This window comes from Spermophilus citellus (assembly GCF_964194105.1).
Source record: "Spermophilus citellus genome assembly, chromosome: 15".
Taxonomy (NCBI): domain Eukaryota; kingdom Metazoa; phylum Chordata; class Mammalia; order Rodentia; family Sciuridae; genus Spermophilus; species Spermophilus citellus.
In genome coordinates, this window is record NC_138195.1 from 33,087,592 (window position 1) to 33,145,841 (window position 58,250).

A 58,250-nucleotide genomic window follows, 5' to 3' on the forward strand; every position below is an offset into this window, starting at 1 on the left:
TACTTTTTTCTCAGCAGCACATGGATCCTTCTCAAAAATAGACCATATATTATGCCATAAGGCAACCCTCAGTAAATATAAAGGGGTGGAGATAATACCATGCATTTTATCTGATCATAATAAAATGAAACTGGAAATCAATGATAAAAGAAGGAAGGAAAAATCCTACATCACATGGAAAATGAACAATATGTTACTGAATGATCAATGGGTTACAGAAGACATAAAGGAGGAAATCAAAAAATTCTTAGAGATAAATGAAAATACAGACACAACATATCGGAATCTATGGGACACAATGAAAGCAGTTTTAAGAGGAAAATTCATCGCCTGGTGGTCATTCCTCAAAAAAAGAAAAAACCAACAAATAAATGAGCTCACACTTCATCTCAAAGCCCTAGAAAAGGAAGAGCAAAACAACAGCAAATGTAGCAGAAGGCAAGAAATAATTAAAATCAGAGCAGTAGTCAATGAAATTGAAACAAAAGAAACTATTGAAAAAAATTAACAAAACTAAAAGTTGGTTCTTCGAAAAAATAAATAAGATCGACAGATCTTTAGCCATGCTAACGAAGAGAAGAAGAGAGAGAACTCAAATTACTAACATACGGGATGAAAAAGGCAATATCACAACAGATGCTACAGAAATACAGAAGACAATTAGAAATTATTTTGAAAACCTATATTCCAATAAAATAGAAGATAGTGAAGACATCGATAAATTTCTTAAGTCATATGATTTGCCCAGACTGAGTCAGGAGGATACACACAATTTGAACAGACCAATATCAATGGATGAAATTGAAGAAGCCATCAAAAGACTACCAACCAAGAAAAGCCCAGGACCGGATGGGTATACAGCGGAGTTATACAAAACCTTCAAAGGAGAATTAATACCAATACTTTTCAAGTTATTTCAGGAAATAGAAAAAGAGGGAGCTCTTCCAAATTCATTCTATGAGGCCAACATCACCCTGATTCCGAAACCAGACAAAGACACCTCAAAGAAAGAAAACTACAGACCAATATCTCTAATGAACCTAGATGCAAAAATCCTCAATAAAATTCTGGCGAATCGAATACAAAAACACATCAAAAAAATTGTGCACCATGATCAAGTAGGATTCATCCCTGGGATGCAAGGATGGTTCAATATACGGAAATCAATAAATGTCATTCACCACATCAATAGACTTAAAGATAAGAACCATATGATCATCTCGATAGACGCAGAGAAAGCATTCGACAAAGTACAGCATCCCTTTATGTTCAAAACATTAGAAAAACTAGGGATAACAGGAACTTACCTTGACATTGTAAAAGCTATCTATGCTAAGCCTCAGGCTAGCATCATTCTGAATGGACAAAAGTTAAAGGCATTCCCTCTAAAATCTGGAACAAGACAGGGATGCCCTCTATCACCACTTCTATTCAATATAGTTCTCGAAACAGTGCCAGAGCAATTAGACAGACGAAAGAAATTAAAGGCATAAAAAATAGGAAAAGAAGAACTTAAATTATCGCTATTTGCAGATGACATGATTCTATACCTAGAAGACCCAAAAGGGTCTACAAAGAAACTACTAGAACTAATAAATGAATTCAGCAAAGTGGCAGGATATAAAATCAACACGCATAAATCAAAGGCATTTCTGTATATCAGCGACAAAACTTCTGAAATGGAAATGAGGAAAAACACTCCATTCACAATATCCTCAAAAAAAAAAAAATACTTGGGAATCAACCTAACAAAAGAGGTGAAAGAGTTATACAATGAAAACTACAGAACCCTAAAGAGAGAAGAAGATCTTAGAAGATGGAAAAATATACCCTGTTCATGGATAGGCAGAACTAACATCATCAAAATGGCGATATTACCAAAAGTTCTCTATAGGTTTAATGCAATGCCAATCAAAATCCCAACGGCATTTCTTGTAGAAATAGATAAAGCAATCATGAAATTCATATGGAAAAATAAAAGACCCAGAATAGCAAAAGCAATTCTAAACAGGAAGTGTGAATCAGGCGGTATAGCGATACCAGATTTCAAACTATATTACAGTGCAATAGTGACAAAAACAGCATGGTACTGGTACCAAAACAGGCGGGTGGACCAATGGTATAGAATAGAGGACACAGAGGCTAATCCACAAAGTTACAACTATCTTATATTTGATAAAGGGGCTAAAAGCATGCAATAGAGGAAGGATAGCATTTTCAACAAATGGTGTTGGGAAAACTGGAAATCCATATGCAACAAAATGAAACTGAATCCCCTCCTCTCGCCATGCACAAAAGTTAACTCAAAGTAGATCAAGGACCTAGATATCAAATCAGAAACTCTGCGTCTGATAGAAGAAAAAGTTGGCTCCGATCTACATATTCTGGGGACGGGCTCCAAATTCCTTAATAGGACACCCATAGCACAAGAGTTAATAACAAGAATCAACAAATGGGACTTACTTAAACTAAAAAGTGTTTTCTCAGCAAGAGAAACAATAAGAGAGGTAAATAGGGAACCTACATCCTGGGAACAAATTTTTACTCTTCACACTTCAGATAGAGCCCTAATATCCAGAGTATACGAAGAACTCAAAAAATTAGACTATAAGATAACAAATCACCCAATCAACAAATGGGCCAAGGACCTGAACAGACACTTCTCAGAGGAGGATATACAATCAATCAACAAGTACATGAAAAAATGCTCACCATCTCTAGCAATCAGAGAAATTAAAATTGAAACTACTCTAAGATACCATCTCACTCCAATAAGAATGGCAGCCATTATGAAGTCAAACAACAATAAGTACTGGTGAGGTTGTGGGGAAAAAGATACACTCATACATTGCTGGTGGGACTGCAAATTGGTGCAGCCAATTTGGAAAGCAGTTTGGAGATTCCTGGGAAAGCTGGGAATGGAACCACCATTTGACCCTGCTATTGCCCTTCTCCGACTAGTCCCTGAAGACCTTAAAAGAGCATGCTACAGGGACACTGCCACATCGATGTACATAGCAGCACAATTCATAATAGCTAGACTGTGGAACCAACCCAGATGCCCTTCAATAGATGAATGGATAAAAAAAATGTGGCATCTATACACAATGGAGTAGTATGCAGCAATAAAAAATGACAAAATCATAGAATTTTCAGGGAAATGGATGGCACTAGAGCAGATTATGCTTAGTGAAGCTAGCCAAACCCTAAAAAACAAATACCAAATGTCTTCTTGGATATAATGAGAGCAACTATGAACAGAGCAGGGAGGAAGAGTAGGAAGAAAAGATTAACATTAAACAGAGACTGGAGATGAGAGGGAAAGGGAGAGAAAAGGGAAATTGCAGGGAAATGAAGGGATACCCTCATTGCTAAACAAAATTACATATAAGAGGTTGTGAGGGGAATGGGAAAATAAACAAAGAGAGAAATGAATTACAGTAGATGGGGTAGAGAGAGAAGTTGGGAGGGGAGGGGAGGGGGGATAGTAGGGGATAGGAAAGGTAGCAGAATACAACAATTACTATTAGGGTATTATGTAAAATTGTGGATGTGTAACCGACGTGATTCTGCAATCTGCATTTGGGGTAAAATTGGGGGTTCATAACCCACTTCAATCTAATGTATGAAATATGATATGTCAAGAGCTTTGTAATGTTGTGAACAACCAATAAAAAAAAATAAAAAAAAAATAAAGAACCCAAAAAGTTAAACAACAAAAATTAAATGACCCAATCAACAAATGGGCCAAGGACTTGAACAGAAACTTCTCAGAATAGGATATACAATCAATCAACAAATACAAGCAAAAATGCTCACCATCTCTAGCAATCAGAGAAATTAAAATTGAAACTACTCTAAGATACCATCTCACTCCAATAAGAATGGCAGCCATTATGAAGTCAAACAACAATAAGTACTGGTGAGGTTGTGGGGAAAAAGATACACTCATACATTGCTGGTGGGACTGCAAATTGGTGCAGCCAATTTGGAAAGCAGTATGGAGATTACTTAGAAAGCTGGGAATGGAACCACCATTTGACCCAGCTATTCCCCTTCTCGGACTATAGCAAAAAGACCTAAAAAGAACATACTACAGGGACACAGCCACATCAATGTTTATAGCAGCACAATTCATAATAGCTAGAATGTGGAACCAACCTAGATGCCCTTCAATAGATGAATGGATTAAAAAAGGTGGCATTTATACACAATGGAATATTACTCAGCACTAAAAAATAACACGATCATGGCATTTGCAGGCAAATGGATGGCATTAGAGCAGATTATGCTAAGTGAAGTGAGCCAATCCCTAAAAAACAAATGCTAAATGTCTTCTCTGATATAAGGGGGGTAACTCAAAATGGGATAGGGAATAAGAGCATGAGAAGAAGACTACCACTAATAGGGAAGAAAGGTGGGAGGGAAAAAGAGGGAGAAGGGGAGTTGCACGCAAAATGGAAGGAGAAGCTCATTGTTATACAGAATACATATATGATGTTGTAATGAGAAAAAGAAAAAAAAAGTGTGTCACATTAGATTGGATAGAGAGAAAGGATGGGAGAAGAGGGGAGGAGTAAGGAGGACAGGAAGGGCAACAGAATAGAATAGACAATATGAATGATGTATGTACATTCCATGTAGGTATTATATGTCAAAATACATTCTGCTGTCATGTATAACTAAAAAAAATTAAAAAATAAAGTTAAAAAAATGACAGTACAATGATCTAAAATAACAGTTCTTATTTAACCAGTTGTTTAATTTTTATGGTTGCTTGCTCTATAAAAATAAAACTTTTTTTTTTTTTTTTTTTTTTTTTTTTTTTTTTCAAAATAAAAACTGTATTTTGTTTTTCTTTTTTTCCAGTTTTTTTGTTTTTTGTACAAGAATTCATAGTTATAATGACTTATACACAATGGAATCAATCTCTGCTCTCTTCCTCTGTCATTTCAAGTCCACATGTTCAGGCTATAGTCCCCAATATCATGTTCTGATAAATATATCACCACAATTTAATCTAAATATAGATACATTATATAATACTTGTCTCTGGGAAAAATCAAATTTTAATATGCAAATATTTATATAATACAGAAATGGAAAAAAAACTACAGTAGGCACACAACCTAATTGTGAGTTGTAGAGGATGATTTCTAGATACTCTCCTACTGTAAATGAATGTTTTAAATAGTCTTAGTAAGAAGGTTTTATTTATATGTGCACTTGTGTCCACCTTATCCCATATTTTGTACGTTTACTGACAATCTGGGAATTTAAAGGTGCAGCCCTCAAGAAATTGTTAAATCAGTTAAAAAAAAAAAAGAAAGAAAGAAACAACTAGGTTCTATTGGACAAGGAAAACACTCACAAAATTTCCAATTTTAAATTTCATATCAGTAGGAAAATATTAAAAATAATTTTCTGTATATACATATGGGTATATGTATATGTTGAATTACACATATGCCTCACATTATCAATACAATTCAAGTGAAGACATTTTGGTGAGTTATTTTCCCATTAAATGACCACTATGTCAAAATTTAAAAATATTTTATTACATCATTAAAATAATTCACTTACCATTTCAACAGCTTATACTGTTTTTTTTAAGTTTTTTTAAACTCTTCATAACTAAATTCCCTGATCCCTAGTATTAGTCCCTTATTTAAGTTAAAACCTGGTGCTCTTTGTACTTGAAACTCATGGATAAAATCACATTGACTTCAAAATTCTATCCATCAAATAAATTTTATTACCTGATTTATCAGAGAAATATCTTAGCTCTGAGCATATGTACCTAAATTATTCTCCCTATAATAAATAGGTGAGGAAAATACCCTAAAACAGCTGGAGGTAACTTACATGATGTAATAGCACATATAATACATGTGATGATTAAGTGTCTGATATAAACTTTTCAGAAACACCTGAAAACTCACTTTAGAAACTAACTTTAGAAACAAATCATTTATTTTTCACTCTAATATAAATTAATATGTATGTATTTATATACATACACATAGATATAAAACAAAATTATCTAGTGTTGAGTAGCTATTTATGAGTGAAAAATGGTTACAAATTGATTAATTAGCTTAATTTTGTACTTGACAATTCAATCATTTGGGGTACAAACAAAAAGTCAGTGCATTTATTGACTCTTTAGAGTCAAATACTCAAGCATACACTTTAAAAAAGAACCCTCCTCAATATGACAGGCATTGTACAGCAAGAATATATGTACTCTGATGCAATTCCTACTCCATAAGCAGACCAGACAGAACTTGGCTTACTTTTAAAATATCCTCATAAAAGAAATATATAAAGAAATGCATATTTGCTAAAAGTCTTTTAAAATTACATCAAAACAACATTAAAACCTGCTCACTGAGAAGAGCCTGTTGGATGTAATTCCTGTTTTGAAATGCCTAGTTAACAGTTCAGAATATTGCCTTGTGAGGTTTGAAGACCCTCATTACTATACAAAATTACATATAAGAGGTTGTGAGGGGAATGGGAAAATAAACAAAGAGAGAAATTAATTACAGTAGATGGGGTAGAGAGAGAAGTTGGGAGGGGAGGGGAGGGGGGATATTAGTGGATAGGAAATGTAGCAGAATACAACAATTACTAATAGGGCATTATATAAAATTGTGGATGTATAACCCATGTGATTCTGCAATCTGCATTTGGGGTAAAATTGGGGGTTCATAACCCACTTGAATCTAATGTATGAAATATGATATGTCAAGAGCTTTGTAATGTTGTGAACAACCAATAAAAAAAATAAAATTAAAAAAAAGAAGTTAGAAAAAGAAGAGTAAATTAAATCACTCAAAAGATAGAAGAAAGGCATAGGAGAAAAGAAGGTATAGAAATAACTGAAAGGCAGGTGAAAATGTGGTTGACATTATTCATCATCAGGGAAATGCAAATTAAAACCATAATGATACCTTAAAATTCAAGAAAATGGCCAAAATTAAGTTATGGACGCCAAATATTGATGAGAAGGAAGAATAAACAGTCACATAGTGCTGTTGAGACTTTAAAATTGTATGACCACTTTGAAAAACTATTTGACAATTGCTTATGATATTATATATATACTACCTTGTAATTCAGCAATTTCGGTCCTAAGAATTTATCCTAAAAAACTATAAAATATGTTCATTAAAAAAGAAATATGCAGGAATATTCATAACTACTTTAATTATAATAAACCCAAACTGGAAACAACCCAAGTGTTCATTATCCTGAGAAAGAAGAAAAAACAATTAGAGTATATTCATAACAGGAAATGATACTCAGCAGTTATGAACAAACAAACTATTACTACATGCAACAAAATGGAAGAAAAAATATTATGTTAAAAAATGAAACATAAAAGAGTATGTATTTTATTCTTCCATTTATATGAGAGAGAGAGAATTGTAGTATTTATTTTTTAGTTTTCAGCGGACACAACATCTTTGTATGTGGTGCTAAGGCTCGAACCAGGGCCACGCATGCCAGGCAAGCGCGCTACCACCTGAGCCACATCCCCAGCCTCTTTATATGACTTTCAGAAGCAGACAAAGCCCTGAACAATGGTTCCTGCCTATGATCCCAACCACTTTGGAGGCTAAGGCAGAATGATCACAAGTTTGGGGCCAGCCTGGGTAGTTTAGCAAGACCTTTTCTCAAAGTTTTTTAAAAATGAAAAGACTGGGAATATAGCTCAGTGGTAGAGCTTACCTAGCATGTGAGAGGCCCTGTGTTCAATCCCCAGTAATGCAAAATAACAAGAAAAAGAACTGATGGTAATTATGGCAAAGATTTGGGGATTGGCCTTCTGACCATTTAAGAAGAGTATTTAAAATTAATTAGATCCCTATTTCAAAACATGCATTTCATTATATACTATTTCAGACAGTTTTGCTGTGTAAGAAACCACCCCCAAAATTTGTTGGCTTAAAAAATAATTTTTCCTTCTCACTAAAAACATAAAAAAAGAACAGGTGAAAATAAGTCTATGGTGACAGCAACCAGAGCTTTAATTTCCTACCAGGATGGAGAGTGACTAGAAGGGGTCATGAGGGAATTTTCTGTGGTGATAGAATTGTTCTAGATCTCAATTATCACACAAGTATATTCATTTGTCAAAACCCATCAAGCTGTACACTTAGATGTGGGTATTTCATGGTATGTAAATTTTTTTAAAAAATTTTTTTCTTTTTTTTTTTAATATTTATTTTTTAGTTCTCGGCGGACACAACATCTTTGTTGGTACGTGGTGCTGAGGATCGAACCCGGGCCGCACACATGCCAGGCGAGCGCGCCGCCACTTGAGCCACATCCCCAGCCCATGTAAATTTTACATTACTAAAAAAAAAAGTAAGACATTTTCCATGTGTCCTTAGAATTCATATTCTAATGAGACAACCAGTCATGACTAAGTGATATCCCTAAAGTATATCTTGCTTCTGGAATTATAAGAATAATATAAATATTTAAAAATCCACTTTAGTGAATAGGTAGAAAATAATCTCATAGAGTATGTATCATTTGTATTAGGTCTAGAAGAAGTGTAAGAAGTTTGCCAGGTAAATGGAAGGAGGTCATCCTTTGCAGAGTGAATGGACATGCAAAGGCACATGGTATTAATTGTAGTATGTGAGCAAAAGATGGAAATAAATTGCACTACACTGAGGCATGATACAATAAAGTTTTTTAAGCAATTGAGTGATCTTGGCAGTGAGTCTTTATAGGGAGAAATTGATGCCAGGGTCCTGGGCCCTCAATGACTTTTGAACAAAATTGTCCTATACATAGCTTCTGCTTGAGTGTGTTTTGTTGTTGCTGTTGTTGTTCATGCAGTGATGATCAGGATTGTTCACAGAATGACCCTGGAGGTTTTTTTCTGAGTTGCCTGGTACCTGAAATCTTACCATAGTGGTAACAGTGAACACGGCCTCACATCTAACATGATATCAAATGCTATTAGCATGGGAATGCAACTTCCCAAAGGTGATGTACCCTACTTTACTTACACGAATAATCTCATGCTTCCTTTTAACATGGAGCTCTTTCTTTCTAAAAATGGTGCTTTGAGCTAGCCTAAATATACCTCTGTACAGTTGACAGGACCTTGTTAGTGTTTTCCAGAAGCCCCTTTGTCCAAAAGTACTTTCACACTTTCCACACTGGGACTGCGGATGTAGCTCAATGTTAGAGCCTGTGCCTACCAGGCAAGAGGCCCTGAATTCCAGCCCCAGTATACACACACACACACACACACACACACACACACTTTCCCCAGCTGGTAAGACCATCAATGGACACCTAACTCATCACTAGCTGACAATTTATAGCCTGGAATAGAAAGTTGAGTTGCATCATTCAGGTTCTTCCCTTTGAGGAGATGAATCAGGGAGTACAAAAAGGTTTGGCCATTTAGCAACAGGAGCAGTTGCTAAACAGCATCACTAAGCAGAGTAAGGGTTGCACAAGCCCAAGTCATATGAGAGAAACTAGAGGTAATTGGAAAAAGGAGGTGGATGGATGTGCAGAGAGAAGCAGAAATACGTGCATGGTTCATCTACAAGGCCCTTGCTCCTAAGACCTTGCTAGGTTGCCTCCCAGTTCAGGGATAGTACAAGATCTCCCATATTTGGGAAAAGGAGCTAGTGGAAAGTAAAAGGGAAGAAGATGAGCATTTTGAAAATCAAAAGGATAGCTAGGCAAATCATTCAAAAACATGCTCAGGATAAAGAGTGAGTTGAATTTAGTAATAAGAAGCTCAATGGTGTCCTCAGTGAAAACTGATTTTGCTGGTGCTGAAAGTAAGAAGCCACGTTTTAATGTGTACACAAGTTCATGGAAATGGAAGGATTGGGGAGTGTGCTAGACTATTTGGCAGGTATCGTCAACTTAAGGGAAAAAGCTACTTATGAGAGCGAGGCTCAGAATTCTGAGTTCTAAAGAGGGTTAGACAATGCAAGATTTGCCCTAGACAGGGAAGGCACTTTTTTTCCTTCCGAAATAAGAACTAAGGAGGTAAGTAAGAATCATAATAGGTATGAATCAGCGCATGTGTGGAGGGTGAGAAATTGAGGTAATTCATATATTTCAGAAGAGTCAGTGAACTCTGTAAAGATAAAAATAACAAGATCAGCTGTAAAATGTATTGGATAAGGAATGATTAACTCTGAAAATTTAGAAATTCTTGTAAATGCGTTAGGAGCTCATTTGTTATCCCATCGTACAGATGCGCAGACCCAGCTTCAGTAATTTACTCTAAATCAAACAGCAGATACCAACTCCAGGCTGGGCAGCTGACACCCCAGGCTGCCTGGTTGAGGTCACCAGTGAGGAACCCGACAGCGTCCTGGTTCTGGCGGCCAGCACGGCTGGAACTACACTTCCCAGTGTGCCAGGCGGGGCGGGGCGCGGTGGGGAGGGCGCAGGCTCCTTCCCAGAAGCAAAAGCGGAAACAAAAGAGTCTCGCCGGCGTCCCTGCCCGCACACTCGCGCACACTCGCGCTCGGGCGCACACGGATCAGGCACCGGCTCCCGGAGCGAGCCAGCGAACGGCGAGCCGGGGACCCACAGGGCTGAGCCAGCCGAGCAGCCAGCGAGCGGAGCCCGCGACGACCCACGCCCCCGAGCCACGCAGCCGCCCCCCGCCGGCCGGTGTCCCCGCTGCCCTCCTTGACCCATGGCGCTGAAGCGGATTCAGAAAGTGAGTCCCGGGGCTGGGCCTGGGGCGGCGGAGCGGGCTTTGACCCCTGCTCATGCTGACCTGGCCGTTGGTCCCCAGAGACGTGCCGGGAGGGTATGGGATGGGAGGATGGGCCGGGGCGGGGCAGGGGACCAGAGGTGCCTGCCCGGCCCGCGGGCACCGGACAGGTGAGAGGGGAATCGGGCAGGTCCCTGGTGGCCGGAGGTGCTCGGAGACTGGGGTCTCGCTGCGCGCTCGCGCCAGAGCTGCGCCCAGAGCCCCGGGGTGGAAATCCTCCTCTGTGTCCAGACCTTCCCGAAATCTGTGCTTCACGGTCACAGCTGTTTTTTTTTTTTTTTTTTTTGCCTCCACACCAAGCTAGTTTGGGCCCATGTCATGATGTATTTTCTCTACACTGTTTCTTAAGCTTGTCCCCTTTTATGTTCTCGCTTCTCCGGGCTCCCCGGGAGGGCTAGAAAGGTGCGGTGGGCCTGCAGCCTTTCTCCTCGGAGCTGTCGGGTTTGTTCTTTCTGTGCTCCGCGGTTGGCTCTTGCTCAGTTGCCGGAATGGGCTGGAAAAGCCCATTTGAGGCTGAGAAGCCAGGAGAAAGCTCCTGCCCCTTCTATTTTGGTGCCTCTGCTGCTGCCACTTCAGGTCACATAGCTGTAGTGAAAACATAGTTGCTGATACACAACAAGATGACCTCCTGGCTGTGATTCATGGTGAGTCAAGCCAAACAGGTTTTTTTTTTTTTCCTCATGATAAACTTATATATAAAGTTCAAGACACAACAGAAACAGATACAAATTAAATTGTTTTGATGCTTTGACACATGGCTATAGAACGAGGAAGAAATGTGTATATTCATTCAACAAATATTATCCATCCCAACTCATGTAAGCGATCGTCTTCTCTTGGTATTAAATTATTGCAAACCATTTCAGATGTGAACATTTTCCAAAATTGGGATTTGGGCATTTCTTTTTCTTCATTTTTATTTATTATTAGGCTGTTGGTCTGTTTACAGACCCAAGTTTGAAGTTTTATAGTTAGAGTCCACATTGTTTGGGAGCGTTTTGAGCAAGTCAAGCCAACAATGGACTGTGTGTTTTGAAATTTATTTCCGAAGTAGTCAGTGCCTACCAAAAATTTTTATCGATTTTTCAACCACAAGTCAGTAAAATGTAACAATGGTATGTGTTACAGCAGTTGTAGACATGTGTACTCACCAGTGGTGGGTATTCTGACTCACCACTGGTGGTATCTTTTGGTACAGAGGACAGCAACTTTTGAACTCAGCCAAATTTCTGTTTATTTTTGGTTCGAATATTAAATCTGTGGATTTTGATTATTCTTTGTACCATTTAAGGGTCATCTCAGTATAAAATATACAGTTAACAGCATTTATTTAATGTTAATACTTTGTCTTTTGAAGATGATGCAGTTACACTTTGTTTCATACAAATAATCCTAATTTTGAAGCCCTGGTTAGCATTTCACTATTCCTTGTATACTTATTCATGATGATATAATATTGGTTCATGATTGGATCAGACAACATGCATTTTCCAAGGAAGTTTTCAAATTCCATTTCCTTCTTTCCTAGCTCATAGAATTTTTCACATGACTTTCCACATACAATAAATAGCTTTTAGATACTGTGGAATTTATCAATAGCAAGTGGATATTCAAAGAAATAAGGACACCATTTTTAAATACCATGCTTGCATATTGTTGTCAACCACCATGCTGATCCAGTGTATTTGATTTATGTTATAATATGACATATGTCCACATATTTTAAGTAGTTATTGGTTATTATAACAACTGTATAATGTAAAAATGATGTAAAACCTATGACAGGTTGATATTTTGGAGAAGCAGTTGGGGATTATATAATACCACCTACATACATGTCCATTTTTTGCTTCTTTTTCCCATTATCAGGCAAATTGACTTAAATCACATTAATCACACATTCAAACCATTGAGGTGTTTATTTTGATTGATTCTCCTTTTTTATCTTCCTTTCTGTACCTTCTTCATAAGTAGTTCTAGGTCAGATTTGCTCTCTGCCATGTGAACAGTTGTTATAAAGCCCTCTGATATCTTCAGTACCCAGATTCTTATTTAACTCTTGTCTGTTCCATCAAGTGAACATGTATATTAACTTTTCACCTTTCTTTTTAAGTGTATTTAAATAACACTGTCAGATAACTTTCAGGTCAATGGGTTGTAATTTTCCTGTATCTTGGAACTTGTAGAACTTCAGAGAAGTCTATAGTAGTGTGGAAGAAGTCTAGAAGGCAGGGAAACAGCTTCTAGGGCAGTGTATCAGAATCACTTGTAGGATATTTTCAGATTGTTGCCATTGCTGTCAAGCAAGTGAGATTGAATCTCCTGGATGGGTTTGGTTGGAAAGAGGGTTGAGAATCATCAATGTTTTTGTCTGTTCTCCTTATTTGAAGTCCTTGAGTGGAGAAGTGCTTTGCCCAAGATTAATCTCATAAATGATAATGGCATATTTGAGAGTAAAGTTCACAATTTCACATTTCTTCACTACAAAAAGAATAAAATGGTTGGATTAAAATTGTATGTATACAGAAAGCATGTATTATCAGTGCTTAAAATGTATTTCTATACTAGCATATGCTAAGTGATTTAATGCTTTAATTTAGACATCCTGTGCCAGTTTTGCATTTCAGCTCATAAATTTACACACCCATGCCCTATTTTTAGACACAGTGAAAGATGTTATTGCAGTCACCTAAATCACTAAAGGGAAAAAAAAACTGAACAAAATATGAGGAAAGAAATCTAAAAACATGTCTAAAACAGAGGAGCTTTTCAGCTGAGCATCTATTGTTTTCTAGAATTAATTTCTAAGGTTTTTTTTTCTCAGTGCTATTTTCAGTCGTTGATATGCTTTGTTTTGGGAATCATTTTTAAACTTACAAATATTACATCACAATACTGAATGCTTTGAAAACTGGAAGAAAAATGGAAATCATAATATAGTTATCTGCATCTTGGTCTTTTTCTATCAGATTTATTTTACTCTATAAAGAATTTGAGGTAATGATCATCCTACTAGCATGATAGGATAAGCTTGTGCCTTTTTTGGTCTGCCTTTTGAAAAGTGAAACAAAAGACTTTTGTTTTACAAATATAGCAACACAGATAATTCGTTAGTGTATAGTACTGTTCCCAAAATGGAACAGTTCTTTTTTTATAATCTAATCTGAAGTACATATATGAACAGACATTAAAATACAATTTTACAAATATTTTGAGTTGCTGAATTTTTTATTTGCAGAGTTCTACATTAAACTGCTGGTGTCAGTCTAGGAAAACAGGATATTGAAAAAAATCATCCCTATGTTTTTTCTAGGGGAAGAAAGTCCAGTTTTTGTCCTGGCTCTGTGGCTCCTATCTTCACTTTCTTATCCATAAAGTATGCTGCTGCTGATGACCATCAGCATGTGTCTGGTGCTTACTCTGTGCATGACATTCTTCCAAGTTCTTGATATATATTAATTGGTTTAATCTGTAGTAGTCCCAAGAGGTAGAAACAGTATTACCCTCATTTTGTAGATGATGAAACTGAGGCAGAGACATCGAGTAGTTTACTCAGGGTCACATATCTAATATGTGGCAATGTTGGAATTCTAAACCAGATAGTTGGCTCTAGAGAACACTTTAGTACATACAACGTATCCATATGGACTCATCTATATTTATTGTATTTAAAATGAAAAACGTGTAGAGTCACATGAGTTTATGGATGTAAGTACTTTGCGAACTATAATGTCAGAACAAGTGTAAAGTAGTGTTGCAGTTAAGACGTGGGCATATTTAATCATTCTCACAGATGTGTTGTTCACTGTGTTGATTGTGCCTTGTCATCTCTGATCCAGAGCGATTACTGGATCCTTTAACATTGTAAATGAGTAATATTACTTTGTTCATCATTGTAAATTTGTCTTCTCCAAAAGAACTTAGAAAAATTAGTTGTAGTTCATAACTGTTCTGTCAGAAGTATCATTTCATTGCAGAAAATTCATTTTGAGATAACTGTTTATAACTCGATATAATAGTTTGGTTCTTGTAGTGGTTTTGAATAGTAATCTGTTCAAATTACAATGTTAAATCCAAGACTCTAGTTCTTTCAGGAAAGTATTTAACTTAAAGGAAAAAAGGAACATAGTATTTTTACTTTTTGTTAGATAAATGGTTTGTCTTGAGATGAGAGGGAGAAAGTGTTCTTTCTTTAATAAGCCATCATGTAAATCTTTCTGCTTTTAAATCTTTGTAATTAAGCTGTCTTTCTTTTGCCTTTGTATGTACTTTGATTTCTTCATCATAAAAAGTATAGAAAGACGAGATAACATATTACAGCTTAAAAGTTCTGAGATTCCTCTGTGGAAATAAATAGCATAGAACTAAATAAGACTGTTTTAGGCCTATTTTAGGAGCCCAGACACATGTGAAAACCAAAAGCATGTAGGTTTGCTCCTGGTAAAGCAGAGTAGCATCCTTACTCCCTAAGTTCCCTAAAATACAAACAGGAAACCTGCGGGCCCTTTATTTTCATTTAATGAATACTACTGATTAAAATAATATATTTATTTTATTTTATTTAAAGAGAGAGTGAGAGAGGAGAGAGAGTGAGGGGATTTTTAATATTTATTTTTTAGTTCTCGGCGGACACAACATCTTTGTTGGTATGTGGTGCTGAGGATCGAACCCGGGCCGCACGCATGCCAGGCGAGCACGCTACCGCTTGAGCCACATCCCCAGCCCTAAAATAAAATATTTAAAACTTAGTTAACAGTCTGAGTTAATGGCTGTCTACCAACATGTTAGCCCCTCCCCCTTTATAAAATAGTGGATGAATTGATGTAGAGACAGGTATAAAGATAATTGTCCTCTTAATATGACCCAGATTTGCAATTTCGGGATTGGAAGGATTCTTAGGCTACCTTAAAACATGCATCTGCAGGAAGGCCAAGACAGGTTCTATTTCTGGACTGTCCTGATCTAAATGGCTTCTGAGAAGCTGAGGGTTTTCTGCATTCAGTTTGGTTCTGGAATGGATCCATGAGGGTTCAGTTTCACACATTAGACAGCAGTAAGAGGCAGCATGTTCAGGAGTTGTCCTGAGTGTGGGGAGGAAGCTGCCATCTAGAAGCATAGTCCTGTGCTGCCCACCACACCACCATGCTCCGCAACCTCCTGTCTTGCCTCTTCTTCGATGTTTTACCCACTGATTTCTATTCCTCTGCTCCTGTTTGTGTGGCTCATTTCCTTCAGTGACATTACATTGCTTATTTAGATTCTTAGGCTCCTTTCAGACTTAAGAAAGCCTCTCCAAAGGAGGTGAGCTGGGGAGTTGTCACCTGAAACTCCCTCAAGTAATAATCTGCTTGTTCTCACTCCAAGTGGCCATCTCCACCTGTGAGCAGAGTTCAGGAGTAGTAAAGCTGGACCTCTGTGGAGGGAACTGTGCATGTGTGTGTACTAAGTCATGATGTCAGATCTTTTTTGTTATTATATATTGCTGTAAGGAAAGCTTGAAAATCACCATTGCATAGTATTAGGATCCTTATATAAAATTAATGTTGCCGGGCTGGGGTTGTAGCTCAGTGGTAGAGTGCTTGTCTAGCATGTGTGAAGCATTGGGTTCCATCCTCAGCACCATATACAAAAATAAATAAATAATGGTATTGTGTCCATCTACAACTAAAAATAGTAAAAAAAAAAAAAAGTTGCCAAAAATAATGCCAGCCTATGTATACATATTTACATATATGTGTATTATAGACAGAAAGTAAATTAATAAACAGGCATACAAACATACATGTGGATATATACATTAATTAAAAATATTCTAATTTTGGAAACATTTCCATTTGATACAGACTGTCAATACTCATTGTCTTCTACTAGAGGTAGCATTTTATTTTATATTTTGTGGTTCTGGGGATTGAACTCAGGAGCTCATGAATGCTAGGCAAGTACTCTGTCACTGAAGTGCATCTCCAGCCCCTTATTTTCAGGCAGGGTCTCACTAAGTTGCCCAGGCTAACTTCGAGCCTGCAGTCTTGTCTCTGTCTCCCAAGTAGCTGGAAATGCAGGTGGGTGTGCCACTGTGCCTGGTTACAAGTAGCAGTATTTTATAGTCACTGATGTCCAACCACAGAATTCAAAAATAACCCTGGGTAATACTAAGATTACTTTTTATGCACACATAAGTGTTTACTGTATTCCATTTGTTAGGAATATATATAGTATTTAATTACAAATATTTGGCAGGTATTGGCAGGTATGTTAATGTTTTATGTACATTTTAAGAAATTGGCACCTAAGTTCTGTTTGTTTTCGATGAAACACCATGTCTTGGTTAACTATAAAATAAATAATAAGTTTGGATAATGTAGCATTCAGAATGCTATATGTAACATATTCACTTAAGTGTCAGAATTCTATTACCCATGTTTTTTAAAGAATTTTTTTTCACAATACCTTTGTTTTATTTATTTATTTTTATGTGGTGATGAGGATCGAACCCAGGGCCACATACAGGCTAGGCAAGTGCTCTACCACAGATCCCCAGCCCAGCCCCTATTATCCATTTTTTAAAAGGTGTATGTAATTTCCTATCATGTTTTACTTGCCTCTCAGAATGTCTGAATACAAATACTATCCTCAAGGCTTATGAAGTAGCTTCATTTCTTACCTTTTGTAAGATAATAAGCCTCCTGGGAAAGATGAAAAAAACTTCTTTTCATTCCTTCACTCTTCACTCTTTTGTTTCTCTTGCACGAGGTTAAAGTGTGCAAATGGCCTTAATTCAATACTGAGCATGGTTGGGGGTGATGTGCTCTAGTTATCACAGTCTTAAGTTGAGTGTCAGTCAGCTTCTAGGTAGGAAGAGAGCTGCAGTGGAAATCAGATGGTTTGGACCTTTGTCCTGGCTTTAGCTTTGTTTGCTTGGCCAAGTCTTTATTCTCATCTGTAAATTCAGTGAGTTGGACTTGATAGTTTTTGTGGTCCCATCTGTGGATGTGTGTAATGTCAAAGCATGTATGTATGTATGTATGTATCTACCTAACTATATATATGTGTATGTATATTCTTTTACTCTATATAATTCTTTTCTTTAGTACTGGGATTGAACCCAGGGCCTTACGTGTGCTAGGCAAGAGCTGTACTGCTGAGCTACATTCCCAGCCCACCAGTATAATTTTAAGCAAACCCAAATAGTGTTTCATGCTGTTTTTGTTCAGCAAACATATAAACTTTGAGCATTGGCACTGTGCTCCATAGCTATATGAGACTTGAGTTAAAATTATTTTGAGATGTCAGAATTGAAAAAAAATATGGGCAGATTAATGTATGATATAATGTTAATAAGTCTTACTCTTTGATTAAAAAGCAGTTGCTTATGATGCAAATAATATATATTTCTATTATGTATTGGTAACATAACATACCATCTTATTCCATTTAGTTTCTATCTGTTTCACAGGTGTCTTTTGTCCTTTAAAAATTATTTAATCAACATATTTTAACAATTGCCTTATACAGCTCCCTTATATGTAATAAATTTATAAGATTCAAGTTAGTACATTTACAGAGCACCTTCTGATAGAAGGTATATCCTAAATGCATTAAGGAATTTTATAGAAAGGTGAGTTATAAAGCCGTTATCTAAAAAGTTTTGAATTAATAAGGGTAAGAAGAGTACTATAACCAATAGATGGACTTAGGAGAGTACCATAAGGAAAGTACAACATATTTGCACAGGAAGGAAGTCAAAGGTGGGAAAGGCCAAATTACTTGGAGGATATCTGTGGAAAAGGTGAATTGGGTATAGGTTTAGAAGAATGAGTAACGTTCTAAAAGATTTAGGGAAGCCAGGTTTGTAGAGAAAGAGAAACGAAGACATTAGAAATTTGTGTGGCTTATTTGGGAAGGAACAGATCATCTTGCTTTTGGGAAGCATTCAGGAAATAGTAAACCATATGTTTTGTATTGTGGAGGACCTTGAAGACCCATGCTGAGAAATACATATGCAGAAGGTTGGGAAAGCAATTGAAGGATTTTCAGTAAGGAAGTACCTTTTTTTTTTTTGTACCAGGAATTGAATTTAGGGGCACTTGACCACTAAGTCACATCCCTAGCCCTGTTTTGTATTTTATTTAGAGACAGGGGCTCACTGAGTTGCTTAGCGCACCTAGCTGTTGCTGAGGCTGGCTTTGAACTCATAATTCTCCTGTCTCAGCTTCCTGGGCTGCTGGGATTACAGGCATGTCCCACCTCATGAAGTACCATTCTTAACCATAGTGTGGGGTATGCAACCTAGACCTCGTAGAACTCAGTATTGTACATGGTTTATAATTATAATTTTGATGAATGTCATGGAAAGGAAAGCACAAGAGTACTCTAGGAATATAGCAGGGACACACTGAAGGGGTCAAGGAAACTTTCCTTACAAGTGTAATGATGTTTAAAATAAGATGAAGCTGAAGCCAGGTGCTATGGTGCATGCCTGTAATCCCTGTGGCTTGGGCGGCTGAGGCAGGAGGATTGCAGGTTCAAAGCCAGCCTCAGCAATGGTGAGGAACTCAGCAACTCAGTTAGACCCTGTTTCTAAATAAAATACAAAATTGGGTTGGGAATGTGGCTTAGTGGTCAAGTGCCCCCGAGTTCAATCCCTGGTAATAAACAAACAAACAAACAAACAAACAAATAAAATAAGACACGAAGATGAGTATGGTGGTGCATGCCTGTAATCCCAGCTACTTGTAAGGCTTAGGGAAAAGGATCGATAGTTGGAGTCCAGCCTGAGTAATTTAGCAAGATCCTGTCTGAAAATGAAATAATATTTAGAAATTTAAAAAATCTTTTTTTAAAGGGCTAGGGATATTACTCAGTGGTACAGTGCTTGCCTAGCATGCATGAAAGAAAAGAAAAGAAAAAGACATGAGGGTAAAAATGAATTAGGTACAAGGAGAAATAGAATGTATATTGGGAGGAATGTGATTAAGAATCTTCTACCGGGCTGGGGATGTGGCTCAAGCGGTAGCGTGCTCGCCTGACATGCGTGCGGCCCGGGTTCGATCCTCAGCACCACATACCAACAAAGATGTTGTGTCCGCCGAGAACTAAAAAATAAATATTAATATTCTCTCTTTCTCTCTCTCCCTCTCTCTTTAAAAAAAAATTGTTTTTTTTTTTAAAAAAAGAATCTTCTACCTGAAAAGAAGCCATGTTTAAAATTAGAGGCAAGTTAGCATTTTGTGGAATTGAAAGTTCATTTTGGCTGGTGCAGAGAGGACTAGGGGGAAAAAAAGGTTTTCACATATGAAGTCAGAGAGGAGTCGAATCGCGGAAGGTCTGTTAAGCTTCTTTGAGGATTTATAAGCCTTTAAAGCAAATGGAAGACATTGAAAAGGTTTGACATGGTACCCTAAGATGATTTTGGCAGCAGTGTGTAAGGTAGAGAAATAGGGAGGCCACAGGTCAAGTGAGATCCAAGGCTGGCCTGAGCCAGCCAGGGTGGTGGAGAACTTATGTGAGAAAAATTATAGGGTGTTTATCCTGCTTGGCCCTTTTGATTTGTATACACCTTCTTGGCCCCTCAAGTCTCAACGGTTCACTGTTGTAGACGGTCTCAGTGTCCTTCTGTTTTCCTCTCCGGCCCAAATGCTTGAATAGGGTCAACCTGGCTTCTTACCCTGGGATGTCTCTGCTCTGGCTCTTCTGAGTGCTCCTGCTCTTTGGACCTCAGCTGTCTGTAAAACTGCCTTCCAGGATGCTTTCACGGGGAGGGATTGGGACAGAAGGAGAATCTGAATAATTTGGCACTAATTAATGGGAGGGATGTAACAATGGGTGGGACAAGAGAGGAGAATGGAATCAGATGATGATTCTAAAGTTTTGAGTTTAGGTTCCTGGAATGAATAAATCTGATTTTACTATTCTCATAGTAGATCCATAAAGTAGATTCAGATGCAGCTTTTACTTGACTTCCTTGGATTTGTCTAAAATAGATTTTTATTTATATAATTTCTTGATGGAAATATTATATGTGTAGGGTAGTAATTGAGAGTCTTCTATTTAAAAGGAAGGCATGCCTTAAAGTAGAGGCAAAGTAGCATGGTGGGAAATGGAGCCGTCATGGCTGTGTAGAGGTAGAGATAACCTGGAAAGTGGCTGTATGTATGACATGATTGGTAAATAACGTCCCTAATTGTGACCTCAGACTTTTATTCTAAATCGCACTCTGTAGCTAAAATGTAGTAAATATTACTCTGATGCGGCAAAATCAGCAGGGTCATTGCTTTCTTCATTTTCTTCCTTTTTTGGTGGAATTTGGCCACATTGTTGTTTTTTTTTTTTTTTTCTTTTTTTTTTTTTTAAATAAGCCAACTTTGGCAGGGAGATACCTGATTGAAAGAGACAGCAAAGCTGCCAGAACCCATTTGTTGAAGTGAGTTTGGTACCTACAACTTAATTAATTGGTTGTCCTCAGCATTTAAAAAAAAAATTTTTTTTTGTAGTTGTAGATGGACAGCATGATGCTTTTATATTATTTGTTTGTTTATTTATTTATTTATTGTGGTGCTAAGGATCGAACTGGTTGCCTTATACATTCTATGCAAGAGCTCTGCCTAGGCCCAACCCCTGTTCACAGCATTTTGAAGTCTTCTGGGAAGCATCTACATAGTTTTAAATGAAGATGTACTTTAATTCGAGGGCTTAAAGACACTCTGTTTGGAGATATTTCTGGCGATTGTTTGACATCTCTATTGAAATCGTTCTAGTTAACTAGATCAGCTCTGTTCAGGAGATCAGAGCCTGAACTGTAAGCCCAGGAAATGTTTATTTACAGACAAACCAAATATAGCTCTTAATCCCTTTAGACACAACACCAAAAATGCAATCCAGTAAGAATCACTGCCTTGTCTTACGGGTTTGGAAGTAAAGATGATTATGTCATAGTAATTAACTGATGATTGGGCCAGGATTTTTGAAATAATGCTTTCATATGTCCACCACGCGACCTGCGCAGTGGTTTCATTAATGAGGTTCTAGGCATAAAGTTAGTTAGATGAGATCGAAATAAAACACACAGACTCAGTTACCTTATTTAAATTGCTAGGTCCGAGAGGGCTCCCCTCTCTGGTTCCCTCCTCTAACCGCCCAGCAGGGCAGCAAGGATTACTCTGGGCTAGCAGGAGAGAGAGAGAGTGAACACGCCGGGGAGTAGCCTTTTATTGGGGAACAAGAGATTCAGGGGAGAATTCCATCCAATGAAGGTTGAGGGGGGGCTGCACTCCAAGGTCAGGGTCAGTGATTGGGTCCCCGGGGTCAGTGGTCAGGCACACCCCCACACGGATGGGCTCTCTCATCAGGAAAGGGCCGGGAAAGCTCCGACACAGCCAAAGCGCCTCAGGCCCTTAACGGGAGTCACCCAATCACGTGTCAGAATGGCTTCCCACACATATGTTTAGGAGTGAGTAATTTAAATGTCGGGCCATAAATCAGCTTCGATACTTGACTGTGTGTGATGTCCTTTACACATACCCAGTGTGGTGTATATTATCTCTTTTACAGAGAATTACAGTTTCTGATTGGTGAAGCTAGAAAACAGCAAAGCAATTTCAGTCTGGTCAGTGTAATTTCTTAGGAACTGTTTATTGCAAAAATAGTGTCATATTAATTCTTATGGAAAATAAAGCAGTTCTTGCTTGTTAGTGTGCATTCTCTACTGTTCCAATTGGACTGTTATCCTTCTGGGAGCCAGGGGTGAACACAGGCCTCTTCTCTTACATTCCTGTCTTTATTTTCTTTTATTGGTTTGCTTTCTTTGAATTAAGCTGCCTCATCTACTTTTAGATTTTAAGTCCCCTAGAGGCAGGGACTGTGTCTAGCTTGTTTTTATGGAGAACACTCAGCATATTGTGGGGGTGTTATAAACATGCCATCTGTGCCCATTTAAATTCAGTTTCAGGCCTTTCAGTACTTTTCTTTGTGTCTAGCCGGTTACAGAAATCTGAACTAGAATAGAAGTGCTTAGCCACATAAGGCTATATAAATCCTCTAAATATACATTTTTATGGCCTTGTCAGTGTTTTTGTGGTTCTAGTCATGATGTAAGGACACTATCCTATAATCCGCCACTCATTAATATCTTACATTTTTATTTTGAAATTTAGGTACTCCCTAGTTTTATTTGGCTGTTAATCATATTGGGTTAGAAAATTGCTTCATTGGCATGGACTCCTTTTCATCTGGGGAATATTTTTGTCAGTTTGATGGTATTTATTGCTTGACCTATATTTAGATATAGGGTTGGTTTGTTTTAAGCTTTCTTTGTCTCAAAGGTAAAGAAAAATCAGCAATATGTTTCACTTTTAGATTAAAAGTAACTGGAAATGAAATTGAAACACAAAACATATGTATTATACACAAATGTGCATATTCTTTTTATGGCTTTGTAACTAGTCTGATTAATTGAAAGCCATATTTTACATTATGTGAATTCTTTATATCCTTTGCCTACCTTTTTGATATCATCATTGTGTTATTCATCATGGAAAAATTCATTAAAAAGTTATAATGTGAACTTTTTGTTTCAATATAATAAACACATATAAGGCATATAGCCTGGTAGATTTCACAAGGTGAACACAACTGTGAATTCAAAACTTGGCTCAAGAAATAGCATTCTAAGGGACCAAGGTGCCCCTCTCCTTTCCTAGTTTTATCTTTGCCCTTAAGGTAAATCACTGTTTTGACTAGCATCAGAGATTAGTTTTGCCTGGTTTTGAATTTAAGAATTGTGATGTGTACTGTGAAATTTGTCTGTTATTGCATGGAGCTGTAGATTCTTCATTCTCATTGGGTGAATATGCTATAAGTTATTCTACTGTTGGTGGACATTTGGGTTGTTTTGGTTTGGGGATGTTACACATGATGCTACTAAAGTGAGTATGTATATTCACATTTCTGTACTTGGCAGTAGAACTGTTAGATCACATCGTATTTCTATGTTTAATTATTGGTTATTATCAGCTTTCTTATTCTACGAGCAAAGTTCTCATTGCTTTACATATATGCCAACACTTGTAGTTCTTCTTTTTCATTTTAACCATTCTGTTGGGTGTGTAATGGCATAAGATTTGGTTCTAATATGCATATTCTTGATGACTAATTAAGCTGAGACCCTTCTGGGGTGTGTGTGTTTTGTGTGTGTGTGTGTATTGTGTGTGTTCCATTTAGATAGCCTTTTTGGTAAATGCCTGTTTAAGCTGTCTTTCTTAAAATAAATGGATCTGTAGGAATATTTGTTACATATTCTAGATGCATCTTCTATCAAATATATGTATTGTAAATATTGTCTCCTATTTGGCTTGCCTTTTCACACTTTTAATGTTCCTTTTGATGAACGGATGTTCCTAATTTTAATCAAGTGCAAATTTTCCATTTTTTTTCCTTTATGGTTATTCCTCTTTGTGTACTATTTAAAAATCTCTGCCTCCTCCAAGGTCATAAAGACATTTTATATTTTCCTTTGAAAGCATTAATATTTTACTTTTCATATTTAAATTTAGAATCTATTTATAATTAATTTTTATGTATGTTTTGAGATAGGAGGTTAAGGTTAAATTTTTTTTTTCACGAGAATACCTAATTGACCCCGTACCGTCTATTGGAAAAAACTTCTTTCTACTAGAACGACATCATACTGTCACTTTTGCTTCCATATCAGCAGTGCTATTTGTTTATCCAAAACAGGCATGACATCTACCTTGGCTTTGAAGAATGTCTTGTTCATTTCCTTTATGTGCAGCTTTCTGCAATAAAGCATTGCGGAACTCCTGGGAGTCCCCCCTCAGTTGTAGTCTGTGAGAGTCATTGGAGTTGGCAGTTCAAGACATGTATGAGAAAAAGCAATAGCCTTGAGCACCACTTCTGAGAACTGGCAAGTTTTTAAAAATTTGTTAACTTTTTATATGCCTCTAGTAATCCACCTTTTAACAAATAAGGACATTTATATTATTGTCGCATGGCATCCATGGGAGATTGGGGCCAGAACCCCTTATAGATACTGAAATCTGCCTGTGCCCAAGTCCTGAATATAAAATGTCATAGTATTTACAAATAACCTATGCACATCTTACATCTACTTTCAGTTGATGGTAGATTACTTCTGTTTCCTAATAAAACGTGCATGCTATGTCAGTAATTACTCTGCTGTGTTGTTTAGGGAATGGTGGGAAAGAAAAAGTCTTTGCCTGTTCAGTACAGATGCAGTTTTCTTTCCCCAGTGTTTTTTTTCTGCAGTTGGTTGCCTCTGTTGATATGGAGTGCTGGCTAAAGACAGCACTGAAGTGTGCCACAAGGATAGAAGGTAAACTCTGAGGCATTCCTTGTAACTTTTCAGAATCTACCAGATCTTATAACCTGACTTTTTAAATGTTTCACATATCAGTGTTTATTTTTTATTTAGGTAGTAGTTTGCATCAGGTAAGATATTTTACAGTAGTTCCTCAGTAGATCTGTCTTCTGTCTAGGAGAAACTTTTTTTTTTTTCAGGTCTCCCTAGAGTGCCTAAACTTTACTGAATATATTCGGAAGGTGATCCTTGAGGCTTAGCACTACTCTTACATGTATTACCTTGGAGGTACAGCTATTGTAGCCACTTTTAAGCTTCTAAGGGTCTACAGAGGACCTTTTTCCTATATCAAACTACATCCTATTAATTTATTGTTTCTACAAATGAGTTAGTTCTTGAATTTCATGCCCCGTTTTAATCATCAGCAAATGTGCCTGCCAGTGACTTGGAAGGAGTTTTATTAGCATCATAATCTGATACTATTAAATTAAATTTTTAAAACTTTAGAACCAGAGTAAAATTATAAAATCAGAATGATGCCTGTTAGGAAGGATGTGGTGATGGTGGTTTTATTGTGGTGCTGGGGATTGAACCCAAGACCTCACACATGCTAGAGAAGCACTCTGCCAGTGAGCTACATCCCCAGAGAGGATGTGGAAGTACTTAATAAACTTTTATAATTAGTCCAGCTAGTTAAGTTGAACATGGAAGACATTTTTAAAAAAATCTCCATCCACGTCACAGACCATAGCCCTGTCCATGGCAGCTCTGTCACTAAGGACTGGCAGTGGTTAAAAATACTTTTTGAAACTGAGTTAGCTCATCACAAACCCGGGAGTCCACTTGGAAGAGCAGCCCAAAGCTGTGTCCTGAAAGTAGGTTAACAGCATCCCTAGATAAATAATAAAGATGGAATATTTAGAATTTTGAGGTCTTCTAAACTAGAAACACCAAAACAAATTGTGTGTGTGTGTGTGTGTGTTGCTAGGGATGAATTTAGGGCTTCATACATGCTAGGCAAGCGCTCTGCCATTGAGCTATACCACCAGCCCTCAAAAAATTATGTGGCTTTGGATTCTTCACTAGAATATATCATACATTCTGTAAATTGAAAACCTTGTCATAATGGCATAATATTTTAATGATGAATGTTCTTTTGATATTCATTTTTAGATATCATTATGTTTCTGTAGTGTTTTTAAAGGACTTGCACTGTTAACACTTTTGAAACTTTTTACTATATGCAATCTGCATATCTGTATAAAGGAGTAATTTGTTTTTATTCCTGCCAAATCTAATCATTTGTATTTCTGAAAGATTGAGATTTAAGATACTTATGTTCTGCCAATCACATTATTCCTTAAATTTTATTATTTGATCCAAATAATAACAAATACTTACATATAAAAGGTATTGTGCTAATAAGTATTATGGAAGAATCCATAAATAAAATGCATTAAAGCTTTTTTTTTATTGGTTGTTCACAACATTACAAAGCTCTTGACATATCATATTTCATACATTAGATTGAAGTGGGTTATGAACTCCCAATTTTACCCCAAATGCAGATTGCAGAATCACGTCGGTTACACATCCACATTTTTACATACTGCCATATTAGTGACTGTTGTATTCTGCTACCTTTCCTATCCCCTACTATCCCCCCTCCCCTTCCCTCACATCTTCTCTCTCTACCCCATCTACTGTAATTCATTTCTCTCCTTGTTAATTTTCCCATTCCCCTCACAACCTCTTATATGTAATTTTGTATAGCAATGAGGGTAAAGCTTTTGTTTTAAAAAAACATTTTGGTGAAAGAGGAAAGGAAGGGGAAATCAGCATTTATTAAGCATCTATTATGCAAGCCAGGTCTAAAGCTAATTGGTTTTACATGTTCTTCTTGGTACAGTTCTTCATGGTAATCAGTGATGTCCCCATAATACATGAGACTCAGGTTAAGTAAATTGTTCGAGGTCACACAGCTAGTACTGCTTAGCAGCAAAACAGATTTGATCAATATCTGACTCCAATTTGTATTTTTTTTCCCCTTTCTGTGTAAGCATTTGTTTATTTGACATTGCAAATCTTTAATACCTGGGTTGAGACAAAACAGATTTCATTTTAACATCTGCTAAGGGCAGCACTTTACTAGTTGCTGGGTGTCTGAGGCTGCTGTACTAGACATGATGAAATATACACTAGGTACTATAGTGAGATTTGCTAAAGAATAAGTTTTGGTTAAAGCTACAACCGTATTTTTTAAAGTAGCCTTTGAGGGTTGCAGGTACAGCCCAGTGGTAGAATGATTGCATAACTTGTGCAAGGTACTGGGTTAAGTCCCCGGCACTGACCAAAAAAAAAAAAAAATAATAATAATAATAAAAATTAAAATTGGCTTTTGAGAAGATAGCCATAGTTAATAAAAATGAATAGATGGAAGGAATGTGTTATTAGGAGAAGGAAAATGATAAAGAACAGAAAACTTAGCCATGTACAGTGCATATCCAAGTTTTTTTTTTCAAATTTTTTGACCTCAGGATCCCTTTGTAGTCTTTTTTCTTTCCAGCTTGGATACTGGGGAGGGAACTCAGGGGTGCTGTACCACTGAGCTATATCCTGCTCTTTTTTATTTTCATTTTGAGACAGGCCCTTGCTAAGTTGCCCTGGCTGGATTTGAACTTGAGATCTTTCTGCCTTTCAGGTTCCTGAATAGCTAGGATTACAGGCAAGGGCCACCATTCCCGGCAGGACCCCTTTATATTCTTAAGTATTGAAGACCCCACAAAGCTTTTCTTGGTGTGGACTATATCTGTTGATGTTTACCATATGAGCAATTAAATACATATTTCAAAATAAGAAATACTTTTAAAATAACAGTAAATATGCTAATATAAATAATTTTTGGCCTTTGTTTATTATCATTATTATTATTATTGTTATTATTTTACAATGCTGGGAATTGAACCCAGGGCCTTGCACATGCTATAAATAACATTTTTTTAATAGTTCCTTTTATATATACATGACAGTAGAGTGTATTTTGACATATCATACATACATGGAGTATAACTTATAATTAGGATCCCATTTTCGTGATTGTACATGATGTGGAGTTTCACTCATCATATATTCATATATGAACATTGTAAAGTTATGTCTAATTTATTCTACTGTCTTTCCTATTCCCATCTCCTGTCCCATCCCTTCATTCCCCTTTCTCTAATCCAATGAACTTCTATCCTCCCCACCATTATTATATGTTAGCATCTGCATATCAGAGAGAACATTCAGTCTTTGTTTTTTGGGGACTGGCTTTATTTTACTTAATAATGACAGTCTCCAGTTCCATCCATTTACCAGCAAATGCCATAATTTCATTCTTATTTGTGGCTGAGTAATATCCCTTTGTGCATATATACCACATTTTCTTAATCCATTCATCTGTTGAAGGGCACCTAGGTTGGTTCCATAGCTTTGCTATTGTGAATTGAGCTGCTATAAACATTGATGAGGGTGTGTCCACTATAGTATGTTGATTTTAAATCCTTTGAGTATAGACTTAGAGTGTGATAACTGGGTAAATGATGGTTCCACTCCAAGTTTTCTGAGGAATCTCCATACTGCTTTCCAGAGTGGTTGTACCAATTTGCAGTCCTACCAGCAAATTTCCCCCCACATTCTTGCCAGTGTTATAAATTACTTTTTAATGAAAAATAATTATATTTTTTAAAACAATTTTTTCGTTTTATACAATTTTTAAATTTCATTATTGTCAGGCTTACAGATGACAACTGGATTCTAACATCTGCTCATGCATTCATGTTAAATCTCTGAAAAACTCCATTGTGTACTCCTGAGATATTAATAGTGAAAACAGCAAATAACATCTTAGTGTAATTGTGAGGTTATTTTTGACCTTATAGACTTTCTGAAAGTAATTTAGAAAATTGAAAGAGCTCTTTGGAATATTTTTGAAGGGGAACATTCAATTGAAAGTATAGGCTTTATAATGGGGCTAAATAATGAAAAGAATTTCATTGGTAGAATTAGATTTTTAATAATCAATGGGTAACAACTGAAATTTTCTAAAACAGAAGAATAAAATTTCAAATAAGCTGTCCCTTTAGAAGATGATTATGCCAGTAATTGAGTATTGGACTGTAATTGATTTTGGTGGCAAGGTAAACATTGTAATGGGTATTAAGGAAGAATATATTGTACTGTACATGTGACTATATATGAAGGACAAGAGAAAGAGAGGGATCAAAACAATGCTAAGATTTTGAGCCTGGTGACAGGGTTGCTATTATCCCATTAGTTGATATTGGGAATACAGGAAAGAAGCAAGCTTGGGAGAGAAAATAGTTAAGTTTGGAATATGTATAAAATTTTTTTTTTTGTTTTTCTTTGAGGTAGTTTGTAGTATTATAGAAAAATTGCAAAAAGTAACATAGGAAGTTCACATATATCTTTAACCTAACTTCTGCTAATATTTCCAATTTATATAATCATAGTTATTACAATGAGGGAAGTAGATTTGGTATAATACCAACTACTGTCCTAACTCAGATTTCAAATTTTTCCAGCTAATGTCCTTTTCCTGTTCCAGTATTCACTCATCCATCATATTGGATGTAGTATTGGGTCTTTTTACTCTTTATCCTCTAATATGTGATAGTAATTCATTCTTTCATTGTCTTAAAAAACATTTTTTTCTTTAAAGAGTTATAAAAATATTGTAGCAATTTGTGACAATGTAGAAGATATAAGTAAAAATTAGCAACCTGCTCCCAGTGATAAGTGCTGTCAACAGTTTTGTGTGTTGTGTTATTTTTTTTTTATGCATTTATGGTTTACATATATATTTTGAGATCATAATGGGCATACTGTCCTGGAACTGTGTTTTTTACTCAAGCCCTATTTTCTTTCAGCATCTTTCAATGTCAACATATGCAGTTCTGTCATTCTTTTTAGTGGCTACCCATTGTATATGAACATATTATTTTATGAAGCCATTCTTTTGATGGAACATTAGACTATTTTCAGTTTTTCATACTTATATAAAAAGAAGTTGCACCAGACATCCTTATGTACGTAACTTTGTCTGTCTACCTGGTTATAATTACTGGATCAATGACCACAGGCATTTTCTACTTTCGTAGTTTATTTAAATTGCCCTCCAAAAGGTTGTATCCAAACTTACACTCCTTCCAACAGTGAGTTATGTGCTTATTTCCTAACAAAGCTGTGAATGAAGTATTCTAGTCCGTTAACAGTAGTTTGGTTTGGGAAATGGTCTCGTGGGTGTTTAACTATACATTATGGTATTTTTTTTCCCCTACAAATCACTGTTTTGCTTTTATAACACTCACATGTACATACAATACTTAATTTTAAAAAGAATGACTTTGAAAGCACATGCAAGGGTGTTTTTTGAAATCTTTTTTAATTTGGTGTGATAGGAAAGCATGGCCATGTGGAGGTCTCGGTTATGGCCTGAGGAGCTCATGAAGCAGTTATTAGGAAGCTTTCTATAGGGTGCATCTTAGATTTCAGGGTTTGGTGGATTAGAAAAACATGTTCAAGAAGTGGGAGTCTGTGATCACAAATCATTGTTGAGAGACTTGGATTTGTAGCAGGAGCAATCATAGATGAAGCCTGGCTTTTTGAGAATTCTGTGCTCTTGAGCAAGCTATATCATTCAGCATCAGTTCTTAGTAGGGGAGAGGAGCACGGGAAGGGACTGCTAGTCCTAACATGTCCTTTTGGAGTTACCAAAGAATCACTAAATTATTTTTAATACCAAATATGTGGCCACAGTGCTAGAAGTAGATAAATAAGGATGCCCATTATAGCAGAGAAAGCTTAAACCAGATAATAAAGTGGTCTGAGAGACACTCAGATTAAGTGATCCTCCATTCTTTGTGTCATCTGAAAGTACACTAGCTGCTGGGTAGACTAAAGAGCAAAGATGGGGATATGGTTTGTTTGGTTTCAGTTTTTGTTAGTTTTATATTTTCACCCATTAGCATATCTCTAGAGTCTCTCTGTTTTTCTCTTTTAATTTAAGATTTGCATTTTTGTGGGCAAAAGAGGATATATGTATATTGTCCCCTTTGTTCTCTGTTTGTCTTTCCATACATATGCATCATAACTTCAGCTAATACACTTCTAAACAATATCAAGGACATATTCTAGACATTTGGATTGGCAAAGGGATAAAACATCAGAAATCTAGGCCCTCCTAAAATGTCTAGGATGTGTGAGTCTCCTAACAAAGCATTAGTGAAATTACTAGTAGTAAGTAGTGATCATGTGAATATTCAAGATGTTTGATGTAGTGTCAGCTCTCTTTCCCATAGAAGGTGAGATTTAAATAGTGAACTTAAAAACCTGCCTTTAGCAGAAGTTTGCTTGTTGGGGTTTTTTTCTTCCTTAATGCTATCTTCTAAAAAGGAGGTAGGATCAGTACACTTAAAAATAATAATATTTTAAAAATAACAAGAACAAGAGAACTTTTAATTTTTATAAAATACTTCAAATGAATTTGAAGAAGAACTATTTGAATTTGAAGCCTTGGGCTTTTCTTCTTAATAAATCACATTATTTATATTTAGAATGCATTCATGTACACATTATTTCTATATAAAATGTATACATGCAAATAATTAAGTTTTCTTAAACTACAATTAGAGACTGCCATTTCTAATTAACTAGTTTTTTAGTTAAAAATGAAGGCAAAGAAGTACTATTTACCTTAATGTTGGAAAATTCAACATTATTCAGAAGCAATCTGATTTCAAAAGCAATCTCTCCAAAGCCCAAATTAGAAAATTGTTAGAAGGCACAGTCATTCTAATATGGAGTTGTGGCTTGGGAATTTCATTCCCACTCTTTTCAGCTATTTTAAATCATTGTTTTCTGCTACTAGAGAATTGGATGGTTGTCATTCATTCCATATTATCTTAAGATTTATTTGAATGCCTGCTATGTGCCGGAGACTGTGCTATACACTTAGCATGTGTCATATTACTTGATTACCATAGAAACTGTGGATGAAGGTTATAATTCCACTTTATATGAAAGAAAGCAGGTTTGGAATGGAAAAAAAAAATTGTTTTCCCAAGATCGTGTTTTTAAGTGAATGGTGGTATCCAGACTTGAATTTCAAAGTCTTGCTTTTAACCACTGTAGCTAAATCAAAGACTGGAATCCTTCTGTTATTTCTTAACTGTACATAGACCAAAGAAGTCACTGTGTTAGTTAATTTTTGTTAGAGGGAAAACACAGCACCAGCTATTTTTTTTTAAAAAAAGATAAGAAAAAGAATTACAAAACAAAAATCAAAGTACTGAGATAACTTGGAAAAGAACATTGAACTTGAAAGGATACCTGAGCTAGCACTTGGCTCACTCAGCTCATGTGTCACTTTCTTAGGAAAGTATCCTCTTCTTGTCTGTCTTTAGTAGAGCAGTGAACTTATTACCATAAGCAGTGATTCTATGGTGCACATATTTCATATTTTAATATTTCTAAAATCTAGAGGCATCTTATAATTAATGGTGTTTAAAATTAATTGGTGACATTTTCCCTTAATTGTTGATACATAAAATAAGGGTGTGATTTACTACTGATGACATCTTGGATTTGATGAAATGCAGTGTTTATTTGTATGTCCTCCCACAAAAATATTTACACCATTCCCACAGTTTAAACTACTGGGCATATATAATGACTTTCTGATTTCTACCCTCACCCTCTTTTAAGCTCCAGCCTTATCTGTTGAATTGAATTTTTCTTGATATCATTGGGATCACAGATTCATGATGTCTATCTTCAAATCCATTTGTCTTTCAGTGGTCTCCATCTCAGTAAATGACATTTTCAGTTGTACATACGTGAAGCTAAAAAGTAAAAAGTCAGACTACCCAGGTTTGAATCCCATTTCCATCCGATAACAGTTATACACCTGCATCTGAGAATTGTTAGGGTGACTAAGACACTAGGTTAATGCTGGCTGCCACTAATCTTCATCATACATATCTGTGACCTCTCCTTGCTCTGCACATGTAATTCATCAGATCCTGTGATAGGTTAGCCCTTGAAAGAACAAGTCCAATGCCTCTTATCTCATTGTCACTTCTCCAACTTATGCCCCATTTTTCTTACCTGTAGTAACTCATCTTGTAGCTTTTCTTTTTTTTTTTTTTTTTCTATGTTTTAAGGTAAGAACCATCCTTTAAAACAGAGCATGCCATTTGGTAAAACCCCTCCTGATGCACTTGGTATAGCACCCCAAATCCTTAATAGGGTGTGTTCTATTCTCTTTTTTCCACCTGGCTTCATCTCCCCCCAAACCAACTCCCACTCATCTGTTAGAGTTCGGCTTAAATGTCACTTCCTCGGAGACAGACATTCCTTGATATTCCAAACTAAATTAGGTTCTTCAGATACAGTCTTTTATATTGAACTTCTTTCTTGTTTGGGGATGATTGGTTCCTTCCCAACTGAGGCTAAAGAAGTGACGTGACTTTCCCAAAGTCATAAATCTAGTTGTGTTGGAACTGGAATTCCAAGCCAGGGCTGGCCAGCTCTAAAGATATGTTCTGCCTGTGATCTTTCCTTTGCTGCATTCAGGGCAGAAAAGAGCATATGAATCAGTATACTAGATTAAAAAATATGCTCCAACCGCTCTCTTCCCTTTTTTCCACTTAGCCTTTAGTTTTCCTTAAATGTTCATCTTTCTAAACCGTCATTCCCTGCCATAACTTATTAGAAGTAGGACCTGTTTTTTTTTGTAGTTTCTTTGGTGGTAGGGATTCAACCCAGGGATGAGTTACAACACTGCTAGGACCTGTTTTTGTATATTATCTACCTAGCACTTATATAAATTACTTTGCATACAGTAGATATTAATTAAATATTTTTTGTCTTATTGATAAAAACAGTATTTTAATCTGTTAAATCATTTCAAGGACTCGAGCTGTCTGACAAAGGAGTTTAATATCTTCTTCCATATTCTTTTTCCAGTCAATGAAAGAGTACATTTTGTTTTCTTATTTTGAATAAAACTGCCTAAAATAGTTAAAAGCAAAGTTAATTGTGTGTGTGTTTGTGTATGTGTGTGTGTTTTGCAGTGCTGGGAATTGAACCAGGGCCCACTTTACCACTGAGTTCATCTCTCAGTCCTGGTAGTTTGTATTATAATGAATTATTATATGGTTTTGGAAAAAGAAAGAATTAACTTTAAGTATTTTTGTTTTCCTTCAGGAATTAAGTGATCTACAACGTGATCCACCGGCTCACTGTTCAGCTGGACCTGTGGGAGATGACTGTAAGCTTTGCTCTATTGCTAGGATTTTGTTACCATTAAAAGTATAGGTTTGAACATTTGTTAATGACTCCAAAACTCCTTTGTTTGTTTCAGTGTTCCACTGGCAAGCAACTATTATGGGGCCTGTAAGTATGATTCATATATATGAAATTAATCCCCTAGCCATACTTCATTCTTGCCTTTTTACCTTTGATCTGATGTTTGTGAATAAGGTTGAATTTTCTTGTACACTGAATCTCGCTGGAAGCAAAATATGATTGAAGGTTTATGATGATTTTCTAAAGCATTATTGGCAATTTCTTAACTAGGATCACTAGGATGTTTTCCTTGCCAGATCCTTGTTCATTACACATAGTAATGAATCACCCCCAACTTGCAAACAGACTCTTTGCTTTACTTATTTATTTAAGACACAAAGAATCAGTTGTTTTTAACTAAGCATAGTCATTCCCACATTCATAGCTTTAATGTTAGGTATAAGTCTAACCTAGTTATGGAATTCCTCCAACTAACAAGCACCAATTTGCATGAAGTTTCATCACTGTTCTTGTCTATGAAGGAGAATTGATAAATGTTGTAGTGGGTCTTTTTTTTACCACCTTTTGAGTTTTTTTTTTTTTTTAATGAATTTTTTTTTTTTTAAAGAGAGAGTGAGAGGGGAGAGAGAGAGAGAGAGAGAGAGAGAGAGAGAGAGAGAGAGAATTTTTAATATTTATTTTTAGTTCTCGGCGGACACAACATCTTTGTTGGTATGTGGTGCTGAGGATCGAACCCGGGCCGCACGCATACCAGGCGAGCGCGCTACCGCTTGAGCCACATCCCCAGCCCTTTTTTTTAAGAATTTTAATATTTATTTTTTTAGTTTTCGGCGGACACAACATCTTTGTATGTGGTGCTGAGGATCGAACCCGGGCCGCACGCATGCCAGGCGAGCGCGCTACTGCTTGAGCCACATCCCAGCCCCACCTTTTGAGTTTTTTGCTTTTAATATTGTTGCACTATCTTGAACTCAAAATTACCTACTGTTCTATTATTGACTCCTCTTAACTCCCCTCCCCAGTACTAGGGATTGAACTCTGAGTGCTTTACCTACTGAGCTTCATCCCTAGACCTTTTTAAATTCTTTTACTTTGAGATAAGATCTCCATAAGTTGCTGAGGCTGGACTTGAACTTGAGATTCTTCTTTCTCAGCCTCCCAAGTTTCTAGGATTACAAGTGTGTGTTGTTGTGTTTAGCTATAAAGAGCTTCTCTTAATACTTAGTATCTTTGTTAATATTATTTCTTTTTACACCTGAGAGGCAGTTATGACTTGAAACAGATCTTTTCTTTCTATGAACAAAAACCCAGTTACATAAGCTTCAATCTGCTTTCTAAGTGAGAGTACATTAATATCATGTTTTCATGAATATCAGTCTCTGCCTGCTCCCCAAAGGAGGTTTATTTTATGGAGTTTTGAATCATATTATCTTCTATTTAACTTAAAAGCAAAAAAGTACTGAATTTCATAGCAAGATTACTGGAAAATTGTCTTGAGATTCCTAAATTATTATGTTAGTTGTTATACTAAATGTAAAAATGCAACGTATTTATATAACAATTTTCAATATGAACCTAGATATATTTGTATTTCGTTATTAAGAACCTTTAAAGGGGCTGGGGTTGTGGCTCAGCGGAAGAGCGCTCGCCTAGCATGTGCAAGGCATTGGGTTCGATCCTCAGCACCACATAAAAATAAACAAAATAAAGGTATTGTGTACAACTAAAAAATAAATATTTAAAAAAAAAGAACCTTTAAAATACTATCTTTTAAAGGTTCACCCTTACCATTTGAAAAATAGACCTTTATAAATATTTCTTAGGTGAGCACATGTAACAAATTATTACATTTGTGGTATTCCTGTCTCCCTTATTTTAGAAATGCAAATATATGCTCTACAGTATTCCATAATCATTTGAATATCTAAGCAGACCATTTTGTCACTGTAATTTGTTTACATTTCTATGTAATTTAATTATTATATTTCATAATTATATTTTTGATGATCTAGAATTAAACAATATATATAAAAGGAAGAATAATTATGTCATACAGTCCTAATATGTATGTGGAAACTTAAGGGAAGAAGTAATATGTATGTAGAAACTTAAGAGAAAAAGTAATGACAGTCTTTGCTTTTATTGCCACATTGTTAATATAACATGATATGTTTAATTAAATATGAAGGAATTCAGACAGAATTTCAAGTATATTTTATTACAATTTTTGCTTTTTAAAATTTTTCTTTTTTGCTTGTAATGTTTTAAATATTTTCTAATGGCCATTTAAAAATATACAAATTTAAATTCTTATTGCATTGATTCCTAACTTGATAGTACCATGAGTTTATTTAGTTTTGTTTTGGACTTCTTTTGCATTTTCTACATTATTTTGTAAAATTTCTAAGTGAAGGTTTGAAGGATAAATTGTTTTTAACAATTCACTTGGTCATCTTTTTTTTTTTTTTTCCATAACTTGGGTCTCTCCTGGTCTCTACTTTGCTGTTAAGTAAGCATCAGAACTTAAGCTTTATAAATTAAAATATAAATACTCCTCCAATCCCTTTTTAATACTGATTGCTGCTGCAGAAAATATTGGCATATATACTGACCTTTAAAAGTTTGTACTCATAAACAGATTTATTTGAGCAAGTCACACCACTGAGTGTGTCTGTTTTTTGTTTTATTTTAAATTTTATGATACTGACATGATTGTTAGAAAATCCTTCTTCATACCTGCTAAGGGAAACCTGTTTTCAAGGTAAATGATTTGAATTTAGGTCACAATGATTATTAAAAAAAAAAACAAAAAACTGGTAATATTTGATGAAACCATTTAAAATATGGCATTTTTTTTCCAAACCAATAGTATTTGGGGGGATCTTTTTAAGTTACTATATAATTACTCAACCATTGATGTACATTGTTTTGTAATTTCAGCCTGATAGCGCATATCAAGGTGGCGTCTTCTTTCTCACTGTACATTTTCCGACAGACTATCCTTTTAAACCACCAAAGGTATTTTTCTTTTTATGATTGATGTGATTGCCATGTCAGGGATTTTATTCCTTTTCCAGAGATGGTTTCATGACATCAAAGACTGTGGGTAGGTGAGCATGCTCAAACTGTTTTGTAAAACCTCCAAATCCTAAAGTTTGCATTCTTACTCCAACATTGAGTGAGATACTCAAAGCAGTATCTATTATGTTATAAATGAGTTTCTTTGACTTTCTTTTCCTGTTTATGAGGTATATGTAATTGAGGAAGTTTTTTTATGGTCAAGAATCAAACTGTTATATTCACAGGATTATTTTTAAACATCTAGTAACTATTGAGCACCTACTATGTTCTGCTACAGTGAGAAATTCAAAAGTGAACGTGGTATGGTTCCTTCATTTAATGGGCAGGAGGGCACTGGGAAAAGATGAAAACATGTTCTTACTAGATTTAATTTAGATGAAGTCTAAAGAGGAAATAAATGATGAGAATATAAAGGAGGGAAATAATGAGCAGTTCTGTCGATCAGGAAATGGTTCAGGTTTTTAAAAACACCTGATTAAGTTTGTATTTTTGACATGGTAGCACAGCAACTCTTGTGTAAGATAGAATTCTTGGTCAACAAAGGCTCTAAGATCCAAGTGGCACATCCAGTACTACTGATAGTTAAATTAAGAAAAGGATTACTTTTAGGTATGAGAAAACCAGGTTAATTACCAGTCATCCTAACTACTACAGATTTCTTAAACTCTCAAATACTTCTCAACTCTTTGAGGAGGAAATGAGGAAAATTGAGATTTTTGCTTCCAAATTTACAGTATTTACAACTACTTGTAGCCCAGAGTAGATGCTCATTCAGCTTGCATAGAATGCATTTCTCCTTCTAAGGCTGTGTAAAGTTGAAGATTTGTTACCCCAGAGTAAATTGGTTTTGTTTTTTTCATAGTTCATGGCATATTACATTTTCTGTTGTTTTGTTTTGCTTTATGTTTAGATTGCTTTCACAACAAAAATTTACCATCCAAATATAAACAGTAATGGAAGTATTTGTCTTGATATCCTGAGGTCACAATGGTCACCAGCTTTGACTGTATCAAAAGGTAATTTCACTTATCAGACTTAAAACATTGATAACAGTGAGACAGAAAAATATTTGTTTCAAGTATTTAGGAACCAAAGTTTTAAAAAACAAATTTGTGCTTTCTCCTGTTTTGACTTTGCTTTGTTTTTATAACTCTATGTTATGTTGGCTTTTAACAGTTTTTGGGGCATGTGGGGTGTGGATGGGTAAATCTAAATCATAAAATGAGAAAAGCTTTAAAATAGTTATAAATTTGAGGATAAGCTCATTGACTATCTTTTTAGCTTGCTTTTGTCTTAAAAAAAAAGAATAAGCGATAGTAATAAGAAGATTTTGGCATCAGTTGCCTATTCATGAAATGGGACTTTTGACAACAATGAATAAAACTATATAGCTAGTTTACTTCATCCAAGAAAAAAATTACAGATATGGCTGATGAAATAAGTGATTTTAAAGCAGTGACATATTTCACACTTTAGAATAATGCAATATAAGTAGCATGTAAGTTTAAATTTTGAATGATTGATGGCATCAGTGTGACTGACACATAATCCATGCGGATTCTGAGCAGGCACAGTTGACAACATGCAGGACATTCTTAGGTGTCTATTATGCTGAGAGATGCAGATGTGTAGCCCTGTTCCTAGCTAAACTGTCAGCTATGTACATAGGTCTCTGAAGCCAATTGTGTTTCGTTAGCCATTACAATTTACTATGCCAGGCTGGGGATGTAGCTCAAGTGGTAGCGCGCTCGCTTGGCATGCGTGCGGCCCGGGTTCGATCCTCAACACCACATATAAACAAAGATGTTGTGTCCGCCGAAAAACTAAAAAAACCAAATGAATAAATATTAAAATTCTCTCTCTCTCTCTCTCTCTCTCTCTCTCTCTCTCTCTCTCTCTCTCTCTTACAAAAAAAAAACAAAACAATTTACTATGCCAGCATTCTTTATTTTTTGTTTTATTTCTCTAATACGGAACTTGACAATTGGAAAATATTGATTGGGTTAGAAGCATCTGCCCCTGAAAGCACTATCACATTTTTACTTTTTTATAAAATTCAAGAAAATTGTTTCTCTTGAAGGATTTATGAGAATTTGGTCATTTAAAAATTTTTTTTTGGTACTGGGGATTGAACCCAGGGGTGTTTAGACACTGAGCCACATCCTTAACCCTTTTTATATTTTATTTAGAGACAGGGTCTCACTGAGTTGCTTAGGGCCTCATGAAATTGCTGAGGCTGGCTTTGAACTCACAACCCTCCTGCCTTAGCCTCCCAAGCTACTGATATTATGGGTGTGTGCATCATGCTCCACCATTTTTTATTTTTTAAATTAAATGCTACCCAAATATATGGCTTGTTGCTTGTTTTTTGTTTGTTTTATTTTTAGTTCTCGGTATTGAATCTAGCTTTACCTGAGAGCTACCTCCCAACCTTTTTTTTTTTAACATTTTTAAGACTGGGTCTTGCTGAATTGCTGAGGCTGGCCTCAAACTTGTGATTCTCCTGCCTCAGCCTCCAGAGTCTCTGGGATTACAGGCCTGGGCCACCATGCTCTATATCTAGTTTTGTTGTTGTCTTATATATATATATATTAGTTGTAGATGGACACAATACCTTCATTTTATTTAACCCTAACCCTAACCCTAACCCAGTGCTTCACACATGCCAGGCAAGTGTACTACCACTGATTCACAGCCCAAGCCCTATAGCTTGTTTTTGTTTTTTTGGTACAGGGGTTGAACCTAGGGGTGCTTAACCACCAAGCTATATACCCAACCTTTTTTATATTTTACTTTGAGACAGGGTCTCACCAAGGTGCTTAGGGCCTCAGGTGCTAAGTTGTTGAAGCTAGCTTTGAACTTTTGATCCTCCTACATAGGGATTACAGGCATGCACCACCACATCCAGCCCTATAGCTTGTTTTTGAAGTGATGAGTTTATAGGAAGTAGGGTCCACAGCCATAACTGTTTCAGGTATTAGTAAATAATAGGGCTTCAGGTCAATTATGACTGGTATTTTTTTCTAACCTAAAGTGCTCATCTAAAATTTTTATATATCTTTTTAAAAAATCTTTCACATAGTGAAATTATGTGCACTGAATAAAGGAAAGATTCTGTGTCAAATAGTTTTTCAAACTGATAGTACTCTTTCCTGGAATGGTGTCATGAAATGAATGTCATTTGGCATAAGCAGCTAAGTCCTTATCATTTAAAAGAAATGGCAGACTGCCAGATGCTAAGTAATTATCCTCCAACCAAGGTGGCTTTTATTTAAAAAAAAAAAAGAAAAAGAAAAATTGTTGACTTCTACAAAAACTGTCTTTTGAGAATTTAAAAACAGCCTCCTTTTCCTCATATGTGAAATAGGATTACCAACCACCTAGGGTCACTGTGCCCCTGGCAGGAAGTTAGCATTCAGGTAAATGTTAACTGTTATCTTTTACCTTATCTTAAAACCTTTGGTTTGTGTGCTTGATAGTGAAATCAGGGCAAATGATTCAAGGCAGCAGGACTCAGGAACTTCATTCTTGTTATTTTATGAAGTAGCTCATACCTCTATGATTTATTTGTGCACTTTTCACTTTCCTGCATTTTAAATGTCTTGTTTTGCTTTTTATCAAGAGTTTAGTCTGAAAACATTCTGGAGATGAACAAGTAACCACAGAAAAATCTACCCTTTTGGTTTAATATACAGAGACTTAAAGTTTCATTGGGTAGATGGGCAATGAGGAAAATTTTTAAAAAATGCTAGTTTTTTCCCTAGTCCTTAGGATCCCCTTTCCCTGTCATTTAAAGAGTCCCCTTTGGACTGGAAAGAGTAGGAAAAGATGAAGGAACATAGCAGAGGAGGAGAGGGTGGAAGTAAGAGGTTGTTCCAAATGCAGCCCCTCAGAAGTGGTCCTGTATGAAACAGACAAATTAGGACCAGAGTTCTTGTTCCTTCCTATTTCAGATACTTGAATTTTTTTCCCCCAAATGTAGCTGTTTATATTGTGTTTTGACATAGTAACAAGTACTTTTTAGTTTCATTGATATTTTAAAATAGACAAGTTATCTAAAGATGGCTGTTCACATTATTTTTAAATGCATGTAATAAAAGTAAGGTACATGGAATAAAGGTTTCATTGAAGAAAATCTCACAAATCTTCCTTCTTTATAGACAGTCTGTGTAGCACTAAGGCAAAGGAACAGAGCCCATGAGCACAATGTTCAAAACAGTTTGGACTCTTTTTGGTAATTCAATTGCTTTTTAGAGTACTGGAGTTGAAAAGGTTGTTAGTAGCTACTTTGGAGATGCATATTTTGTAAATAAATAAAAAATTCAATAGAATTTAAAACTTCAAAAGGAGTAATAATTTTCTATTTTGTGCATTTTATGGTGATTTTATGATTTTAAAAGTTAATGATATGCTTCCAACCAAAGTTAGTATAAAACATAAAAATAAAACATTTTTGTTTTCTTTGTAAGTTCAATGTCTATAGTCAGTGAAACTATTTTCACATGTGTAGCTTGTCTAAAGTAGAAAGATCACTATCTAATCTGATGTTCTCTTTTAAATCTAGTTTTATTGTCCATATGTTCTCTACTTTGTGATCCTAATCCTGATGACCCCTTAGTTCCAGATATTGCACAAATCTATAAATCAGACAAAGAAAAGTAAGTATTTATTTATATTGCTTCTGTTTGAATGCATTTCTATAGTCTCCCAAACATGAGTATTATCAATATATTAAGTACATTTAATTATGTGTATATTAATTTTGTCTTTTTCCAATGCATTGGACCTTTCTTTTTAAACCCTTCTCAAAGAAAGAGTTTAAAGTCTTTTTTATAATAAATGTTGTGTTTTTTTCCCATTTACTATTTAATAGTACATGTTTTTTGTTTATACAATTAACTATACAATTCTAGGCAGTAAATTTAAAATAAGAGAATTTAATCATTGGAAGTATTCTATATTGTATTTTCTGTCTTCTCCTGGGAAAAGAAGTTATCTCTGTCCCCAGCCAGATTGACCTTGTTTTCAAACCATTTCATTCTGCTGTTTCCATAGGTTTGTTTATATTTTGCAGGTAATACTCATTCATAGTTGGGTTTTATAGTTTTTGGTTATTTTATAATTAGGTACATTTTCCTGTAGGTTACGGAAAAACACATGAATTAAAAAGTTATTTCTGTTTTACTTACGCATGAGCCTGTGTCATACTGATCGAATAATTGGTATATGTGTGATTATTGCAATTAAGCGTGAGAAGGTAGAATGTATAGTTCTATATAGACAGATGTTTCTAAAACATTAAATTTGTATATTTTTACTATATCCCTTTTGTATGCCTACAGATACAACAGACATGCAAGAGAATGGACTCAGAAATATGCAATGTAAAATCAAAAAAAAACTTTCATATATACCAGAGTACTGTAAAATCTAGGTTTTTTTCAACATTAGCAGTAAATTGAGCACTGTTTACTGTTTCATTGTACCATGAAACCCTTTGATTTTAACCCATTTTAAATGTGTTTCTGAAGCAAGACAAAACAAACTTCCAAAAATACCCTTAAGACTGTGATGAGAGCATTTATCATTTTGTATGCATTGAGAAAGACATTTATTATGGTTTTTAAGATACTTGGACATCTGCATCTTCAGCTTACAAGATCTACAATGCAGCTAAAAAGCAACCAAATTATTTTTTGCTGAAACTAGATGTTTTTACATGAGAAATACTGTATGTGTTGTCTAAGATGTCGTCACTTTTATAAATCTGTATTCAGATTTCATTCTTTGTTAGCTCACTTTATAATTTGTATTTTTTTACTGTATAGACTAAATATATTCTATTTACATGTATGTCAACTCATTACTTTTTTCCTGTGAACAGTATTGAAAAAAACCGAACAGCTGATAATTAAATGAATTAACGGTGTCTCCCTTGTCTTAGGATATTCTTTAGATTGATTGCAGATTTCTTAAACCTGAAATGATCTTTACACTGTAATTCTCAGTATACTGATTATGGAGAAACACTTGTTTTGATTTTGTTATACTTGACTTAACTTTATTGCAATGTGAATTAATTGCACTGCTAAGTAGGAAGGTGTGTAACTTTTATTTGTTGCTATTCACATTTGAATTTTTTTTTCTGTATAGGCAATATTATATTGACACCTTTTACAGATCTTACTGTAGCTTTTTCCATATAAATAAAATGCTTTTTCTACTATTTGTCTTGATTACTTAAAACATTACTTTATCTATAGGTAAGAATTAAACCTGTATATAAAATTTTACATGAAAATTATTTCCAAATTATGAAAATGAGATGTATTATATTTGACATTAATCACCACTAGTTATATATACATTTTTATCATATTAGATTAGCATCTCTTTACTCAATTGTCTGTAAGATTATTGATTACTTACCTTGGCCACTAGTTGTAGATGAGAATTCAGAAGTTGGGATTTGTCTTGGATCACATCTTAGATGGATTATTTCTGGAAGTACCAAAATGAATGTAAGGTAGTGTCACCTTCCCTGAAGAAATGTTTTTATAGACCTAAGAAATCATGAGATTCATTCAAATTACCCTGTAGATGTAACTGACATTATATTTCTTAACATTTTGAAAATCTAGAGTTTCTAAAGTAGGATTTTAGTTTTATCACAATTTGAAAAACATCCCTTTTTTTCACTATAAAATTTACCCCCAAAAAGAATTCTAAAATGATGCTTCCCTCTGTTTTTATAAGTTGTCTGGTAAAAGTGATCTAAATAAGCAGATTATCTTTCTAGATTTTTAAAGAAAATGAGAAAGTTTAAATGTATTACTTGCAAAACCCCTCTCTTTAATGTTTAGCAAGCATACCACCTGAGTGCATCATATTAAAGAGCATTCCTAGCTCCTCTGGTTGTTGCGACAGGTGTGTGAGTGTGCAGGCACCCCTGGTGGGGTAGTCATTAGCAAACCTTTTAAGCCACTTGATTATTTTGTCATGGTTCATTATTATTAAAGTACAAAATAACTTGTTGTTAGAAAATATGTGTCTTTATGAGAAAATTAAATGAATTGTGAACTGGATATTTAAGAAAATATAGTAAAGTAGCTATATTAATTGATGTCTTAAAACAGCAATATCATGAAAAACACTACAATAGCTATCTTTGCCATGAATTTGAAGATTCAACATCATTAAGATTTTAAGTATTACTTATATGTTGACAGTAGAGGATTTTGTTTAAGTATCTTTTACTTTTTTTTTTAAACTTTTATTTGTGTGTCATATATTTTTGGAAGTGTCTTTTTTTTCTTTATTAAAAGTTTTGAATCTTACCTAACTCTTGTTTGCCTTTGCTTACATTTGAATTGTGCAACCAGACTTGCGAGGCGTAAGCCAGCGTTCTTATAGTTAACTTAAAATCCTTAAATTCAGTGGTGGCATAATGATCAGATAGATCATCATATTGGGGATATCATTTTTTGATTAAAAATTCTAACAAAGAGAACATCAATTATCTTTTAAAACTGAGCTTAAAGCCTTTTAAGCACCTTCTTGGAGTGTTGAAAATAGGAAGTTGTGGTGCTTTGAGGTATAGTTGCAAAACATATTCCAACTGGGTTCTGGATATTTGTACATGTAAAATAAATCAGATACAAGTTTTTTTTTGTTTTTTTTTTTCCCCAGATAAAAGTTTTAAGGACTACCTCAACACCACCCCACAACAAAGCATACAAGCTTTGCACATATGCCTGTGGAAATCATACATAATTATTCATTTTTGCTTTTTTTCCCCTTTTACACCCTTCCTAAACTGGTAGGGAAAAAAGTAAACACTAACTTTGTGTATCAACTACTGTCAATTTAAAAAGACCAAATATACTAGATGACATATACACAAACAGAGTAACAAGGGCAGCCTTAACAGTTAATATTTAAAGGAGTTAATTGATGTCTTGAAACATTAGTTAACATCAATTTAAAAGATATCAGTGAATGGTAATAATATCAATTGTAGTTTTATATTTCTCTGATTTTATCACAGCAAGGGATAGAATGTAGGGCCTCCTGCATGCTGGGCATTCTGGCCAAGTATTCTACTACTGAGCTTGCCCCTAGACTCAGTTCTGGGGGTTTTGTTTGTTTGTTTGTTGGAATCAGGGATTGAACCCAGGGATGCTTAACCACTGAGCTACATCCCCAGCCCTTTTTATATTTTATTTAGAGAAGAGTATCACTAAGTTGCTTAGGGCCTAGCTAAGTTGCTAAGGATGGCTTTGAACTCGGGATCCTCCTGCCTTAGCCTCGCAAACTACTGAGATTACAGACATGTGCCACTGTCTCTGGCCCAGTTCTGTATTTTTTAAGATGGAGAGACTAGGAATATTAATTTTCCTTTCAAATTAAAAGAAGTTCTTGGTTGTGAAGCTATTTATTTATGTCATGTCTATATTTATTAGTAGTTAGTTTGAGCTAGATGATTTAAAATTTGAGTTCTACAGTAGAATCATCAGTCCCAATAAGTTGTTTTCAGGTGCAGTCATGAAAATATGACAAAATTTACTTTAGCCATGGCTTAATGTATAATGCTTTAGTATATACAGATGATTGACAGTACTGCTTATTTTCTTAGTTTATATAAATCTTTTATATGGCTATTAACATAAGGTACTCTGAATTTTCAAAAAATTCAGTTTTATCCCTGTATAAGCTGATTTTTCAAAAAGTTTTTTTATTTGAAGCAGATTAGTCATAATTTAATAGCCATAAAATGTCATGTGTATCATTTGGGAAAGTCCTTGTCTAGTTGTTTTTTTTTTTTCCCCATGCTGGGGATTGAACCTGGGGCCCCTTTGCCTAGGAGGCACACACTCTACCACTGAGCAACACCCACAGTTCTCTTATTATTTACAATGCTTGGTTCTTTTTGTTCTGACAATTGCATTTTATAAATGAGGTAGCAGGTGAAGATTCATCTAATTTCACTTGTAAATATCACCATGTATAAATAACTAGTCATTTCTGCACTTTTTTCATAGTGAGTGGTGTCTCTGAACTCAAACTTTGGACTTGATATGCTTTCATCAATTTTCTTTTTTATTTTTTTATAGTGTAGTGATAGTTGAAAATTTATAAACAACTGATGTTTCAATTATAGAATTTTGTAATACAATACTGTCTTGATGACAGTCTAATAGATGTTATATCACTTATTTTTATTTTATTACAGTTGAAATTTTGCTCCTATTCTGTTATATAAGAATGTGGGTTTTTTGGGCTGGGGATGTGGCTCAAGCGGTAACGCGCTCGCCTGGCATGCGTGCGGCCTGGGTTCGATCCTCAGCACCACATACAAACAAAGATGTTGTGTCCGCCGAAAACTAAAAAATAAAAATATTAAAATTCTCTCTCTCTCTCCCTCTCTCTCTCTCTCACTCTATCTTAAAAAAAAAAAGAATGTGGTTTTTAAATTGTAAAAGAGTTGAATTAATAGGAAGAGAAAAAATTCACCTAAAAGAATTAGTATTGGGGGCATTTTTTATAATAAAACATTTGTTTAAAAACTAATTTTAGTGCTCTCTTAGATATGACTGTTTTGAAGGGTGAGATATGCCTTTCTTACCTCATGAGGAAGTTGCTTTTATTATACTTACTGACATGTGTAAGATCTGAAATATGCTTTCCCATATGAATTACTTGATGGGAAAAGCTATTAAGATCTCTCTCAGGCTGGGGGTGTTGCTCATAGGTAGAACATGTAGCTTGGCATGAGTAGGCCCTGTGTTCAATTTCCAGCACCAAAAAGAAAAAAGATCTCTTCAGTGCAAAAGATCACAATGAGTTGTATATGAAATATTTTAACATAAACTCCTAATACGCTTGTGGGGGACAACTTGTGACACTATTTGACTTAGCCAGCTACATATTCGGCATATTGGTAGACGAATTTACAGGACTTGGCACATGGTCATCCTCAGCTAAGATTTATTATAACATTGCATTGGGTCACTGAGGGGAAAAGAGATCCAGTCTGGATTCATTCATGTGCAGACTACCTGTGCTCTTCCTGAAGGGGCCACACAAGAACACACTCTTCCAGCAGAGTGTTTCTGCCTGGGGAAACCAGTTTGAAATTCAAGTCTATGGTTTTTATTGCAAGCTAATCATGTAGGCACCCTTTGTCCTCCAAAATTCTAGTGCCCCAGGTGTTCACCATAAATCATGTTGTTTGTTTAAAAATATAGTTGAGCTAGCAGAGCAGACATAACCTTAATACTTAGGAAAAGGTTAAAAAGCCAAGTTCCTAGAGGTCAGCCAAAGGTAAACCTTGTAAACAGGCACTTCTAAAAATCCGGCCCATATAATTTGAGGAAGACAATTCTTTCCCCTTTTGATTTTAGGACCCTTGTTGAAACCAATTAACTATAGAGTTTTATTTCTTGGCCCTAATTTATCCCATCAATCAGCTTAAGCCAGTAAGTATTACACAATTTTGATTACTGTAGCCTTGTAGAAACTTTGTAGATGAGGAAGTGTGGATCTTCTAACTTAGTTCTTTATTTTGACTCTTCAGTTCCCCTGCAATTACAAATGCATTTTAGAATCACTTTTCCCACTTCTCCTGCTGAGATTTTAATTGGAATTGTAATGAATCAATTTTAGTAAATTAGAATTTTTTGTTCTGATTATCTAATTGATGAATGGCAAACCATCTCAAACTAAGTTTTGTAAGTTGGGGGGTGGTCAGAAATTGGGATGGAGCATAATAGCAATTGCTTGTCTATTCCATGGTACTTAGGGTCTCAGCTAGGGGTTAATCCAATGGCTGGGTCATTCTCCTTTCATCTGCTTGTATCTGGGCAGGTTTGAACTGCTGAAGCAAATGGGCTGCTAATGGCCTTTCTACATGACCTGAGCATCTTTCAACATGATAGGCACCTCAGTTTCAAAAAGGAGTATCTAGAGATCAAGGGTTCTTAGAAAATGAGGAGTAAGCTGCATGACCTTTTAAGATCTAGCTTTTGAAGACATAGTGTCACTTGTACTGTAGTTTATTGGTTGAAGTAGTCAAGCTCACTCAAGTGGAAAGAAAGGGGAGACAAACCCACGTTTCCATAGAACAGAATTTAGGGTCACCACCACAATCTGTTGAATTATTCCATGAGAATACATCACTCCATGAGAATATATCACTCAGTGTACTTAGATCATATTTAATTTTTAATTATCTGTTTTGTAAGCATTAATTGTTCTATTATTGTATAGAGTTCCTGAGCATTTTTCATTGGACTCATTCCTAGGTATCGAAAACTCTTATGAAAGTCACTTCATTTCACTTCACTTGTGTGTTCTTGATACATAGAAAAACATTTTATAATATCCAACTTGTATGCTGCAACCTTGTCAAATTCACTTTTTAAAAGTTTGTAGCATTTTAAAGCTTTCTATGCTTATAATCATTTTACCTACAAGTAGTGATGGTTTTATGTTTCTCATTTCCAATATATATGCCACGTTTCTTAATTTCCAAGGGAGAACTTTTATTATTTCAAACTAAGTATGATATTTCCTTCATAGTAAAGAAGTTCTTTTCTATTCTGAATCATTAAGCCTGTCTATCACTGTTGAGTTGCAAGGTGAATTTAATGCTTTTTCTTCATCAGTATTTTTTTGGTGGTGGGTGGGTACTGGAGATTGAACCCAGGGCCACAAAACCACTGAGCTACATCTCCAGCCTTTTTAGAGAGAGTCTCACTGAGTTGCTTAGGGCCTTGCTAAATTGCTGAGGCTGGCTTTAACTTGTGATCCTCCTGCCTTAGTCCCCGAGCTGCTGGGATTATAGGGGTGCACCACTATGCCCAGCCTCTTCATTGGTATTCTTATTGTGATTTTTATCTTTTTCCTCATTTAATGTAGTACAAGTAACATTAACTAATGATATTCACTTCTTAAATTACCCTTGCATTTCTGGATAAAAATCCGTTGAGATGTACAATTCTCTTTACAAATCACTGGGTTCTATTTTGTTGAGGATTTTTGCATCTATGTTCACAAGAAAAGTAGCTCCATAATTTCCTTTCTTGAAAGCTTTGCCAAGTTTGATACCTCAAGTTACAGTAGCTTAAGCAAAGAATTGGGAAACATTTCCTTTTTATTCTCTGTCAAATTATTTATAAGATTTGTGTTATTCCTTAAATATTTTGAAGACTATTATGAAGCCATTTCTTTCTAGAGTTGTTTTTTTTTCCTTAAAATTTTAGGAAATTTTGGATAAATCTCTTAAGATATGTCTTTCATTGGTTACTCTCAGTTTTGTGCTTTTCAAGAAATTTGTGCAATTTTTCTAAGTTGTCTATCTACTTGGCATAGAGTTGTTCATATTATCCTCATGTTTTATGTTGATAAGTGACTTCTGTCATCTAATTACACTTTTAAATTTCTCCTTGTTTTCTTGATTTGTTTTGTTAGGGGATTATCAATATTATTCATTTTTCAAAGAATTAGTGGCTTTTAAAATTTCTCTTATGTATTTGTTTTCCATTTCATTGATTTTGATTTTTTAATGTTTTCTTTAGTTTTGATTTATTTTTTTCTACCTTCTTGAGATTAAAACCTAATTGATACCTTTTCTTGTTTTCTAATATATGCAATCAAGGTGATGTATTTCCCCTAAACACCAATTTAGTACATCCTGCAAATTTTGAAATATCTTTATTATAATTCAATTAAAATATGTTTTAATTCCTGCTTTGAATTTGTCATTTACATAGGAGTTATATAGAGAGATGTATTGTTCAACTTCTAGACAATTTGGTTTTATTTTGCTTTTTTAAAAAAGTTATATTTTTGTTATTGAGTTCTGGATTAATTTTTTTATGGCCAGAAGACAATCTGAATAATTTCTTTTTTTTTTTTTTTAACCATTTTTATTTTATTTTATTTTTTTTTAAAGGAGGAAGAGAGAGAGAGAGAGAGAGAGAGAGAGAGAGAGAGAGAGAGAGAGCAATCTGAATAATTTCAATTTTTCAAAATTGTTGAAGCCTGCTTTATGACCCAGCATATGAAAATTTTTATAAAACACTCCATTTGCAGTTGAAAGGAATATAAATTCTGTTAAGTGCAGTGTTTACATAATTAGATCATTTGTTTGTTATGTTTACAATTTTTCTTTGCTTGTTCTCAGGGTCATTATAGATATGTTAAAGTTTCCCTTTTTGATTGTGAAATTGTCTTTTATTTTTTTCTTTCTACATTTTGAACTCATTAGTTATTTGCACCCTCATGAAATTGTGATGTCACATTAAGAAATGTCTTTTGCAGCCAAGCACGGTGGCACAAAACTGTAATCCCAGCTACTCAAGAGACTAGGGCAGGAGAATTCAAGTTTGAGGCCAGCTTGAGCAATTTAGCAAGACCATGTCATAAAATAAAAAGGGTTTGGGATGCAGCTCAGTGGTAGAGTGCTTCCCTAGCCTTTGAGCCCCTGGGCTCAATCTCCAATACCAGATGAAAAGGCCTCTCTTTACCTAAACAAATGGTTTTGCCTTAAAGTCTAATATTAGTGGTTGCTTGGCTAGTATTTTCGATGTATCTCTTTTTCTACTCTTTAACTTTGGAACTTTCTGTGACTTTTTAAAAATTGTATTTCCATACTTATTATATAGTTGAATTTTATCTAGGCATTTTTTTTTTTAATGTGATACTGGGGATTGAACTCAGGGGCCTCTAATGGCTGAGCTACATCCTCACATCATTTTGTTTTTTATTTTGAGGCAGGCTTCCCTCAAATTTGTGATCCTTCTGTCAGAGCCTCCCAAGTAGTTGAGATTACAAGCTGGTGCCACAGAATCCTGCCATTTCATCTTTTAATTGGAATATTTTATCCTTTTGCATTTAAGGGAATTATTGATTAAATTGAATTTGTACCACCAATATTGCTCTTGTTTTTCTTTTAAGCCATATTTTATTTTTTCTTCCATTCTTGCCTTTTGCATTTATTTTTATCATAGTACAATTTTAGCACTCTGATAACCTGTGAAACAGTCTCTTTGATCTGTGTGTATATGTGGGAATAGGGATGTAGCTTAGTGGAGAGCACTTACCTGCCATGCCTGAAGCCCTGGGTTTGATCCCAGTGCCCTAAGAAAGAAAAAAAAAAATTGATCTTTGATTTGTTTAATACAAAGTATTACTTTTGTATCATTTTCCCCAGAATATGAGAGCCTTAGAATATTTGTGTTTCTATTATCCACCCCATTGCATTGTTATTATCATGTATTTTAATTCTACATAGGTGTAAAATAAGACACTCATGTTTTGTCTGTCATGTCATTAATATTTGCTTCCTTATTTTCTTTTTCCTGCACTCTTCTTCATTGCTTTCCTGTTTCCATCTGGGATCATTTGCTCTCTGACTAAAGAATTCCTTTTGGTATTTCTTCTAGTGCATATTTCCTGGTTTGATTTCGTTTTCTGAAAATGATTCTATTTTCCTGTTTTATTATAGGGCAGTTTCACTGGGAAGATATTTTAGATTGGTATTTCTTTTAGCAAATTCAACATATTGTCCTTTTAATGTTCTGAATTCCATAACTTGTTGAGGAATCAGATTTTGGTCTTATTTTTGCTGCTTTAAAAGTAAAATGTTAATTTTCTCTACTTTTAATGTCATTCCTTTTTTTAATTTTCAGTGGTTTTACAATGATGTTTTCCTTTTATTCTGCTTGAGGTATACAGAATGTCTTGAATCCGTAGTTTGATAAATTTTCATCAGGCTTAGGAAATCCCAGCTATTATTTCATCAAATATTGCTCTTGTCCCATTCTATTTCTTCCCTTTAGGACCCCAGTACAAAATATATTAGACGGATAGACTGTATCACATGTGCTTCCAAAACTGTTTTGTGTTGTCCTTTTTCCCACTCTATGTGCTTCAGTTTGGAAATTTTTTTGTTTTAAAGAGAGAGTGATAGAGGGAGAGAGAGAATTTTTAATATTTATTTTTTAGTTCTCGGTGGACACAACATCTTTGTTGGTATGTGGTGCTGAGGATCGAACCCGGGCCGCACGCATGCCAGGCGAGCGCGCTACCGCTTGAGCCACATCCCCAGCCCCTGGAAATTTTTTAATTGAACTATTCTCTAGTTTGTTAATCCTCTCTTCAGCTTTGTTCATTATGCTCCATCCACTCAATTTCAGATATTATAATTACCTACAGATGTATTTTTCAGTTCTAGAATTACCATTTGATTTTTTGCATATTTCAGCTTTTTGATGAGTTCCTAAATTGTTTCATGTATTATTAGTTAAAGTCCTTGCAAACTTCAGTATCTAAATTACCTGTGTCCTTGCTTTTATCGAATGCCAAACATTGTGAATAAAAACTATGGAAATTTCAGATGGTGTTATGTTCCACAAGAGAGTCCTCAGCTTTGGCTCTGCTAGTCAAATAGTGAGAAGAAGATGATCTTAATGCATTCCGGTCCTTTTCACAGGTGAGGCAGGCTTACGCTTGAATCAGACTCAAGCTGGGCCTGGTTTACCCTTGTTCATAGTGCATAGCCCTCTAGGACTATCTTTGTTTCCTCAGCACAGAAAGACTGCAAGATATTCCACTCTGCTTTTCAGTTGTTTTAATTCAGAGTTTTAGCCTTTTGCTCTTTTGAGATTGGGACTTACACAGACATCTGGAGAAGGGACAGCAGCTATGTATCTATAGCCTTTCAGATCAGCAATTTCATTACATTTGCTCTATGTAACCACTAAAGCGCTACCTATTTTTCTGTCATGAAGGGGAGTCTTAGGTAAGGGATAAAGCCTGAATTCTTAGCCTTCCAGCCACCTTGAATTTAACAAGTGCCCTAAGAAAAGATAGTAAATCATCAGGGTCAGTTTGCCACTATTAAAAAATGACAATTCATGGGGCTGGGATTGTGGCTCAGCGGGGCTATGGTAGAGCACTTGCCTAGCACGTGTGAGGTGCTGAGTTCGATCCTCGGCACCACATAAAAAATAAAAACAAAAATAAAGCTATTGTGTCCAACTAAACAAACACAAACAAAAAAATATATATATAAAGCGACAATTCTAGTTTCACAGTTCCTAACTGGATGTTAATTTGCCATTCTAGAATTGGGTAGCCCTCAGAATAAGGAAAGGTTCAGAGCAGTCCTGTTGGTTGGATACATTTCTGGACAGAAAACAGACATGAGCTATAGAAAAAAGGAAATGAAGCACAGACAGCCCAACTGATTACAGCTCTGTGTTTGCCTTATTTGAATACTATTTAAACTTTTGGCTGTCTTGAGATTTGAAGTTAGCTAAACTGGGTGTATTTGTTTAAAATCTTTAAACAAAGAGTATACACCTAGTTTAGGTTTTTTCAGTTAGTTTTCACCCTAAGTTTGATTGTAATTCCTTACAAAAAAGACCCCAGTTCCTTAAATCTCAGTATTGTCACTCCAGCATTGTTCAATCACCAAAAAACTTCTCAGACCCCTAGCAGTGGGCCTCTGCTGTGCTAAGCCTAAATTCTCAGCTGATAGCCAATATTCCAGGAGAAAAATGACTGTAGATATTCAGAGCTCAACCTCTGAGAGTCTCAAGCTTTCTGCAGCTTGCTCAGACCTTTTCAATTACATTTTTCTTCTTGTATCCAGCTCTTCATATTCTCAGTGACCCATCTATCTGGAAGCAGAAATCCCTACCTCTTCATTTATTGATGGTCACTATTACAACCTCTGTCTTTCCCCTACCTACCCTTGAGATCCCCTCATATCCTTGGGTCCTCTGAAGTGCCAAATTATGCTACTTAACCCAAATTTCTTCTTGTGTGGCATCAGCTTTAAAAATTTTTCAAATCAGTGGTTTTGCAAAGGAATTGGGGGGGGGGGAGGGGAGGATGGAAGAGTATGGTGGTTTAGAATTGGACCTTATTTTACTTCAATCAATAAAAAAAAAAAAATATTTATTTATTTATTTTTTTGGTACTATGGATTGAACCTGGGGGCCCTGTATCCTAACTCCCCATTTTACTTTTAATTTTTTATTTTGAAGAATTTACTAAATTGTTGAGGCTGGGGCTGCGGATGTGGCTCAAGCGGTAGCGCGCTCGCCTGGCATGTGTGTGGCCCGGGTTCAATCCTCAGCACCACATACAAACAAAGATGTTGTGTCCGCTGAAAACTAAAAAAAAAATAAATAAATAAAAATATTTTAAAAAATTCTCTTTCAAAAAAAAAATTGTTGAGGCTGGTACTCCGCTCACAGTTGCAATCCTCCTGCCTCAGCCTCCTGAATCTGGAATTATAGGCATGTTGCCAATGCAGCCAGCAGTAAATTTTGTTTTTGTTTTATATATCAATCAGGGTCCTTTCCCTGAGTTCTCAGGTTCTCTCTCCTTGTTTAAAACCCAATAGAATGACAATACTCAGTGCTTAATATGCATCATGATTTGACTTGGCTTGCATCTCTAGGTTCATCTGCCATTCCCAGCCTCTCACCAAATTTCTTGCACTTTTCGTTGGTTCCCAGCCTCTCCCCAGCTTAGAGTGGTGCTTCTCATACTCCGGCTCCAAACTATTCATTCTGCCTAAAATACCCTCTTCTTCTATCTTTAAATCTAATTTCATGTCACTCCCTCCTTTTTTACCTTTTGAGGAAATAAGCAGTTTGCATCAGTGTTACCATGGTACCCTGTGTGCAAATTTATAATTGCCCTTGGCACACTGCTCTATCAATTTCATTAAACTATGAGATCCGTTGTGTTCTTTTCCAGTTTCAACTCCCTGAGACATAGAACACGATCTAACACACAAGTACTCAAATATTTATTGAATAAATAAGCAAATGAACTAGACCTTGGGAAATACTTGGGATTTTAATTGGCATATTTAAGTGGGGAAGGCATTAATGAAAATAGATGAAACCAAACAAAGATAAAGTAGAAATAAGTGAGACAAACATTAGCAGGTTTGTGTGCAATTAATTAGCGAAAAGATTAGGTGAAGACAGATCCATAGGATGTGAAACCTTGATTTGATTGCCTATATGAAGTCAGTGTAAGTTTTTAAACAGCAAAGTGATATAATGAAAGCATTTGCTTAAGAATGTTTACTTACCAGAGTGTGTAGTTGGAACAGTCCATCAAGCTAGAATTCTTACTTCCTAGCTTCCGTGTGCTTCACTGGACAGTAGAACCCTGTTGTCCTTAGAAATGTCTTTGGAGTGAAAAGCATGGCACTATGTCAGTTCAGATTCTCCCCACTCTTTCCTGAATTAGAGCAGCAGCTTCCTTTCTGATCTCCTTTTCAGTCTCCTCTCTTTCATCACTGTGTTCTTACAAAAGAGATTTCCTAAAAACAAGTGTGCCTCTAACCTGCCTAAGATGTTCTGCTATCTTTGCTAACAAACTCAGCATATTATGCACAGACCTTCACAAGCTACTACCACCCAACCTCTTTATGTTTGTTTCAGACCACTCCTTGCCACATATACTTTGTTTTCTTAAGTACACCATGCCCTCCTGTGTATCTGATTTGCACATACTGTTTCCCTTTTCTGGAAAGCACCTCCACTTTGCTCCACTTAAATAAACAGTTCAAATGGCACGTACTCCATGAAACCATCACCTAATCTCCCAGGCAGATTTAAACAGATGGATCATGCTTTAGTCATCTTTGTATTTTTAGAACTTATCACAGTATCTAATATAGTACTGGCCTCTGCTAGGAACCAAGTTTGAAAGAATTACAAAAAGGTGACTATTACTATTTTATTTTTTAAAAAATGAAAACAATACAAATATATATAAAATGAGTACCAGCAATACTGGTATAATCACCATTAAACCAAATTTTATATTATTCTGAACTTTTTTACACATGCATACCCATGCAATATGATATGTATAGTATTTTTGTTTGTTTCTTCTGCAGTACTGGAGATTGAACCTATGGTCCTTATACTACTGAGTTATATCCCCAGTCCTTTTTTCATTTTTTATTTTTTTGAGACAGGGTCAGAGTTGCCCAGACTGGCCTTGAACTTGTAATCCTCCTGCCTCAGTCTCTTGAGTAGCTAGAATTATAGGCATGAGCCACAACACTGATTTTGTGTAGTGTTATTGTTTTGTTTTGTTTGAGGCTTACTAAGTGTTTTTGGATAACTGGATGAATGTGTAAATAAAAGAAATTAAGATGCTATATTAATAATTCACTCAGTTAAAGAAGTCAAGAGTACTTATGGGAATAGAAATGAAATAATAGGATGTGAGCAAGTGTTAAACAAACCCACAATTTTATGACTGATTTGGCTCTGTTGTACCTACATAGAATGAAAGATAATGTAAAAGCTACAAGCTATGGATTTGGTGATGAAAATTTTGTTTGCAAGACAGAAGATATTCTTCTCATATATACATAAATATATATGTAATATGTAAATGCCAGTTTTTATAGCCACAAAATAGAAATAATACCACCTTGTAGGATTTATGAAAGGTTTAGAAATAATGTATGTAGAATGCTTAGGACATAGTTTAGCAACGAATTACAATTATTGTTTGTATGAACTAGGTGCTTCAGCAATAAGAAAGTAGACACAAGTTATATTGTCTTATTAGTAGCATTATTCTGTCAACCATGGATTTCTTCCAATCTTTAAGTCAACTTTCAGGAATATCTGGTAATATGAATTAAGGTTTTACGAATTTGCATAAAATTATAGCTGTCCTTTTTGCTTGTCTTACCTCCTGCTGACTCATACAATCAGCTTTAAAATAGAAAAGCTATATTTATTCTTCATAATGCTGCTACAGCAATAGCTAAAAATAATTCTGATATGCAGACTTGTTTTAATTGAGAAATAATTCATAAAATAACTTGAATAGCTGTAAACTTTTACTATGCAAAATATTTTTCTTCTGATTTCTCTCTCCCTTCTTTCCTTTTCTATAATAATTTTAAAGGCAAACTCCAATGATGTGAAAATAGACCCTAAGTAAATGAAAATGGTTAGAAAGAAAAAAATTATACATGTAGTTGTTATACATATAATTTATTAAACTCTTGATTTACAGAAAAGGTAATCTAAGAGATATGTATACAAATTGTAAATTTTTTCTCATATTGTTGTAATGGATTGTTATTTATTTATTTATTATGGTGCCAGGGATTGAACCCAAGAATTCACATACTAGGCAAGCACTTTACCACCGAGTTACATCTCCAGCCCTGTAAAGGATTGTTATACTTCTGTAATTTGTGTCTATACTTTGTTCCCTGGCTGGAGTGACCTCTTTGGAATAGTAATATGTTATCATTGTGTGCCACTTCCAGTCTCTATCAAGGTGCTATATGGTTGGTTTTGAATAAATTGTCTATGAATGAGTGCTTCTGGTATTATCTTACTTCCAGAAATATATTTTGCTTTTAAATTCAAAATCACCTCTGTTTTCTGTGCTTGACCTGTGGGGGATTGCTTCTACTGGAGCTAAGTTATAAATCCTTTATAATTTAAAAGCAATACTGCTTTCTCTTTAAGAATATTTTCCCTGCATTTTAGTTATATTCACATATCTAAGTCTATTATTCAGTGGGGAATTACCCAGGCCTCTAGTCACTGCTTCTATTATTGGTTCTGCTTTACTAAAGTACAAATATCAACAAAGATCGTTACTTTC

General features: G+C 35.4%; 1 protein-coding gene across 1 annotated transcript; it reads left to right on the forward strand.

The window, feature by feature from the left end:
* The first annotated feature begins 10,474 nt into the window (after positions 1-10,474).
* UBE2D1 (ubiquitin conjugating enzyme E2 D1) lies at positions 10,475-44,910 on the forward strand. The gene is made up of 7 exons (XM_081267021.1): positions 10,475-10,726; positions 34,386-34,449; positions 34,543-34,574; positions 37,428-37,505; positions 38,479-38,584; positions 42,133-42,226; positions 42,911-44,910. The coding sequence occupies exons 1-7, from the start codon at positions 10,703-10,705 to the stop codon at positions 42,954-42,956; spliced, it is 444 nt and encodes a 147-aa protein (XP_081123147.1). The 5' UTR covers positions 10,475-10,702; the 3' UTR covers positions 42,957-44,910.
* The last annotated feature ends 13,340 nt before the right edge of the window (positions 44,911-58,250 follow it).

Excerpts from the sequence above, each read along its gene's own strand:
- UBE2D1 (XM_081267021.1), top strand. The coding sequence starts at position 10,703 with ATGGCGCTGAAGCGGATTCAGAAA. Across the intron at positions 10,727-34,385 it reads CGCTGAAGCGGATTCAGAAA|GAATTAAGTGATCTACAACG; the intron begins GTGAGTCCCGGG and ends GTTTTCCTTCAG. Across the intron at positions 34,450-34,542 it reads TGGACCTGTGGGAGATGACT|TGTTCCACTGGCAAGCAACT; the intron begins GTAAGCTTTGCT and ends TGTTTGTTTCAG.